Here is a 60,948-nt window from a genome sequence, read left to right on the forward strand (position 1 = left end):
GAAAGACTCTAAGCTCTGAGAGGGTGGAGACAATGACTTTCTTACTCATTTTTCCATCCTTAATATCTAGTACAGTGTATGGTCCCTAACTGGGACTCAAGAAATCATTGTTGAATGTATAGATGATGGGTGGAAGAATGGAAAGATGGAAAGATGGATGGATGGATGGATGGATGGATAAATGAATGAATACTGTTCCCTCTGGGTGGCTTCTGTTAACATGTTGGTGTGAAAAAAACAAACCCCCAGATGGCTGCAGTCAGGAGAAACATTTGATAGTTTGAGACAGGAAATAACTATCAAGCAAATGAAGTTTTTTTTAGTAACAGGAGAAGGCTTTATGATGTAGCAGTCAACCTGAAAGTTGTTTTCTTCCTGTCAAGGTCAGGGCACTATGATACATTGATGAGAAAGAAAAGAAATTCCTGGGTAATAGCAAACAAGCTACAGAAATCAGCATTGGAGAATTTTCCTTGGAGAATGGTTTCCTACACTCCAGGAAAGCTTGGATAGCAAATAGGAATGGGAATAGCTAGAGCTTTTTAAGTACAGTTCATAAAGAACCCCCACCTAAAAGATTCAGGGCAGAGTACTCTTAGACTCCATTGTCTCTACACGATTTCTCAATCCTGATCATAAAACGTCACCACTCTGCAGTGGATCAGTGGGGAGATGGGACGGGACTGGGCATAAAACATTACGAAACCCAAAGAGGCTCTGCAAGTAGTGTTGGACTAAAAGATTTCTTCTTTCTTAATTATTGTCAGCTATGGTTTTTACTGGTAACTCAGTCAGGATTTGTGAGTATGGGACAGAAACTGCTTTACTGAGGTATAATTTACAAAGCATAAAATTCACCTGCTAGCAAGTATACATTCTAACGATTTTAATAAGTTCGTGCAATTGTACGAACATTACTACAATCTAGTTTTTGAACATTTCTATCACCGTCAACATTTCTGTCATTGCTGCCTGCAGTCAATGGCCACTCCCATGCCTAGCCCAGGTAATCACTGTTCTGCTTTTCTGTCTTTAAAGATTTGCCATTTTCAGAAACGTCATATAAACAGAAACATGCAAGATACAGTCTTTTGTTTCTGTCTTCTCCACTTTGCATGATGATTTTGAGGTTCACCTGGGTTGTCCATATAGCAATAATCTGAGGGGTTTTATGACTGGTTAGTATTTCATTGTATAATGCTACATTTTGTTTAATGGTCATTTGAATTTTGTCTTTTTTTAGTTATTGTAAATAATGGTTCTATGAGCATTTTTATACAAGTCTTTCTTTGAACATATGTTATTTATTTCTCTTAGGTATATGCCTAGGAAAAGAATTGCTGGGTCATATACTAAATTTATGTTTAAGACATTGCCAAACAATTTGCCAAAGTGGATGCACCATTTTACAGTCTCACCAGCAAAGAGTATGTTCCATGTCCTCCATACTTGATAAACCAGCCTTCTGGGGTTTTTTAAATATTTTTAATGCTTAGTTATTTTTGAGAGAGAGAGGGAAAGAGACACAGAATCCAAGGCAGGCTCCAGGCTCTGAGCTGTCAGTACAGAGCCCGACACAGGGCTCGAACTCACAGAGTGTGAGATCACGATCTAAGCCAAAGTCAGATGCTTAACCGACTGAGCCACCCGGAAGGCCTGATAAATCAATCTTTTGGATCAGAGGCATTCTAGTGAGCTTATAGTGGAAACTCATTGTGATTTTTAATTTGCGTTTCCCAAACCCAGGATGTCAAACATCTTTCCTTGTGTTTATTAGCCACTTAGGTAGCTTCTTGGTGAAATGTCTTTCAAATCTTCTGCCCATTTTTTAGTTAGGTAGTTTTAATTGAACTGTAAGCAGGGTTGTTTTTCTGGACACAAGCCCTTCATCAGATATATGATTTACAAATATTATCTCCTAGTCTGTGGCTTATCTGTTCATTCTCTTAATGGCACTTTTGGAAGAGCAATTTTTTTTAATTTTGATAAAGTCTGATTTATCAATTTTTTTTCTTTTATAGACTGTGCTTTTGGTGTTGCATGTGTATTTTTCCTTTTTATTTTCTTTGTTTTACTTCTTTTCTTAATGTTTTGGTATCCATATATTTTTTAATTTGTTGCATCTGTATTTATGTCTAAGTTAAACATAAGTTGTCATGCTTGTTTTCATAACAGAGCCTTTATCTGATCGCTCTCCTCTTTCTTTCATAAAATTGCATGTTAAAAAGCACCCCACTGGGTATTTTTAAAGTGAGGTGAACCCATTTGACAATTTCAATAAATATGATGATGCCTCAAAAGCCAGATAATAATAGTAATTTATCAAGGGCTTACTGTGTGCCAGGCACTGTTTTAAGCACTTTGCTGGTATTATTAACTCATTGAATCTTAACGCTTTCATGTAGTAAGTACTGTTACTATTCCCACTCTAGAGGGGAAAAACAGACACACAGGATACTTACATAAGTTGCCTGGGAGGTGGCCGAGCTGGGCTTTGAGGTCAGGCAATCTAGCTCCAAAGCCTGAACTCCCAACTGCTATACCATACTGCCTGTGAGCAACTTCCCTGCAGAATGACTCTCCATGTAAAATCGGTCTCTGGGGGGGGGGGGGCGGGGGGGGGGAAATGGTGGGTGTCTAATATGGTGTCATCCCCGCCCTTCATCTCTGCCCACAGAGGGTTCCTGTTTCTGTTGTGTGAACTTCCCACTGCACCAATCCCTTCCCCTCCCCGTGTTCAGCCATTGCTGATTAAGCCAACTGCAAAGAATAATCTGAGCCAAGCATATCCTACTCTCACTCTCTCTTGAGCCTGAAGAAATATTGGAACTGAGAGCCACGTCAAGTCACTGGATTGCTATGGGCCGGGACCTCCATCAACTGCCGCTGCAGTCCCAGGACTTTCCTTGACTCTTCCCTTCCTGAGGCCTGGCTGTTCTATAATTCCATAGTTCCCTGAGATACCTCTGTATTCTTCTAATACTGTCCCCTTTCTGCTTAAGGTAGCTCAGGTTGTTTTCTGTTACTTGCAACCAACAGACGGTCACTACTACAGGCAGCCATGTCTGTCCAGGGTCCCCAGGCTGCCCCATCATTACGTGGGTTTCATGACCCCTGCCCACGCCTGCTGGCCTCACTGGGCCCTCCCTGAGCACTAGTGACACTTGTCAAGTGTGTCTTTGTTGAGGCTGAGATAGTCTTTCTAGGCTTTCCAGGAGACAACTAGCTTCTCTGAGAGGGAGTGTGAAAGAAACCCTGTCCCTCCTTCCTACTCCCAGGTAGCCCGTGGCTACTGTCACAGGGGAATTCTGAAGACAATGGCACGTTGTTTTCCAAACTGAGTGGCTTTGATCGTGGCCGCTTGAGGTCAGGAAAGGGAAGAGAAGCAATATTTGAGGGCAACGGGGGCTGTACTGCCCCACTCCCTCTGCTTTCCCTGGGCAATGGCTCCTTCCCTCTTCGCAGAGGGCAGGCTGGAGAGCAAAGAGCCACCACTCTATTCCACCAGTGATAGTGGTTGTGACTTCACAACCGGCGGCAACTCCCAAAGTGACGCCAGCCCTCGTGACAGCAACACATGACAAGACGTTGTGGCTTGGGGCCTATGGTTTGAGATAAAGAGCATGGACATTGGAGCCAAATCAACCTGTATTCAAACTACAGCTCAGTAATACACACACACACACACACAGAAGCAAGTTCTGAACCTGTTTCCTCTTCTTTAAAATACAGTTGATGACAGTAGCAACATTGGAGGGTTGAGCATTGATTTGTAAAACACCGGGAACACTGTCTCCCCCATATCGTTCAGGTTTATCCTTTTCAAAAACAGCGACTCCACAGCTCTATTGTTTCTCTCTCTCTCTCTCTCTCTCTCTCTCTCTCTCTCACACACACACACACACACACACACACGAAAGGATCATACTTCCGAGTGTAGAATTGAGACATTTCACAATCATGGTCCTATAATTCGTCAAGTCAGTAGATGCACACTCAGTGCCAGAAAGAAGGACACGATCTAGGCCAGAGGAAAGTTTCCTATAGTCACAACTTGGACAGCGTCTCTTGGATTATGCTGCAGATATTACCAGACAAGTTTTAAAACCTAGCTAAAGTTTCAGAATATTCAAAAATCAATATCATTTGCCTTGCTTCTTATTTTCGAGCCTTTGAAAGAAAATGGCTGAAAATCGCACCTCCCAAACACGACGGGGTACTTTTATAATTATTCCAATACCTTCGTTCTTTCCACCAAACTTCACAAGCTCATTGGAACTTCATCCCTGCCATCAGTGTCTCTGGATCAGCTACCTTTGTTGCTGATGTAGGTAGTGAGCGACATCACCCTCAGGAATCACATCATTAAGACATGTAAATCTGTGCGAAATTCCTAAAAACTCATCAGAAAAATCTGCCAATCTAGCCTCTAAAAGTGAGTCCAGATGTAACTAAACGATAAGCAAATCATAGTGGCTAACATTTATTGAGTACTGACTATGTGCAAGGTGACGTGCAAAGGCTTTGAAATGGATTGTTTTATTTAATTCTCACAAGTCTCTATTCTTATTCCAATTTTTAGGTAAAGAAACTCAAACTTAGGATGTGGAAATAGAGCAGGTTCTCACAGCTAATAAGGTACTGAGTCAGAATTTAAACTGAGGCTTTCTCACTCAGAGCCCAAGTTCTTCACCGACACGTTTTTGCATTATGGCAAAATACACGTAACCCCAAATTGGCCAATTTAACCACCTTTAAGTGTACCGTTTTGTGGCATTAAGTACAGTTACCTTATTCTGCAGCCATCACCAGCATCCATTTCCAAAACATTTCATCTTCCCACACTGAAACCCTGTACCCATTAAAAACTACCACCCCATTACATCCCAGCCCCTGGCAACCACCATGCTACTTTCTGTCTCTAGGGAGCTGTCACATAAGTGGAATCATACAGCATTTCTCCTTTTGTGGCTAGCTGATTTCTCCTAGTGTACTGTCCTCAAGATTCACCCATGTTGTAGCAAATGTCAGAATTTCCTTCCTTTCTAAGGTTGAATAATCTTCCATTATATGTATACACCACATTTTGCTTATCCATTCTTCTGTTGATGGACACTTGGTTTGTTTTCATCTCGGCCGTTGCAAATAATGCTGCTTTGAACATGGGTATAATAAATATCTGTTCTAGTCCCCGCTTTGAATTCTTTTGGGAATATACCCCATAGCAGCCAAGATATTTTAAATACTTTTCTTCTCTTTGCTATTGGTCAGTTATTCTTTGCCTTTTGTTTGATTTTTTGTTCGTTTGTTTGTTTGTTTTGTGGATGTCTCCTTTTATGAAGCAATTATAAATGTGTAATTATCTAGAAAGATTATTGTGTCATCTTGGTTTTAAGTTTATGTATTTATGATTCTTATGTCATCGCAAGCGGGAGGAGGCTGGGCTGGCTCACATCTTTGGTAAATAAATGCAGGCACATTCAGGCAAGCTGGTGAAGCAGACAGAATTTTTCAGGCCAAATATATTTTAAATGTAATTTCCCTCCCTTTGCTAACATGATCCTTTGACATGCTTTCTTAGGCATTAAGGACATGACAAGCCGCTGAAGAATTTAGATAGAGATAGTTAGAAGGGGAAAGGGATTCTAGTGAAAAACGTTGTGGTTCTGAGGTCTACTGAGAAGCAGGAAGGAAATGTATAAGCACATTGGTGATGTTAAAGTCTGTCTTTAAAAAAAGCAAAGGATATAATTTAAAAAGAAAAAAGACAGGATCAGCTAGAGCAGGGCACTGAGAGATAAATGCCCTCAGAAGACTGCTTTTGCTGCTGTTAAACTTTTATCAGACTTTTACCACTTTTTATCAGAATCCCACTAAATAATTATTTTCTCAAATATATTTACCTTAAGCCAAAATAATCTATTCCCCCTGATATACACTTGGGTAGGACCCTGTTTTTTCTTTTTCATCTGGGTAAAGCAACCACCAGAATTTCCTTTGGTAGTTTCCCCCCATTTAAACCACCCTTCATCACCTCATCACTGTCTTTATTACCACAGCAGCATAGCCCGGTGGGGAGACCAAGAGCCCCTCAGAAAGAGAGACCTGGCCTTGATTCAGGACTGACACTGTGATCCCGTATTTTTTATTTAATCCCCCTCAATCTGTTTCCTATCCTAAAAGCAGAGATTAAAAAACCCAACTCAAAGGTTTTTATAAAGGATCAAATGAGATAACTTCCTAGTATGTAGTATAGGCTTAATATCTAGACTTCTTGCCTGGATTTGGGGCTGAATGAATTGTTTTCAATCCATCTTCTGTATTTTCTTCACATAATGTAAATATGTGAAAGGGAGGTTCTTACTTTTTCAGTCTTGTATTTCTAGATAAAGTTGTGCAATGTAAACGCTATAGGATTTTTGCCACAGAATATTTAGGAAGGTATTGACGGAAAGTGATGCCATTTGTACAAAAGCTGAAAGAAACAAAAAGACACATCACAAAAGAAAAAATACGGATAGTCATTCACTCAACAAAAGGAGGAGAGATGATTAGAGTTTAAGAGACATTCAATAGGCATAATAATTAAATGTAATGTTTGGACTTGTTTAGATGATGAACTTAACAAATCAACAGTAAAAAGTCATCTTTGATACAATCAGGAATTTTTGAGGACTGAAAATATTTTTTATTAACTCTTCAGACTCTGGTTTCCTCTTTCTTTCAATCAAGGAAAACTGGTATATAACATTATATTAGTTTTAGATGTACAATATAATAAATCAACAATGATATACACCACAATGGAAATATTTTTTGTTTGTTTATTTTGGGGTTTTTTTCCAAATTTTTATTTAAATTCTAGCTAGCTGACATATAGTGTTAATATCGGTTTCAGGAGTAGAATTCAGTGATTCATCCCTTACATATAACACCCAGTGCTCAACACAAGTGTCCTCCTTAATACCTATCACCCATCAAGCCCACCCCCCCCTCCCCTCCAGTAACCCTCACGTTTTTCTCCATGGTCAAGAGTCTCTTATCGTTTGCTTTCCTCTCTTTCCCCCCCCCAACTCCTTATTTAGAAAATAAGATATATCACTTTTATTATAAAATATTTGAGTCACACAAAATGTATAAACATAACACATAACCGTGTATACATCACCCATCACAATGGAAAATTTAAATATGGACAAGATCATGACTTGAGCCAAAATCAAGAGCCAGATGTTCAAACAATCGAGCCACTCAGGTGCCCCCAAACTGTTTTATTTTTAAGACCACTGTTCAGAGAATGGATGGGGGGAGGGACAGAAGTGAAAGTACACAAGCCAAGCTGCTGAGGGAAATAGAGAAGAGTGGGCATATTTTAGTGACTTTGGAAGTGGAATCAATAGGACTTGGTAAGGAATTTGCTATGCAGAGTAAGATAGAGGAAAGTGCTAGATTTCTGTTTTAGGAAGCTGCCACCTTCTATTAAGATGAGGATTCCTGGAGGAAAAGCAGTTAGGGGGAAGGTCAACAAAGGAAATCTTTCCAGAAGGCAATTGGCTTTATGCATCCAGAGCTCGGCAGAGAAGTCTGAGCTGCAGACATAGATCTATGAGTTTCTGGCATTTATTTAAAGTTTATTTATTTTTTTTTGGGGGGGGGGGAGAGGCAGAGAGAAAGAGAGACAATCCCCAAGCAGGCTCTGTGCTGCCAGTGGGGGGCTTGAACCAAGCAGGCTCTGTGTTGCCAGTGGAGGTGGGGCGGGGGGGGGGGGGGGGGGGGGGGGGGGGGGCGGCAGGAAGGGAGTTGCAGCTTGAACCAAACCCGTGAGATTTGGACCTGAGCGGAAATCAAGAATCAGACCCTTAACCTACTGAGCCACCCAGGCACCCCTGTGAGCTTCTGACATTTAGCTGGCATAGAAAGCCATGGGAAAGACTAGAACTTCCCAGAAGAAAGTAGACAACAGGAAAGGGGCCCAGGATCCAGCTCTGGGGGGCTCCAACCCTTAAAAGGTCAGAAGGAAGAAGAGATAGCCCAAAGAGAGTGAGAAAAAACAGCCAGAGAGAAAAGAGGAAAACCACAAGGAAAAGGTGCTGTGAGAACTAAGCAAACAGTGTTAGAAATGCTGATTATGGGTGATGGGCATTGAGGAGGGCACTTACTGGGATGAACACTGGGTAGTGCATGGAAGTGATGAATCATGGGAATCTACCCCCAAAACCAAAAGCACACTGTATACACTATATGGTAGCTAACTTGACAATAAATTATATTTAAAAAATAAAAATAAAAATAAATAAATGTGCAAAAAATAAATAAATAAATAAATAAATACTGATTAGTAGTAGTTGAAAGAGTCCAGGTATACCTTGTTTTATTGTGCTTCACAGATACTGTTTTTACAAACAAGCTTTGTGGCAACCCTGCATCGAGCAAGACTTTTGGCACCATTTTTCCAACAGCATTTATTCACTTGGTGTGAACGTATCACATTTTGGTAATTCTCACAATATTTCTAACTTTTTCATTATGATTATATTCGTTATGATGACGTGAAATCAGTGATTATACTTGCTGAACACTCAGATGATGGTTAACATTTTTTAGCAATAAAGCATTTTTAAATCAAGTTATGTACATTGTTTCTTAGACACGCTATTAATAGCACGAGTCATAGACTGTAGAATATGTGTAAACATAATTTTATATGCACTGGGAAACCAAAAAAATTCAAAATTGGTTTGCTTTATTGCAATATTCACTTTATTGTGGGGGTCTGGAACGGAACTGGCCGTATCTCCGAGGTATGCCTGTATTTTTAGAACTGTGTTTTTAGTATCTATGGATTAAAATAGGCTTTTTTAGGCTTCCTTAATAATCAAGTCATATTTTCAGATACTCATGCTGTAAACTTTACATCATTGTTTCCACTGCATACATATTTTCAAGTTATAAGCTACTGACATAAAGAAACTTGAGAACACAGCCAATCCTTAATTGAGGACTGTCATAAGCAAAGCAAAAGGAAGGTTTAACTATAACACTTGTTGAATTCTTACTATGTTTGCACAGTTTTATTGTGCCAGAAGTTGTAGGAGGAACCAACATTTATTGGTAATCTTCCAGATGACGACAGCTAACATTTATAGAGTGTTTACTTTGTGGTGGGCACTATTTGCATTGTTAACTCTTTTAATCCTCACAATAATGCTGTAATGTAGGTTCTATTATTGTACTCATTTTACCAATGAGGAAACTGAGTTGCCAGAAGTAAATTCTCTAGGATGAATGGAGCCTGTGTTTGAATACTTGCAGTCTGATTTCTGATTCCAGAACCAATCCACTAATCGCTGCTCTGTATTACTTTCGTTTTTGTATCTGCTCTCTTATTTTTAAAAATTTCAAAGCCCTACGTTACAGGCATTGTCACATGCATTTTGAAGATTACTAAAAGGGAACATGGAAAGGTCAAATAACTGCCAGAGGTCACAAATACATTATGATCAGCTTGGAGGGTCTAACAAAGATTAGAAAGATCCCCTAAACTGCATTTTATTTCTACTATGTGATGCCAGGCAATATGGTAGGTAGAAAAGTTGTAAGATGCCGTCTTGGTTCCCAAGAATCTCAGGTTAGAGAGAAAACAAAAGCTATTTAAATAAAGTAATGTCTGATAAGTACCAAATGAGTGGTAAAAACAATAATTATTAGAGAAATTCAGAGAAGCAAGAAACCACTGGATCCTAAACAATGACTAAGCTTTAAATAAGTACAAAAGAGACAAGAGAGATTTTCTGGATGAAAAAACAGCATTAGTTGAAGAATGGTAGTACAGCATGGTGCCAAAAGAAGGCAGACAAAGATAATACATTTCAATTCTGCCCACATATTTCTATATGGCCTTGGTCACTTAGTCTTCTAAGCTTTAGCCTTCTCATCTGTGTAATGGGTCATTAAAACCTACCTCTTGGAATTTGGCCATTAATATGGAGGTATGTGGTTCATACACAGGATTCAGGGGTAACTTGGGCTAGATGCCAAATGCTATCGCAACGATAAAGTCTGAGAGAATGCCTAATTTCTGAGCACCTATGGCATGATTATATTAGCCGTTTTATTTGGAGACAGCCCGGATTCCGAAAGTACTTATATGTGATGTTAAAAGATTTTCTTACTTTAAATTTCTTTTGAAAGTTTCATGACAGCGGGTATTTCATAAAGTTGGTTCTTCCAGTGATTTTCTCCTTTAACACTCATTTGCACAATGGCTTGGGGAATGTCATTTTCATTTGTATGGTTTTTCTCAGCCACAGATTAAGAAAGGGAGAAATTTTAAGCACTGTCTGTTCCTTACATCATAGACATTCGCAATGACAAAATTATAGAACTGTTAGCTTTCTTTAATGTGGCATAGGCAGGTTTGGTGGTTAGGCCTCCAACTGCCAAAATAGAATACAGACAGAATTTGAAATATATCTTGAGACAAATAAGCAGTTATTACACAGAGTAGAAACATGCCTCATTTTTCTTATATGGGAATAGTTGGTTTCCCCAAAACAGAAATCTTAGAAGCAAACAAACCACCCTAGGGGAGTATGAGTTCTGAGTAACAATGGTCTAATATGCTCTTACTTCGTCTCTTGTGTGATAAAAAGCAAAATTTAGAAAATAACTGCATGGAGTTTGAAACACGATCTTTGACCAAGAGAACAGAATGAACCTGAGGAGTTAAGCCATGGTTTTTTGTCTTTTGCATCAACAAGTAGTCTTCTTATCCTTCTCAGTCTGCACCTCCAACTATGCAGAATATTACAAAGGAATATAACTATTTTAATATACTATACACTATATACAGTGGTGTATATATATTATACATATATGTACGTATTACATATACACTATACACATACATATTATATATATGTATTTATATAAATACGCACACATACATGAATACACACAAAAGAGGACAAAAATAGTAAGAAAGTGCCTTGAAAGAATCAAATTTCAGTATTGTTCATTTGTGAATGAAATAATATGATAATATTTAAGGTTAATGACTTCCAATGCTACTGTTACCATACATAACTGGAAGTTAAACAGCATGACTCTTGCTAATGCTAATAATCATGAACTGTTAATTCATGAAAATCATGAAAGTTGTAAATATGAGGTTTTTTTTAAATCTAATTTTAGATTTGCAATAAGACCTTTATTTATGTGGGCTTTTGAAATAGAACTACTGAAGTATAGATGTTATTTGAAGTATAACTTTTTTGTGTGTTTTTTTTTGTTTTTTTATAACTTTTTTTTTAAAGTTTATTTATTTTGAGAAACAGACAGAATGAGCAGGGGAGGGGCAGAGAGAGAGAGAGAGAGAGAGAGAGAGAATCCTAAGCAGGCCCCGACACAGGGCTCAAACTCACAACTGACACGGGGTTCAGACTCACAACCATGAAATCATGAGCCAAAACTAAGAGTCAGTTGCTTAACCGAATGAGCCACCCAGGGCGCCCCTGAAGTAGAACTTTTAAGGAAACAACATGAAAAATCAGAAATACTATATCAAGTTAAATGCAGCATGAATTATGGATAAGCACACTATGAATTAACTTCCATTAAAAAGGAAAAGATTAACTCTGAGCTTCATCTAGTCCCAGGGGCTAAGACATGACCATGTCCTACATTCCATCTTACAACAGTTCTGTAAGGCAGAGTTTATTATCCCCAAGTTATATATGAGAAAACCAAGGCTCTCCATGGTTGAGGAATTTGCCCAAGACCGTGCAACTAACAAGCGCTGAAGCTGAGGTTTCTTGTGTTCTCCACTACTCCATAGTGCCTTAGGAATAGAAAATTCAACAAATACATTTTTTTTTCAGAGACAAAGGACTTTATTGCTCACAGCAAAAGCAGTAGCCAGAGCATCATGCTTGCACTGGTTCTACATATCCCTCAAGTCCTGTGGGGACAATGAAAATAGACTTGCCTAGATGCCTACACATGCAGAGGGATAGTAATACAGGAGGGAAACCCTGAGCTTGGGAGATGTGCTGCTTTTATAGTGAGTAGAAGCAATTCTGCTTTTGTGGGGGGTGTTACCTCATCCTTCAATATTGCTCAATACAAATACAACCCCGAGAGATCTCTCAACAAATACATTTTGAATGCCTATGATGTGAAAAGCACCATACCAAATGCAAGAAATACACATCCTGATCGTATGGATCTTCTCTTCTAATAGTTGGGGGAACCCAACACAAAGTGAAAATGCGGGCCTCTTGGGCTGCCTAGGTGGCTCAGTCAGTTAAGCATCCAACTCTTCATTTTGGCTCAGGTTATGATCTCACAGTTCGTGAGACAGAGATAGAGAGACCTGAGGCAGACTCTGTGCTGACAACTCTGACCCTCTGTCTCCTTTTCTCTCTCTGCTCTTCTCCAGTTCAGGCTGGCTCTCTCTCTCTCTCTCTCTCTCTCTCTCAAAATAAATAAACAAAAAAAAAATGCAGGCCTCCTGCTCAAAAATTATTTAAAATTTCAAGATGGTAACATCAGAGCATTAAACTGATCATTGAGCCTTTCTAAGCACAGGACCCCAATACACATCCATGAAGCTGGCCCTGAGCACAGTAGGGCAAACAGCCCCACTGCCTGGTTTTGTACAACCAGGGGCTAAGAATGGTTTTCACATTTTTAAATGGAAGAAGGAGAAGCAGGAGGAGGAGGAGGGGGAGAAGAAGGGGGGCGGGGATTTGTGACATGTGCAAATTATATGAAATTAAAATTTTAGTGTCCATAAAGAAAGTTTTATTAGAACACAGCCACACTCATTTGTTACGTATCCTATGGCTGTTTTTGCACAACAAAGTTAGAGTTGAGTAGCTGCAACAGGGACCATCTGGCAAAAGCCCTAAATATTTACCATCCGGCTCTTTACAGAAAAAGTTTGCAAACTCCTGTTCTGGAGGAAGGTAGAAAACAAGTGACCAAAAAAAAAAAAAAAAAAAAAGAGCCATAGGGTGTTACAGGGATTCAAAAGAGAATAAACCACGTTCGATTGAAAATATCAGACCATATTAGATTAGAAAGACAGTCTTTCCTAGAGAAAGTAAATGGACCTTGAATAGCAGGCAGGAGTGGGAAGGAACGCTTCAGGCAAAGGAGATCACCTATACCACACCAGAGCAGTGGGACAGCACTATATTTGGGCTAGGCGAAAAGTCCACTCTGACTGTAAGGCAGTGTTCAGTAAGAAGGAAAATAAGATATTATACAAGGATTTTATTTTGGTAGGGCAACAGGGTAACTGAAGGCTTTTTGAGGAAGAGACTGACTTGCTCAATATGCGTTAAGATAATTCATCTGGCAACGACGTGTAGAATAAATCACAGGAGGCATAGACAGGAGGCCACCAGGCAAGGTAGGAAGGTGTGGCTAAAGTCAAGGAGTTGAGACGTAGTGCCAACCTAAACAAGTGTGGTCTCAGTAGAAAAGAATTACTTATAGATGTGCCAACTGACTGATGATTTGAGAAAAGGCAGAGAAAGGAGGATCAGGCTGGGAAACTGTTTAATTTAAAAGATGGTGATACGATTAACAAAAGAAGAGGAGAAGAAACTAGTTTGATGACAAAAGATGGTGAGTTCAGTTGGCATGCATGACCAGTTGAAGTTGCCGGTGGAATATCCTGGTGAAGATTTCAAGAAGAGTTTGGTGCTGAGACATGCAGATTCTCGCATTCTCTGCCTAAAGATAATAGTATGATACAAGTGTAATGATTTCTAGTCTATTAAAAGAGAAACAAATGTATTTTTAATTAAAATAAAGTATTCCCTCAAAGTCTAAATAATCCTAACTCCAAACTTCTAAAACGAGCTTTGAAAAAAAAAAAAAAATAATAAATCAAATGCCGGAAAGTCAAGGAAAGTTGAGAGAAAGAAGAAAAAACACTGGTATACTCAAGTAACATCTGCTTCCATGAACTTAAGAGTTTCAGGCTTTCAGACTTGATCAAAGTTTCATGCAAAGTCAAGTCAAATTTATTTAAAATTCATTCATTTAGATTTTATAACAATTCCTAAAGACTGCTCTGAAATTTGCCTTTGAAATTCCATTAAAAAGGGGTTTTCTAAGGAAATGGAAATTGCAGAAATATGTAACATTCAATTCATCTAAATTGAGAGATACCTAGAAAGCACTTACATACAGAAAACAGGAAAATTATAATTCCTTCTTGAATATTCTTTAACTCGGTTAGTTTTCAGTTACTAGTATTCTTTACAGGAGTGAAATTAATCATACTTCTCATTACTCTTCCAAATTTATCAAAGTTCATAAAAACTTATTTTAAGAATCAAGTGGGGGTACCTGGGTGGCTCATTGGGTTAAGCATCTGACTCCTGATTTTGGCTCAGGTCACGATCTCACAGTTTGTGAGATCGGAACCCCCAAACGGGCTCTGTGCCAACAGCGAGGAGCCTACTTGGGATTCTCTCTCTCCTCTCTGCCCCTCCCCTGCTCGCACTCTCTCTGTCAAAATAAATAAATTCATTTAAAAAAAGAATAGTTAAACTGAACTAAGCAAACGTTAGTTTTCAATTACCTCCCAAGTCTGACTTTTTCCTGCACTTACTCTCTCTTTGAATCTCTTCTTCCATCAAAACTTCATTTCATAAAAGAGCTGATATTTTGTAAGACGGGTATTTATATTTTAGTCTTTTCTCTAATAATGTAAGTTCCCTTGTCAAGTTCCCGCCCTTTTTGGAACAAGGCATTTTTGGAACAGAGAATGCTTTCTGTCGCCCAGTAGCCTCACCATAAATCTACCTATGAGTAACCCGTTAAAGTGCCCGAGTCATTCATTTAAATATCCAATTTATTTTATTCATATAAATAGTTGATTTAAGTACAAAGTTGTTTGGGATCATAGGTTTGTTAAATGAGTTTGGCAGGGTAATTTGGACAAAGAGTTCACCCGAGTTAAGACACCAGTGTTTGAAATACTTGTCAAGAGAAAAACCCTTTGAAGAATGAAAAAGACCGTGCCCTGGCCTGGTTTCCTTCACGGGAGCTCTAGGTGTGGAAACTGCACGCTCAGTTACTTCCCAGCCACTTTCCCCAGCACAAAGGAATACGCGAGCACCAACTGTTAGGTGGCGTTGGTGACTGAATTACAGTTCGCAATAAAGGCATCTTTTAAGTTTCGGAGCGTTTCTAAGCCCTTCGCACCATGTAACCCGCTGAAGTCAGGGAAGCCGACACGCCTATGGGTCCCGAACCAGGTGGCCCAGGCGAAGCTGAAAGGGGGACGAGAGCAGGGAGAGAAACACCGCGGAGAAGACGCTGCCGCGAAGGGCGCCGCGTGGGTCCGGCCTGCGCTGCGGCGGCGCGCAAGGCCCCGCCCCCTCGGCTCCCCTCGCTCCGCCCCGCGGCCCCGCCCCTTCCTCGGCCGCGCACCCGCGCGCCCCGCCCGCGGACGGAAGCGAGAGCGAGGCTGAACGCCTGACGTCAAGGCGACACCGCCAAACCTCGCCCAGAGTCAGGCGTGTAAACCAGCCCGAGCGGCGGCGGCGGCGGCAGCGGCAGGACCGCCGTGGCGCCGGAGCAGCGACCCGGAGGGAGCGCAAGGCACGGGGCGACGCGGGCTGCGGGGACCCGGTGACAGCGTGAGAGGTTCGCAGAGTGTGTGCGTGGCCGCTGAGGGGAGCGGCGGCGGTGGCGGCGGCCGCGCGGGGCGGGGGCCGGGCGCCGGCTGAGGGGAGCGGGTGGGGTGCGGCGCGGGCCGGGCGGGGCGCGCGCGGCGGTCAGGGACCCTGGCGGCCGCGGCGGCGGCTTCACGGCGCGCGGCAGGTGGTGCGAGGGCCCGGCGGCCGGCCGGCGAACGCGCTGCCTCCCGGGCCGGCGGGGACGAGCCGCCGCCGCCGCCGCCGCCGGGGAACAGCGCGCTTTGCGGAAGGGGTCAAATGTCTGAAATATGGCGGAGGAAGTGAGAGCCCGAGGACCCCCCCCCCCCCACCACCCGCTCGCTCCCTCCTGCCCGCGGCCGCCGCAGCCTCTCCCGCTGCCCGCCGTCCCCCGCCGGGCTCCCCGGAACACTAGTACCCCGCGCCGGAGCCCCTTCGCTGGCCACCCCTGTGCCCTCCTGGGTGTGGGTGGAAGTTAGAACGGAAACCAGAAAGTTGTCCTTTGAGAAGACCCAGCTTCCCCCAGCCCCGAGCCAGGACGGGGAGCGTTCGGGGAAACCACTCCCCGGCGCCCTGCAGGCTCCAGCCTGACAGGGAAAAAGTTTGCCTGAAACGGGACTGGTTTGCTCCATTTGTTGCGGGAAGTGGCAGGAGGAAGGCAGCGGAGGGAGCCCCACCTAGTCTGGCAGCAGCCACCGCGTAGGGAAAAACTGTTAAAGGGGCCTTTCCTTTCGTCAGCAAGAGGAAATCTCTTTTCTCTTACAGAGGGAGACAAAATCCAGGAAGTTTGTCGTCTTCTCTTTTTCGCCATCTCGATGTGTCTAATCTTAAAACTGTCAGCACCATGAATTTTATTTAAAACTGTCCCCAGTTAACTGGGCCATTTGGATTTTTCTACTAAAAACTGATGGCTTTTGGAGAAAAGATCATCCTTGCGAGTTTAAGTACAAGATTTGCTTCCCCTTCGCCGCCACCCCCCCCCCCCCCCCCCCCCGCCCCACACATTTATTAGTTTAGCAAAGCATTTTTGCCCTGCAACTCTTGTTCGGAAGGAACATAAGCAGTTCTGTATTACAGTAACGGGAAATTACATTTTTAACGGGGTAGAAGTTGACACTAAATGAACATCGTGATTTTAAAATTAATTCAGTCTAATTGGATTTTTGTTTTGCTGGTAGCATCTAATATATATCGAGTACTTACAACTTAAAGCTTCTAACTTGTAAATTTTTGACTTTTTTGTAATTAGAAAGCTGTTTAGACTTGCTCAACAAAACCTTATCTTAGCAAGAAGTAACTAAAAGAAGGGAGATGTTCATTTAACTTCAAAGTCCTATCACTCCTGAAAGCTGACTCTTGAATAGTATTTGAGTCATAACGGAGTCATGGGACTTTTTAAGAGCCGGAAGGGACTATTTAGGTCATCCAGTCCCACCCTCTCATTTTATGGAGGAGGAAACTGAGGCCTAGAAAAGATAAGATTAGTTAGTGGCCTTGCGGACTTTTAGGACAGTATGTAGTAGAGAAACTGGAAGAAGAAATAAAGTATTTTTATAGTGAATTACATTTTTACAGGATAGTAATCATACACAAAACGATTGGTACCTTAGTCAAATAGTGTGGAAGAACCACTTGGGTAGTTTCATTTCCAGATTTTAGGAGAGGAAATTGACAGTCACGGAGGTTAAATAACTTTAAGGACACAGAACCCTGAATGAGTGTCTTATTTGAGCCCATCTTTGCTTTTAAACTCTGCACTGCACCAAGTGTTTTCACTTGGATTTTCTTGTTTGGCATTCACAATAAATTGTGATGTTGTCTTATCTGAGGAAGCCCCAAAGCAGATCTTTAAAACACCTGTAGCCAGTTTTGTTTTAATGTTCGAGGTATCAATACAACTGAAGAGCCCAATAATACACTGGCTGAATTTAAAAAATGTGATGGGGGCATGAAAATAACTGCTCTGTCTTTTGCATTCTCTCCGTAATACCCCCCTGCTCCATTCCAGGAAAGTCCTCTCTTGCTATGACACCTATCACTTCCAACATTCTGCTACTGTTCTGTTGTCATTATTCGTATGATTTTTGTTATCTTTTACTCTAAATTGTAAAGTCCAAGGACAGGATGTCTTCTTTGTATGCCCCAAAGCACGTACATTGCACATAGATAATACCAGTTTGTTAAATGTAAGCATCGTGAGGGGAGGAACTGATCCATTTCATTCACCATTATCATCTTAGTTCTGAGAACCTGCCTTTGCACATAAGGGTTTAGCATTTAGGTAGAAAAATTAATTGTAGTAAACACTTAAGAGAGACTGTTTGGAGAGCACTTTGTCTTCCTTCAAAAATAAACATTAACACATTGGCTTTGGGATCCTTTTAATTTTACAAACTGATTTTCATTTTATCCTCAAGATAATCCTTAACTATAAAATTCCAACATTTCTCTTTGCTATATGAAAGGAAAGTAAGCCTCCATGCTAAGGGGCATCTATTGAGTTGTAATGAAGAATTAATCCTAAAACTTTGATCATGTACATAAATATCATATTAAGTGTATCTTCAATGTAATTCAAGACTGGTAGAAGGCCTATGCAGAGATTGATAACATGGTAACTAATTATACATGTTGTTTTAAGTAGAAAGTCTGAGATTGGGATGAGAGATTGCTCGTTCAGTTTTGACTTTTGTTGTAGGTATTTGATAAATATCTGTTAGGGGAGTAAAATTAATGTGTGAACTAGATCTGGATACAAAGAAAATTTCACTGTTTTACACAGATATTTAGTTTTTTCCCAAATGTGTGATTTTAAATAGGTAATTTTATTACTGAATAATACCAAGATCTTATTGATACACATGTGTCATTTTCCTAGACTTACAATAACATGTTCCCTAGACTTACAATAACATGTTCCCGTGTGTATGTGTATATATAAAGACAGTGGGTATTGATCTGTGCTGTCTAAATTTGACACACCCGGAATAGTTTAGTCTTTGTGAACTAAATATTCAAAAGTGCTCTTTTTTTGTTATGACAGTGATGTCACATGTTCAGTCTAGAGAAAACTTGATAAAGATTTATCTTAAACTTTGTAAGACGACATAAAGTTGTGATTAAATATGTGCCTTGATTATTTTTCCCCTCTTACCATTTTTGAGGACTCCATGGTCTAAGAGATTAGGCTGAAGTTTTTACTATTAGCCTTTTTAAGTTAAATTTCTTTTAGAAAAAGTTAAGGAACAGATATTTTGGCTGATGCAATGATTCATTATAACATTGAACAAATTTTTCAATAAACAGGAGTACCATGTGCTGAAACACTTGGGCTGAAGCCAAATATTTTTCAGTGTTCTTAGATATTTTGCAGTAGTATCAAAAGGTACTAATTACCATTTGAGAACTTAAGTCTTTAGTTTATTAATTCTTTGGAAATCTCATGAATACATTGGAAGCAGTAGCTACAAAAAATAGAATGAATTTATCCATTTGCAATAAAGACTGGCTTGCTATACTTTGAGCCTAGTTGAACACTGGATTTTAAGACCAATCCCTTTTCCATAGAATTTCTCTTTTTGGGGGTGGGGGTGGGAGGAGAGAGCATGCACCTGGACCATGGGGGGTGGCGGGGGACAGACCGAGAATTCCCAGCAGGCTCCATGCTCAGCATGGAGCGATGTGGGGCTTGATGTTACAAACCATAAAATCATGACCTGAGCTGAAATTGACAGTTGGACACTTAATGGACTGAGCCATCCAGGTACCCCATGGAATTTCTGTTTTAAAGACATTTAAAGAAGAACCATTTTTGTGCTGCCTTTAAAGAATTAAAATAACTTTTTAAAATGTGCCACAAACAAAAAGAAATGCCAGTATTCCATACTTGCTAGCTTTGATGTGTTTATTCCTGATGTTAGTCAAATTAAGGGTATATAGCAAGTGATTATTATTTCAGTAGCAATTTAAAAAGAATTTTTGTTCTGCATTAACACAGGATCAAGAATTTTTAAACTGTTTCTAAGGAACCTTAAATTTATAAAAGAAAGAAATGAACATTTAGGGAAATGTACCAGGTTTTAAATAATATTTAAATTACCAAAAGAAAAAATACTTGCAACATGAACTGCAGAATTTCCATCTGGTTTTTATTATGCAGAACAGTATCTGGAATATAACTATGATTAAAATTATTTGTATTTGAGGTACTTGAGTACTAGAAATATGTTTACTTTTAAATTAAGAATCTTAGTCTTTCTAACCACAGAGAGTAATTAATGTTCTGATTCTGGATTTTTACATTGAGCTGGCTTCTAAAGCTTACTCTTGTAGTTATGCTATTTTATAATTTTGTAGATAAGCTCCTTTATATACCTTATATATTTAATGTATGTAACCAGTGAGACCTTTTAAATTTAAACTGGATTCTGATCTTATGAGATAATTTGCTAGGTAGTTTTTTCCAGTGGTGAGGAATTGAATGTTTTTAACTGTTGTACAGATAGACTCAATAAAGATATTAAAGGAAGAGAACATCTATTTAAAACAGTTATAAATAATTTTGATTGCTTTAAATTATTGACTTGGAATCAGCACCTTCACTACATTATAGATCTTGCTGAATTTTTCAGTACTTGCTCTGAAAATTTATCAGTAAATATGTACTTTTAATAAAATAGACATTTTTTCTTATTCAAAACTTAGCATTTCATTAAATAACTTTTTCTTGAAAACATACACAGAACTGATGGCCTCACTGGTAGATTACCTGTTGCTTTCCTCTGCTTTGTGGGAAGAGAAAAAAGATGAAAGAAAATCTGTTTTGTCTGTGTAATAGCAGTTTTTGGCAAAGGCTTCTGGAAAGGAAATGGAAAATGTTATATAAAATAAAGTTCTAATTATCTGTGTCTTCTAAAATTTATACTTCTAAAGTTTATACATTGGAATATATTTTTCCAAGTCACTTTATTCTAAAAAAAATTGGGAGACTTTCTGAAAGTTAATGGAACTGAGGATATCGATAAAATAAAAACTGTAAATATAAACTGTTTAATTAATAGGTTTTTGGTGTCAAAGTGGTATGCATATTCCATCCAACTGTTACCTTGTGTTTTAAGGTTGCAGTGAGAATATTACTATTTTATGCTAACAAAGTTATAGCTGCTACTTCTAAGATTTATAAGTTATGTTTAAGTTACTTGATAACAAAACTGAGGAATCCTTTGGTAATCTTGAATTCTATACTGTACAAATAATAAGGATAGGGATGAAGTATATAAATATGTGTATATTTTCTTCTGCTCTTGAAATTCTTCAACTTGAAATTGCACTGGGTTTGTATTGGTAAGATTGGCTGCATTTTTAAATGTTTGTCTTTTTAATTTTCTTGTTAAAGTGTTTTAGAATGCAGAAGAATACAAAGAAGACAATATGACTTATAATTCCACCAGTACAGTGAAGTTTTAGGCAAAATTTGTACTTCCCTTTCTGAAGTTTTCCTACTCGTGGTTCCTCAGTGGGAAAAATAACATATATTAGAGTTGTTGAGGATTTTTTTTTTTTTTTTAAGAGAGTGCACACACCGATGAGGGGCAGGGGGAGAGGGCTTGGAGCCCAACACACGGCTTGATCTCACAACTGTGAGATCATGACTTGAGTCAGATGCTTAACCCACTGAGCCACCCAGGCATCCCTTGGGTTGTTGAGGATTAAGTGGAGTATTATCCGTAAATTATTATAGAGACTATACTAATGTAGTATTCGTTCTTGTTCTATAAAACTTTTATTCCTCTGTAGCATTGCTTCTTCCAGCTGAAGTTGATTTTTAAGACTGTTATTAATGTATGAGTAAGGACTAAGACAAAATCATTGTGATTGTGAACAGCGAACAAATTGTCTAGCTCAGTGGTTTTCAAAGTATGCTCCAAAGAATCCTTGGGGTTGCGTGAACATTTTCAGGAGTCTGCACATGTAAAACTGATTTTACAATAATACTGAGATGTTCTTTACCTTTTTTACTGCGTTGACATGTGTACCAATGGTACGAAAGCAGTGGTGGGTAAAATTTAGGGCACCTTAGAACCGGTCAAGTCAGAGCACCACACTGTATTCATAGTCATTGTATTCTTCACTGCCATGCACAAAAAAACAAAAACCAGAAACAAAAAACTTCACTCACCTAAATGCACTTGAAGAAGTAAAAAAACAAAAAAAAAAATGTTTTTTTGTTTTTTAATCAAATCTTGGCTCTTGTACATATTATTTCAATATACTATGACAGAATGAAAAGATTGCTTGAAACACTATTTTTGCTGGCATATTGAAGATATAACAGTTGTCTATAGGAAAAGCATTTGCGTAATTTGAGTTGCAAGCTGAACCAGCCACTTTTTTCATGAATACCATTTTTACTTTAAAGAATCCCTGAAAAACTACAGTTATTCAGACTTGGGTACTGGGGAGACATTTTCTCCATAATAAACAAAATGAGCCTGTTGCTTTAAGGAAAGGATCAACAGTATTTATGGTCAATGATAAAGTTCCAGTTTTCAAGTGAAAATTAGAATTTTGGAAAATTTATATCAGCCACTGTGCTCTTGACAGCTTCCCAATATTTAGAAAAATTTTTCTGATGATATTAGTGATGTTAAAGAAGATAGTTTTTTAAAAAGAATATATAATGTGTCAACATTTGAAGATCCACATAACTCTGTACAAGCGTTTTCTAAGTGACCAATGCATGATGTTACAAAATCATGCATGGGTAAGAAATCCTTCCATTAAACCAATGGATTTTAATATTCCGGCAGATCTAAAGTTTTTTGGTAAGGTTTCCGTTCCAGTATATTGCAACCAGTTGTCAAGTTTTGGTGTAGTATCAAAAGAGAATATCGACATTTAAGGCTGCTAAATGTTTCCATCTGTGTGGTTATTATTCACCTTTTTGTACACTCATTTTTCCATGCTTTGTTCTCAGTGTTTACCATCTTTGATTTATGTTGGAGGGGAATGTAAGAATAGGAACCATAGATAAATGTGAAGCCATGTTTTCATGTGCTTCATCTTGAAATCTCTTATTAATATGTAGTCATTTTAGGTTGACTTTTTTAATAGGCTTCTTGAGCATTCCATTCAACTTTTGATCATAGTAACAGATTAGCTGATTATTATTTTTTAAGCCTACTTCTTGGTTTTAATATTTGTTTTGTACACCTGGTAATTCATCTCTACATAGATTGTATGTGTGCCCAAATTCTGACATAACCTTAAGGTAGTTTTTTTAATAGTTGACTTTCATGATTTTAGAATATTTAGTAGCTTTCCTGTAGTAAAGCTATCAATTTTCTTCTCATTTCAAGTTTAATAATGTCTCTTTGACCTGAGAATTTGCTGTGTTGTCTACCTTTAGTGGATACATTTTAAAATGTATGTATTTTTTAAATTTTAGCATGCACAAGGTGGGGAAGGTAAGAGGGGGAGAGAGAGTCTTTATCAGGCTCCCCACTTAGCATAGACCCAAATGCAGATCCCACGGCCTTGGGATCATGACCTGAGCCAAAATCAGGATTCCGATGCTCAACCAACTGAACCACCCAAGAGCCCCTTTAGTAGATACCTTTAAAACAAATGTAAGTTCTTCTGAAAGTTCTTCTTTCATGCTTGTTTAGGAACAGTTGTAGCAATCCTTGTTAAGGATTTTTATAAACTTCATGTCATAGAACAGCTCCAAATCTTTTATTTTTTTTATTTACTGTAAAGTTTATTTATGTTTGAGAGAGAGGGAGAGAGTCCCAAGCAGCTCTGCACTGTCAGCACAGAGCATGATGTGGGGCTCGAACTCACAAACGGGGAGATTATGACCTGAGCAAAAACTAAGAGTCAGACACGCTTAACCGACTGAGTCACCCAGGCACCCCAGTTCCAAATTTTAAAGGAGTTTTAGGCTAATCTGCATTCAGTTCAAGTAATAAGTTTCAGATTATGAAAGGTGGGTAAGTTGTAGCTTATACTGTACTTAATTTCTTAGAAATTTAGTGCCAGTTATTTCCCTAGAGATAATAAAATGGATGTGTTCTGTGAAGAGTAGTGAGTCTGAGTTCCACTGTTTGAAAGAACAGCGTTGACAGAAGAGGAAGAGGCAGAGGCGTGGAGTGGTGTAGAGGAGTAAGTGTAAAAATGCTAACTTTGGGGTAGCTTTGAGGAGTAAGCATTATAGAACTCCTGCCTACAAAAGCTAATTCCACAGTGAGGGGGAGGGAATTTAATAGGAAGCTTTAGTTCTCTTTATATTAAACAATTACCTGGTCAGCTGTTCTGAACTAAGGAACATACTGAGATTATATTTTAGGTTCAGGACACCCAAATTAATCACAGTTAATAGCACTGGCTATTGCTTATGCAGTTTTAGTTGCTAGCTGAAAAAAAATTTGTATGAAATTTCCTCTATTTTAGATTTTCTTATACATTTTTTTCTTTCAAAAGTCCTGTCACCTTCATCATCTTCAACAAAGAGAAGACAGGATGTGCAAGCTTTTAAGAACAGAAGAGCATTCATAACATTTTTCTGTTGACATGAAAGTGATGATGGTGATAATAGGCAGTGAAGAGGTAGAAGGGCAGGAAATAGTGCAGAAAAGAGTAAGGAAGATGATTAAGACGTTCTCTTTCTAATGATCAAGACTACTGTTAACTGCATTCACTTTAGAGCTCTGATTGAACAGGAATGATAAACACTTTGAAAAGCATTTGTGATGTTTTAGTGATTGATCCATCTTGTCTACCAAAGAAAGGGTCCTAGGTAGAAGATAAATTAATATTAACTATCTGAGAGTGTGGGGTTTAAAGTAAAAGTTCCGTCACTAAGCAGTGTGAGCTGAGAGTACTTTTATTCCTCAGCAGACAGACCCTTTATGTACTTTCCTCTGAACCTTCAGGTGCTCAAATTGGACACTTACTTTTCGCATAAGTTTTAGCTGATGACTTGAAGCTTGAGGGGTAAATTTGAGGAATGATGTGCTAGTTTTCAGTAGTTGCTAGACCTTTGATTCCAGCCTGTTAAGTAGCGTGGCTTAGTGATTATAATTTTGACCTAAGCGTCTCAGGCTTCTCTCTGGCACTGGCTGTAAAACCTTGAACAAGTTAACTTCTCTCTTAGGACTTATCTTTCCATAAAGCAAGTTTGATTAAATGGCTGTTTAGGTCTTTTTGAGCGCTAAAATCCTGTGTTTCTGTGGTATTAACTCTTGTTTAAGCCAGTCCTCTCTTGTTTGACTCCTACAGGAGCTTCCTAACTTGTTTCAGTTCTTGTCTTCATCTAGCTCAGTCTACACCTAGAATTTAAAAAAAAAAAAAAAAAAATGTAAATCAGATCATGTAGTATCCTCCAGTCCCAATTCCCACCCCCCCCCCAGTGTCTTAAAATAGAAACCAGATCCAGTTCTTGCTTATTTCACAACTTTATCTCTTCTCCATTGTTAACAAAGCTCTATCCGTACTGAACTTCTTTCTGATCTTGACCCAACAAGCCCTTTACCATCTTTTGAGATTTGGGGTTTACAGCTACTCTCTAGTGTGATCTTTCTCCCGCTCTCTGTAGTTCTGACTCAGTGTCAACATTATATCTTAACTCAGCTGTACATTTACAGGGAAGTTTCTCTTGATCACCTTATATAAAGGAGTATCCCGTTTATTGTCGTCATAGCTCTTATCATAATCAGTAATTAACATTTATCCACTTATTCTCTCTTGCCCTCTAAACTGTTTCAGGAGGCCAGGAATACCATGTCACTTTGCCACCACAATCTCAAATGGTTAGCCCAGTAACTGGCACATAGTGCTCAACAATTTTTTATTTTAATGAGAAAAATACATAAAGTATTCCGTAGTTTATCAGTTCCCATCATAGACCATTTACACTAATTTTTTTAAGTGTTATATCTGTTTCCAACTATAATTCTTCATTATTTAGGGCATCTGTCTCTTGAGGACTCATTCATCTGACTGAATGTTATTGAGAGCTAATTCTTCTCAGTTACTATATGTTAGAATTAAATCACGTAATTATGCACAAAAGGTTTTAGCAAAGACATGAAAAGTTAATCTGAAATTTAAATAGCAGTTCAAAATAATAATAATTGATACCCAAATGAGTGATAGAGATGAATGGTTATAGAGTCAGAGGAATAGTGAAAAATCTTAGGCTCTACTAGTCCAAAAAGACCTAAAAAATGAGGTGGGTATGATCTATACATGATATCAAGAGAGAACGTAAGGTTTAGACTATCAGTGAATCAGGGTAGGCAACAATACGGAAATTAGAAAATGCAAAGTTTTTCAAAGAAGTGTTTTGCTATCATAGATGTTTATGAAATGAATTATAGGCCCAGAATCCCTCACTTAGAATTCTTGGTCCCAGGTGTTTTGGAATTCAGAATTTTGTGGAAAGATTTGTTTTGAATATTAGTAAGAGTATTCAAACTTAATATTTCTAAAGTGAAACATGAATAGTCACACTGAATAAGATGAATAAAAACTTTAAATAGCCTCATGGTAGTACTTAGGTGAGGTTTTGCTCTGTAAAAAAATTATATCTTCTATGAAAAATGGATCTAAAATTGTTAGAAAGACTTTACTCTTTATTACTTTGTGTCTTTGGGGAGGACATCAGGGTCTGAAAACATTAGCTTAGAAACAGTCTCTGCCAAGCAATTCTTTTCGACACAGATTCAGGCTGGAATGCCCTGTTGAGGGTGATGAGTCTCTTAAGGAATGGGAAAACCACCTAATTCCTTAGAATCCAGTTAAATGTTTGGAAATAGTGAAGATTCATTTGTGTATATTGGTGCCTGGAACATAATAAGTGGTTTTTTAAAAAATGCTTAATGATTGACAGCTCATATATTAGCCACAATTTCTTAGTAGATTTTTAAAGTCTTTTAAGATATGTAGTTTGTCTCCCAGTTCATAAGGTTTCTAAAAATTACATGATACATTTAATTGTGAAGTAAGAGTACAATAGGAGGTTGGAATAGGAATACTATATAGGGCTGACTTGATCTCTAAAAATCCTTGATCCGGAGCAGGGTGGGTGGTGCCTGGGTGGATCAGTCGGTTAAGCATCCAGCCCTTGATTTCAACTCAGGTCATGATCTCACAGTTCTTGGGATTGAGTCCTGAGTTGGGCTCTGCACTGGCAGTGTGGAGCTTGCTTGGGATTCTCTCTCTCCTCTCCCCCGCCTTGCCCATGCATGCATGCTCTCTTACACACATGCTCTTTCTCTCAAAATACATAAATATATAAAAAATAGAAATCCTTGATGGAATCACTTGTTTTTGACAAGGAAGGAAGGAAATATCTGAAGATGCTTCTTTGGAACTCAGAATTGATTACAGAAAGTCCCTGCATACTTTTTGTGGTTTCCCCATGTGCACTCCTTATTCTAACAACCTAATTAACACCCAAACTTTGGTTCTCATTGCTTTTCTCCATTCATTTGGTATATACGAATGTCCAAGAATGCAAACATGTATATGCTATTTTTTGGATACTGACTTCTATTTCTTAGAATTGCCAAGACAGGCAAGTTCTGAAGCTACTTTAAAAAAAAAAAAAAAAAAAGTACTTACTGACCTACTAATTATGCAAGTAAGTGAGTAATGTATGAGAAAGCCAAATACAAGCATTATTTGTGGCTTCCAAAGTGTGGCATGCATTTTATTTTTCTAAATGGACTTTATTTTACTTAATAACTGAGAGCATCTTTGAACAAACTTACCATGGCAAAGTGTAAAAGGAAGAACTTAAATTAGTTAAAAATAACTTCATAAAACAATTAGTTGCATAAACTAGTGTTGGCATTAAGCAGCTAGCATAAACTGCTGCTTACTTAGATTGAGATACTAAAATTACAAGAGAAAACTATGGGAAGTACCTCTGCTTCCACTGTTTTTTTTTTGTTAGTTGGTTAATTTTTCTCCTCTGAACTTTTGGCAGGTTTACTAGGGAATTTTCCATTAGGAATGTCCTGGGCTTGAAATTTCATTTAGAATGTAACTTAGTCATGCAAATTATGAACCCACAGTCTAAATCATGGCATTCCTCTTATGGTTTCAAATGCATTTGAGGGCAGTCACATTAAGCTTTGTCATTTAATCCTAGTTAGGAGGTTAACAGTACAATGAAATAAAATATTTTTTGCAGTCATTTATTCCTTCTTTCATGGAAGACACTAATTCTGTTTCTGAATTCAGCCTTATGTTGAAACAGATTGTAAAATTACGTTTTTAAAAAAATGTTCCCCCATCCTTATAGATGGTGGTGTTTTGTAAAATTTGAGTGTTTATATTAAAAGAAATAGTCGTGGTGTTCTTCCATTTATGAAGACAGGTTTGGTTTGTTCTGGAATCTACCCTTAACTTAAATTCTAATTTACCTGCTAGTACTAAAGCACCTCACTTCTGATTTCTTTTACCTCTACCCTAACAGCTCATAAACTGTACTTAGTGTAGCATTTGCTTGAAATATATGAAAGCAGATATTGTATCTAACAAATAGGGATGTCTCTGTGGTTGTAGTTATCTGATTCTGCAACCTGTTCAGAAGACTTTATTAAGCATCTTTGGTGTTAGTATTAAATTCTGAAATGACAAATCAGCAAACTTGGAGAAGATGTGGCTTCACCTAGGAACAGAAAAATACATCATTAGCTTTCTTACCCCCAATAATGGTCATCTCTTTGCAGTGGTTGTTTTCTCTTTTTCTGTGACTTGTGAAAGTTGAGACTTGTGACATTGAGAGCAAGTTATTTAAATTACTGAAGAATCTGATTTCTGGAGACCTGAGGAACAGAGAGACCCTCTTTTTCTTTACTAAATTGGGGGACAGTTATTTGAAGGCAAAAAGATGAGTAAGACAGTCTGTGGTGAATTGACCTTTCTTTGCTAGGAATGTAGGTCTTAGGGACTTTAGGAAGAACAAGGAGGTTTTATCAGAGTCTTTCAGAAGTGCTTTTAAAGACTTATGCGCGCTCACACACAAACACTTAAAATCCCTACTATGATGAGAGGTCATCAATATGATAACCACTGCTGTAATACCACTTAGCTCTTGTAGGCTTCTGGGTCTTCAGATTTAAATTTGATCTGATCTTGAGACCCTCCTTGTCACCATTCCCCGCAGTGGTTTTGTTACCTCTTCCCATATCCCATGCATGGCTCCTTACTTCCTGTCGTTCTGGGGTGTGGCCTATATGGGCCAGAGTACATCTAACAGAAATGTAATATCTGCCTTAAAATGTCTTTTATAGATACACAGATGTGTGTGTTCACATTTACCTTTAGAGAGCCAGTGTCTGAAAAGACACAGATCTAAATTTTTTTTTTTTAACGTTTATTTTTGAGACAGAGAGAGACAGAGCACGAACAGGGGAGGGTCAGAGAGAGAGGGAGACACAGAATCTGAAACAGGCTCCAGGCTCCGAGCAGTCAGCACAGAGCCTGACGCGGGGCTCGAACTCACATACCGCGAGATCGTGACCTGAGCCGAAGTCGGACGCTTAACCGACTGAGCCACCCAGGAGCCCCGAAAAGACACAGATCTAAATAAGTCCTGTTTAACAACTTGCTTTGTAGAAAATAAAAATGCTGGAGACTAGTTTTCCCAGCCTCCTTTATAGCTAGGGTGCAAGTACTTGTGGTAGGTCCAGCAAACAAAGGAATTTTATTTTCTTTTTTAATATTTATTTTTGACAGAGCGTGCGCGCACACGCGCAGGGGTAGGGCAGAGAGAGAGAGAGGAAGACGCAGGATCCAGGCTGTGAGCTGTCCACACAGAGCCTGATGTGGGGCTCGAACTCACAAGCCATGAGTGAGATCATGACCTGAGCCAAAGTTGGATGCTTAACTGAGCCACTTAGCGCCCCAACAAAGGAATTTTCTAAAATAATCTAAAGGGAAACTTTGCAGAGCTCCAGTGGCATGAATCCTTTAATATTAAACTGTTTGCTCTATTAACTACTTCCAGAATCAAAGGGGGCAGATTTAATTTAGCTTCAAATGTAAAAATGTACTTTACCCAACATGCCCTTTTCAATTTTATCTTTAAAGCTTGATTGAGTTTTGGGGTATGTTGGGGGCTTATTTTCTTGCCATAGGTTCCCCTGGTAACACTGTTTAATCATCCTTAGGAATGGTTCTAAACAACTGAATCTGTTGACCAAGTGAATAATGAATGAATATTGAATGAATGAATGAATGTTGTAAAAATGAGCATCAGCAACTATGCCAGAATCCAAAGTCATTGTTTTTGGTAGACAGTCTTCAGCATTCAGGCAAACCATTCTCAGTGATTCCTTTCACGTTTTTTGGGAGGAGAGAGTGTGCATATTATTTTGTGGCTAATTAATACATCTTTGTAAACTATCAAACAGCAGTGCTAGTTATTTAAAATAAAGTTTTCTGCAACAGAAGTTTTCAGTGTTTTTAGAGTTACAACCCTATTTCTCCTCCTAAACCACAGTAGTCATTGATAATTAAGAACTGTAATCTTTCCCTTTGAGACCGGAGTTGGTCTCAGAATCCTTCTCAACACTGCACTCCAGGATATTTTGAGTTGTTGTTTGAGCTAAAACCCTTTGGCCACCAGTGAATTAGTGGACAAGATCTATCCTTACTTCGAGGTTCTAGCTTATAGAGCAGGTATCAGCAAACTTTTTCTGTAAAGTGCCAAATCATAAATTTTTAGCCTTTGTGGACCATACAGTCTCTGTCACAACCATTCAACTCTACCATTGTAGTATGAGCAACCATAGACAATATGCAATTGCGTGGCAGTGTTCCAACAAAACTTTAATTATAAAAAAACAGACAGTAAATGGGATTTCACCTGAGGTCTGGAGTTTGCCAGACCCTAGGGCAAGAAACTGGTTTTGATTCATTCAACAAATAATTGCATTCTGTATTCCAACTGTTAAGTGCTGGTTACGCAGCAATTAACTTCACACTTAGATCCCTGGCCATGAGATACTTAAGTCATAACTGAATATTATGTACTTGGATGGATCCAAAGCAGCTTTTTGAGGAAAAGTATGGCCTGCCCTAGGAATCTGCCTCATTTGTCAATATAAGTGAGATCTTAACGCAAATACCCTAAGTGGTGCCATGTTGTGTGGTAGCGGTATTAACTAAAAGTAATCTCAGTATGCTTTGGATGTCACATGCTATGGCATCAAAGTTAACATCCTGTTGTAAAAAATAGCCTTGATGTGTATATCTGGTATCTGCACTGTGTGCACATAGTAAGTACATAGTATTCCTACAGTCTTGTAGAATGAAGCTGAAATTACTGATTGTCTTAACTTTTTGTCAGTCTCTTGCAGTTTCTTTCCTCCACACAGTACATTATTTCTGATCTCTTAATTTTAGTTTTCATCAACTCATTATAGGTTTTTGTTGCAAACCGGTGCATTTTAAAAGTAGACCATATTTAAATCATCTTAATAAAATGCTTAATATTTCTAGATGTATTGTCCAGCCTTCTGTTAGAATTATTTTTATTCATTTAAAAAGTACCTCTAGTTTTTTCAATATTGGTATGTTTCTCATCAAAATGTCTAGGACTGTTGCTTATAAAAATGAGACAAGGTTTCTAGGGCTACCTGGGTGGCTCAGTCGGTTAATCATCCCACTTTGGCTTAGGGTATGATCTCATGGCCCTGCATCAGGCTCCATGTTGACAGCTCAGAGCCTAGAGCCTATTTCATATTCTGTGTCTCCCTATGTTTCTGCCTCTCTCTCTCTCAAAAATAAATAAACATTAAAATTTTTTTTTCTTTAAAATGAGACAAGGTTCTTGACCAAACTCAGAGATCTATATTGTGTTAACTGCATGTAGACCTTCTTGCTGTTTTTATTTTCCCATTTATACCCTGAGATCCATTCAGACTGTGCTTCCTATGGAGTCTACTCATATTCCTACATTTTGTTGCCTTCTGTGCCTTTGCTTTCACTTTTCTTTTCTCTAGTATGTTCTTTCCTATTGAAGTGCCGTGCCGTTTGGTCATTTGCCTCCTTCTTCATAAATCTCTCCCTGACCTGTCTTCAGATTTTCACAATATTTTTTGTTTCTTTTGATATTTTTCATATTTTTATGTCATTTTTCCTACAAAATTGTAAGCTTCCTGAGACCAAGTATGTTTTGTTCATCTTTGTAACCTTCATTGTGACTTTCACTTAAGGCATATTCAAATACTAATTAGATGAAAGGTACTCCTAATTAAGCAAGGGACAGTGTTTCTTTATGAGAAACGTCCCTAGACTTGTATCCAAATGAGAAAACTCGTGTCAAGATATACAGTAAATTGTAAATGCTATACAAATATTGTCTGTTACCATATAAACACTCAACTTGGCCCTTATGCATAGTGTCACACACAATTTGGTTTTTAATTTCCATATTTTATTTCAGAGAAGAGTATGATTCTGTTGCAGAAAAAGATAAGCTATGTCGTACCCCAAGTTTGTGCAAGATGTTTTCTAAGCCTTTGCAGTTTCTTTTGTTTTCTTTCTTTCTTTCTTTCTTTCTTTCTTTTTTTTAAGAGAGAATGCACACATGTGCAAGCAGGGGAGAGGAGCGGGAGGGAGAAAAAGAGAGAGAGAGAGAATCCTAAGCAGGCACCATGCTCAAGGTGGAGCCTGACCCCACAACCCTGGGATCATAACCTGATCCGAAATCACGAGTCAGACACTCCACTGACTGAGCCACCCAGAAGCTTCTCGTATCTTTAAGATTGTGAAACATAACAGAAAGCAAATTCATATGAAGATGTATTCCTACTAAGATGAACAACTACCTTGATTTGCTCAGAACTAAGGATTTCCTGGGACACAAGACTTACAGTGCTAAAACCAGGACTTTTGGTAACCCTGATTCCACTTTATGCTGTAGCCATCTCCTTTGCATATCACTGTTGGCACAGTTTCTAAGAAGTGTAGTAAATGCCTGGTAACTAGGTGATTGGCTTGGCAGGAGGAGGTGTTGGGGGCACTTCAGCTTTTATTTTTTAAGTTTCTGAGTATTGGACATTTTTAAATGTTCAAATGAAGATACAAAAGTGCACTTGCTTAATTGATCTATTTAGGAATATATTTGTGTATGACCTATCATTGGTGACTTTATGAGAAAGTGGTGCTGCTCAACTTTTTAATTTAAAATTGCATAATCTGTCAGATGATTAATGCTTTATTTCAGTGCACTGTATTAAATAAAGCAAAGTCTGAGGTGACCTGAAATTTTTCTCTTAGTTCCCTTTACAGTGGTTTGAGTTTTGCTCATAGATTTGCACTGCAGAGACTGTTTCTAAAGAAATGTCTAGGATAGTCTGTGCCTAGTCATTCCTTTGCTGGAATTGACTTTTGTATGTCCTCATGTATATAAGTCAGAGAAGTCCATGGCTGAAATCTCTCTAATAGCAGGTATGTAACTTAAAATTACCAAAAATCTTTGCAAGTTTTATCAGCAGTTAAGCCATAGTAGCTTAACTATTCTGGGACATGCACTGTGCCTTGGTGGTATTATTGGGAAAGAGCCATTCAAAATATTGATACTTTATACCAAAAGGACATTAATGACCTGGTTTCTCCCCCTTTTCCTCCCTTCCTTCCCCCCCCCCCATTTTGTAATGATTAAATTTTTTAACTGTACCTCTTGGGGCTATATGTAAAATAATAATAGCATCTTTAATTTGACTAATCTGTTGGCTAAAATAGGCTCTTCTGGAATAGTTTGCTTGGTTGTTATCCTCTTTTTTTCTTGTTTTAAGAATGTGAATAGAATCCTCTGATGTTGTTTTAGCTTTTTATGGTTCTTTTTGCCAGTCTGTGAGACTTGCCAGCTTGTATCTTGGACCACATTGTTGTAGAAAAATTACTTGTGCCTTTAGAGCAAATGTATCCCAACATTATATTCCTATATAGAAATGTAAAGATCAGATTTGAGCGATGAGAAAACTTGAGAAGACAAGAAAATGGAAAATTTTAGGTTGAAGTTGAGAAAGAATGGTGTTCTTTTCACAAAAGAAGGAAGGAATCTGTACTTTGCTTATAGTAGTTTTGGCTGATTTTTAATAGATAAATTTTCCTGTAGACTAGATGTTAATAAAAGAATGTGAAGTAAACACTGGCAGTGGTGTCACCATAGCAGTACTTACTTGTTTAATCCTAAAGAAATGAGAAAATAGGATGCAAGATATTTACTGCCCTGGTCACAAAAGGCTTCAGATAAGGAGGAAAAGAAGCAAGTGTAAAGACACTATTTGACACTTTGTGGGCAAATGATTTTTATATGTTATGGTTTATTGTACAACACAAGTTTGTTACTGAATATTTTGCCCCAAGATACTCATTAAGCCTAGGAAGGCTTTTGGTTTTGTACAGTATTAATTTTTTCTATTCATAAATTGATAAAAGCCTTCATCAAATCAAAGATCATTTGATGAAGACTTAACTAAAACTATAAACCTTAAAATTGAGATTTGTAGTCATCTAAATGAATTATATATTTCAATTAATAAGCTAGGAATATTGAGTGGAACATTATACATGGTACATTTACAGTCTTGCTAAACAAATCGATGTTCTGTTCTATGCCTGAAGCCTTTTGAATACATTGAGCATCTTCTTCCTAATCTCTTTAGTAATAAATCCTACTACCATGTCTATACCATTGTCAGGTTTTACCCCGCCATCTTTTAAGACCTATTGTAAAAGATAAGATACTTACTGAACCAAGTCTGTTCTTAGGCTCCCAATCTGGTTTAATGGCCTCACTATCCATGTCTGATCATGCTGTATCCCATCCCATTTTCCTCAACCATCTAGTCAGTCACCATGTCCTTCTCTCACTGCCCTAACTTAGGTCACCATCTCTCACCTGTGGTAGCTTCTTACCCAATTCCCAAAATTCAGAAAACTAATACTCAGTTTCTGAAACACAGATATGGTCATATCATTTCCCAACTTGCAAACTCTTTGTCTCAGTTTCTTGTCGAATACAGGTCAAACTCTCAAGCTAAGAGGGTCCCCTTCCTTGTCCATCCACGCCCCCCTCCCTCCACACCATGCATTCATAATCCCTTTTCCCAGAATGTCCTCATTTCCTAGTGAACTCCCCTACTTCTTTAAAATATCCACTGGTCTGGTTTAAATATCCATATAGTTTTCTTGAGCCTTGTTCGACATGTCTGTATAGGCAGAGAATTCTCCTCTGTGTACACATAGCCCTTTGTTCTGTAGACCCTGCTTGATTGTGAGGTAACAGTGCAAACACTACATTGTATTTTATTTTATTCATTTATTTTTTATTTATTTTAGAGCACAAGAGCAGAGGCAGAGGGGGAGAGAGAGAATCTTAAGCATGTTAGATGCTTAGCACGGAGCCCAACACAGGGCTTAATCCCACAACCCTGGGATCATGACCTGAGTTGAAATCAAGAGTCGGATGTTCAACTGACTGAGCCACCTAGGTGCCCCACGAACACTACATTTTAATGTCTTAAACCAACAGTTATTCTGGGGTATAAAGTCCACTAAAATGTAGTTGTCATATTTTTTTCCCTCAAATTTCTAGCTTGTCCTACCTCTTTGTCTTCACAGTTAAAAATAAACTAACATCTGTAATCTGGTCATTGAAATTCAAGTGTACAACATATTAATGTTTTCTCTTCATGTTTGCCTCTTGGATCCACCACCCGTCCCGCCGCACTCTTTCATTGTAGGAAATAATGAGGGCTCTTATAAAGGAATGAAGTGGAGAGAATGGAATTGATTTCAGAGATGCCAAGGTAGAATTGATCAGATTTGGTAATGGGATGGATAAGAGAGAGTGACAACTCCCCTAGATATACAAGTTCCTATAGTATAGTATGATTTTGAGGTACTGTAGGTGCTTCAAATTTTGAGCACTGTAAATAGGTAGATGGGATTTTAAAAATAGCAAGTAATACTGCTTACTATCTGTTAACATTTGCGTATTTCATTTGAATATTTAAAACTTTATGAAGCAAATACTGTTATTCTCATTTTCAGATGAGGAAATGAGGCACATAACCTCTCATTTAAATGAGAGGTTAAATAATATGACCAAGGTCATTTAGCTAATAGTTAGAACTGGCATTTTAGGAAATCAGATGTAAAATCTGTGCTCTTAATTCTTATATTTTCCTGTTTTTTCCCTAATTAAGATATAGTTAAATAAGGCGTGTGTGTATCAGATTCTAAATTATACATAACAAATAGTAAAGTTAATATACATAATTCTATCCATATTTACCTAAATTATGTTTGGGAGACACAGAAGATCTTTTAGTCACTATGTATAACCTATAGAATTTACTACTAGATCTGATGAGGAAAAGAAGAAAAAAAAAAACCCTGACAGGTAGATTCTTTTTAATTTTTCTTTTTTTAACGTTTATTTATTTTTGAGACAGAGAGAGAGCATGAACGGGGTGGGGCAGAGAGAGAGGGAGACACAGAAGGGGAAGCAGGCTTCAGGCTCTGAGCCATCAGCCCAGAGCCCGACGCGGGGCTCGAACTCACGGACCGCGAGATCGTGACCTGAGCTGAAGTCGGACGCTCAACCGACTAAGCCATCCAGGCGCCCCAAGGTAGATTCTTAAGTCATGTCCAAAGAACTCTTGGGAGCAGAGGAGAGTTCTACAAATCCAACCTGTTGGGATGGATCTGATAGAAACTAACAAACAGGTCATCTTGAGCCCATATTATTTCTTCTTCTTTTCGAAACATGTTGGAATCTCCATTTTTTTTGTCACCTAACTACCTTGCTCTCTTGATTTGGCTGAGAAATGATCAAGTACTAAACTGAAAGGTAACTATAGTAATAACTCCAGTAATAAAACTAGAAACCATGACCTTATATTGCATGTCATAGTATATGTAGGAATAAGCTTTATTTACTGGCAATATTAATCCATGAAAAGAGCAAGAGAAAAATTTTTTCCTTACTTGAGGTATTATAAATGTAGTCAGAACAGTGAAATTGTTGGGTAGCCTACAAATTCTGCACTTAACTAGATTTAAAACTGATTCACAGAGAAGACCTTTCTCAGCAGAATATAAGATTGGAAACATTTCCCATTTTCCCCTCAAGAGAGATGCAGACAACTCAGAAAGTAAATATGATAAGTAATAGTCACTTTAATGGATTTTTGTTTATTTTGTAGTTCATTTTTAGTTTTATTTTTAAAAGAGAGTATGAGAGGTAGTGTTTAGACCTCCAAAAATAATTTTTAAATCTCAGAAGTTTTGATTTCTGTCATTGTGTCCAATGGATTAATACTAGGTTCTCCTAACATTTTAATTAGTTAAATTTATTTAGGAGTGCAAAGAGAACACAGCAGTCCTCTTCAACTGCTAAGATACTTCTTTTGGAGTTGGAGGCGGAAAGGAGAAATCAAATATCGTCTCTTCCAGAAAGTGTTCAGTGGGAGAAGTAATGCCACTTGACTTCAGGAACCAGTAGTTAAGTTTTTTACTTAGTCCTTTATTTATAATTTAAGATCACAGAATTTCAAGATGGATGGTTGGGGGTGGGTGTTGTAGCAAAATAACTTGAGGATAGAATTGCTTGAGTTAACCATTGTTTTTGGAAAAATTTTAATTTGACTATAGCTATTTGGAGACCCTATGACATTTTAATGGAAAGGAATTATGCTTTTTATTTTTATTTTTTTATTTTTAGAGAGACAGAGCACAAGTCAGGGAGAGAGGCAGAGGGAGAGAGAAAATCCCAAACTTCATGCTCAGCACAGAGCCCGATTCAGGGCTCGATCCCATGACCCTGAGATCATGACCTGAGCCAAAATCAAGAGTCAACACACTGAGCCACCCCGGCACCCCAAGGAATTAATGCTTTTTAAATATCACTTACCACTTTTCAAGGATTTGATTCTTACCATAACCTGCTTTTTACATTTATTAATGAGATTGATTTAAAGAATAAATCAGATTGAGGTTGAGAGCAGGTGTCTCTGGAACCTAAAAGTTGCTTTTAATACTCTTCCTGCTCCAGAGCATTTTCTTTTCTACTTGAATTACATTTCTACATGGCAAGTGTAAGAACTGATTTTTCTCAAGATTTGTGTAATTCATTCTCAGTTGGGATTCTTGACGTCTGTCAAGAATGTGAACTTAAATGGCAACTTATGTACAAAAGGTAACTTGTTTGTGGTCTCTTAAGGATCTAAATAGTTCTTTTAAAAAAAAAAAAAAAGGACCTGGGGCACCTGGGTGGGTCAGTCGGTTGAGCGTCCAACTTCAGCTCAGGTCATGATCCTACGGTTCGTGAGTTCGAGCCCCTTGTCGGGCTCTGTGCTGACAGCTTGGAGCCTAAAGCCTGCTTCAGATTCTGTGTCTTCCTCTCTCTGCTCCTCCCCTGCTCACACGCTGTCTCTCTCTCAAAAATAAATAAAGATTAAAAAAAAAAAGGATCTAAGTAGTTCTTTCCTTTGTTGGAAATGAATTATTAGTCTTTAGTCATTCCTTGATTTAACAAATATTTCTAGACCAAATTGGGGACAAAATAACGAGGAACTACTCTTCATCTCGTTGATGATAGTAATGATTAACACTTAAGACTTTCATAGACCATATACGTTTAATCTGTCCACTAAGTTTGTAAAATTGATATTATTGTCTGTATTTTATAGATTAAGACAAGCCTAGAATAAGTAACTACCCTCTGGTAAGTTGCATAGGTAGTCAGTTCTAGGGCTCCCTTCTTTCCACATTCCATGTTTACCACCCTGAGTGAGAGAGAACCTCATGTCCATACCCTAATCATAAATTAGTTGAAAAGGAGATCTTAATTGCACAAAGCATGTTGGACTAGCATGCCAGAACGAAGAAGAAAATACGGAAAGCCTTTGCACCTTGCCTTGGTTGAGTACCTGGTGGTACTAATGGATTTTCCCAGCTGAGAGCAGCCTGTGAATGTGTACATTGTCCTGTATTGTTTTTAGCCCCTTTATTTTATAATAATTAAGAAGAGGGAGGGGTGCCTGGGTGGCTCAGTCAGTTAAGCGTCCAACTTCGACTCAAGTCATGATCTCATGTTTGTGAGTTCGAGCCCAGTGTCGATCTCTGTGCTGACAACTCAGAGCCTGGAGCCTGCTTTGGATTCTGTGTCTTGGCGCGCTCTCTGCCCCTCCCTGACTCGTGCTGTCTCTCTCTCAAAATTAAGTAAACATTAAAAAAATACTTTTTAAAAAAGGAAATATAACATTAAGATACTTTTAAAAGCTCTGTCTATATATAATTCTTCAAAGCCCTGGTATATGTAACAATACATTTTGGAATTGAAAGGGACCTTAGAGATCATTTAGTACAGAAGTAGAAAACTAGTACCAGAACCCAGATCTCCATACCTTAAGTAGATTTTGTTGGTTTTCACAATATTCACAACTTTCAGAATTTGAATGACTTCATCTATATAAGCATTCATTCTGCTCACACCATTTCCTAATATTAACACCTTCCTGCTTCAAGCATTTACATGCCTACCTGCCTGGTGTAAGGCATCTCTGTGTTCCGTTCTTCCTCCTTCCCTCTACCCTCATTTTACAAACAAGGATACTGTAAATTGAGAATAAAGTAGTTTATCTCAAGTTATATAACTTTTTAAATAGAGCCAAACTTCTTAAACCTTAAGATAATGTTCCTTTCTATAATTGTCCTCTTAAAAGACAGTACAAGATAGTATATAATCAAGTGCTAGAGTATTTGGTGTAGTTTGTCAGAAAGGGGAACTGATTGTGGACTGAGATAGTTCAAGAATACTTCAGAAAGTTTTCCTTGACACTACCCTCCTCAGAATTGCATTCTGAGTATTTGCTGGTCAGGAACATTCTATCCTGATCTGTGTATTATTCTTGCTACATAATGGTGGGGGGCAGTGGGCAGGAGAGGGCATCATGAATATCTTTGTGTATAAAGCAGAGAAAGGAAATCACTGAGGGGCATTTTGTACATATTGAATAATGGTACCTCATAATACCAACTACATTTAGATTGCTACAGAAATCCCATTTTCACCCATTAGCAGAGGAAGGGACATTGTAGCCATGACCTCTCCAGTGGATCCCAGACAGATCTCTGTGACTTTCCCAAATCCAAGTGTAACTCCAGCCACAAATAAATTGGCATATTACCCCACCAGAGATGTTGATTTAAAAGTAATAAACAGGAGGTGCCTGGGTGGCTCAGTCTGATAAGTGCCCAACTCTTGATTTTGGCTCAAGCTGTAATCTCACAGTTTGTGGGTTCAAGCCCCGCAAGACTCCATGATGACGATGCGGAGCCTGCTTGGGATTCTGTCTCCCTCTCTCTCCGCCCCTCCCCTGCTCGCTCGCTCTCTCTCTCTCTCTCTCTCTGTCTCTCAAAACAAATAATCACTAAAAAAAAATTTCTTTTTTTAATAAAAGTAAATAAACAATAAAGCCAAATGGTAGAAACTTATGTTGAAAACACAACTTAATCTATTCAAAGGGCTCATTGGGTACAATCTTTTAAATTAGTGAATAGTGTTTTGCAAGAAATGCAGCAAAGTCTAAGATATATCAGTCTGTTTCCTTGATCAGGAGTTGGTTGTAAGTCACACAAATTTTAAGAAATCTGTATAAGTAATTACAATTAGAAATCTTTACATGTAAATGACATACAATACCCAAAAATTACCCCCTCCAAAATTTTTATGCAAATTTTAACAAGTATTTTTTATTCAATTTACTTATTAAACCAATTTAATTTTCTTTTTTTTTTTTATTTTTTAAAATTTACATCCAAATTAGCATATAGTGCAACAATGATTTCAGGAGTAGATTCCTTAGTGTTTAATTTTCTTCATTTGTAATCTTAGATGATTAGAGAAGTAATGTGAATCATGCTTCATATTTATAATTGTGTAAGTGCCTGCTTGTTGTAGAAATTACATTTTTTTGCTGAAGAAGTATAAGTGAGAAGTGGCACTATTAACAGCACTGAATTCATTTTGCATATATACAGCATTCTTACCGGTTTAACCACCTGAATAAATTGAGGATCTGAGAGTCCCTTATTAATTTATGACTTAGCATAATAGGTGAGTTAACAGATTAAAGCTTGGTTCAAATGCAGATTAACATAAGCATATTATTTTTTTAATTAGCAATTCATAACTTCGCTTTCAACTTCCACACTTCATTTAATTTTTACAAATAAATGCCATTATTTACAAGGAATGCCACAAAATCATATGTAAATCAACCAGATCCCATTACCTGTATTAGAAACTCAAACTAGAATGTTTCACATTTGACCACTAGCACCATAATTTTTGGCATAGAGTTTGACCAAGACCTACTTCCCCATTGCTGATACATCTTCATTTATCATTTTCTTGTGGTGTTGCCTTTAACTGCTTGAAGGTTTTAAAATTTCTTCCAATGTAGATTTTTTAGATCATTATGAAATAGTTTTAATTGCACTTCCCATTTCTTCAGATGACAGTCCATGGCAATAACACCTGACAACTAGAATTTTTAATAATTTCTAATATCAAGTACCCTAATTTTACTTTGTATCTTTTTGTTTCAATCTGTATTTTCTGCTGAAGTACAAGAAGATACAACAAACCAGCCAGCTTTTCAGGATACAAACCTTTGCTCCTGGCATGCCCGTTAAAATACTTAGAACTTAACTCCTTTGCCACCCTACTTATCTTTTCTTTCTAAGTAGACTTTTTTGGCATGCTAATTAGCATAAGGATAAATATCTCTTTGACAATAGAGAGGAAAATGTTTAAAATTTCAATATTTACATTTTTAGAGTAAATATTGTCAGTATTTATGTTGATAGTTCTGTAAAGCACTTAAAACAGTATGTTTAATTTTGTAATTTTCAATAATACCTCTTAGCCCTTTTTCAGAACAAGCACAGTAGTTACTAAGGTTTAAAAATAGCATTAAAAGAATTTTAATTGGTTCTTTTAAGCTTGCCTGTTTGTTTTCTTTAAACATGCACTGTCACCATCAGTATATTATTTATCAGAAAGATACTTTTCTCTGGTAGTAGCAGTATTATAATTATTATTCATTGTGAATTGAATGACTCAACTTGGTATTTTTGAGTTTCTAATGACCACTTTTTAAAAATGCCAGTGATTATAAGGGGTGCCTGGGTGGCTCAGTTGGTTGGGCGACTGACTTTGGCTCAGGTCATGATCTCATGGTTCATAAGTTCAAGCCCCGTGTCGGGCTCTGTGCTGACAGTTTGGAATCTGGAGCCTGCTTCGGATTCTGTGTTTCCCCCTCTCTCTGCCCCTCCCATGTTCATGCTCTGTCACACTCTGTCTCTCAGTAATAAATAAACGTTTAAAAAAACTATAAAAATGCCAATGATTATCAACATTCTTAAATGATAGTAACATGGGGTAATTAAAAGACAACTCCACAACTCCTCTTTTGCCTTCAATTTTTAATTTTCATTTGCATATTTTATAAATATATTGTTTATTAGTAATTTTAAAAACTCAGGAAAGAACAAAAGTAGAAGAAAATGATCCCACCACATTATCACATACACATATCTATTTTACAAGTTCAAAAGGAATTAAAATTCATTTTACATTACCATCTCAAGATATTTCTGCTTCTAAAGTATACTGAGATTCTCCCTAGGTAGTCAAAATAACAGTCTGCAAAACTTGAGGTACATACAGTAATCTTCATTCACTTGTGTAATTAATGTTAAAGAGCAAAGATAACAACACTATTACAGAAATTTTTGTATAGTACCTTTTTTTTTTTTTTTTTTTTTTTTTTTAGTTTAGGTATGTATTTGAGAGAGGGGGGTGGAGCACGGGCCTTGGGAGAGAATCCCAAGTAGACAGTGTGCTGTTAGTGAAGATCCCGACGCACAAACTCACAAACTGAGTTGGGCTCAAACTCACAAACCCTGAGATAATGACCTGATCTGAAATCAAGAGTCAGATGCTTAACCAACTGAACCACTCAGGGGTCCCCTAAAATGTGTTGTTTTTTTTTTTTAAGTGCTTCTTAGATTTAATAGAATATAGTAGGAAGCCTTAGAGTCTGTAGCTAAAGAATTACAATATAGTTCAGTTGATCTTAAAATATTCCCAACTGTTCCACTATTCCACTACTGGTTGTAGTAACACGAGGACTGAAATAAGGACAAAAACCCGTATATGGATGGAAAACAGTTTTAGCCTGTACATTGTGTCTCTTTACCTACCTAGAAGAAACTTTCTCAAACAAAAGCTGGACTGCTATTCCCTCAACATGTTTTATTGAGTGAGTAGGTAAAAAGGTAGAGCATGGATTCTCAACTGAGGTAACTTGAGCAACAGCTCAGAGGATTGCTGCTGTTGTTTTTATTTTTTTAAGTAAGCTTCATGCCCAGCGCATAGCTCAACGTGGGGCTTGAACTCCAGACCCTGAGATGAGGACTTGAGCTGAGATCAAGAGTCAGATGCTAACAGACTGAGCCACCCAGGGACCCCTCCTCTATTATTATTTAAAAAGCTATCTTCTGTTGATTGTTACTATGTGCATGGGATCCATGACTCTTACAGAAAAGTACTACTACAGGGGCCCCTGGGTGGCTCAGTTGGTTGAGCTTCTGATTTCGGCCCAGGTCATGATCTCACGGTCTGAGTTTGAGCCCTGCGTCAGGCTCTGTGCTGACAGCTCAGAGCCTGGAGCCTGCTTCAGATTCTGTGTCTCCCTCTCTCTCTGACCCTCCCCCGTTCATGCTCTGTCTCTCTCTGCCTCAAAAATAAACATTAAAAAAAAAATATATATATATATATATATTTTTTTTTTTTTTTTTTTTTTTTAAGAAAAGTACTACTACATTTCGTTCCTTAATTTCTTAAGCACGTACTATGTGCCCCAGGCACTGTTTCAGGTTCTGGGGATATAGCAATGAATAAAACAGACAAAATTTTTTTCTGGAGTTTACATTCTTGTATCTGCCTCATAACTTTATCGTGTAGGTATTACTGCTTCCACTTTCACCGTAAAGAAAGTGAAGCTCTGAAAGTTTTCATGACTTGCCCAAGGTTGTACAAAACTAGGATTTGAAACTTAGGTGCTATGAACCACTATGCTATGCTGTCAAAATTGTCCCTTTTTGGGATTCTGTAAAAGAGAGCAGTTATTCTCGATGTCTCAAACGGTAGTTATCACAAATCCCTTAGAAATTCAGATGTAACTCTCCCCATCAGAACTGTGCATGAAATTAGAAATTCAGATTTCTCAAGTGCTTATTCTTGGGCTTCAAGTTAACAGCACTTGAACAGGAACGTTCTGCCCACAACTCAAATACACAGGTGCCAGCACCTTCTTTCCTCCTCCCCACCAAAAGCCAATGACAGACTTTACTTGCTGAGCAGAGTTGTCTTTTCTGCTAAAACTAGATGCAACCCCACAGTCATTTTCAAAACAGAAGCAGTGGCCTTTCTCAGTCACTAGCATTCACAATGAAATCCATTATTTCAATCTTAGAATCTCTAAACAATTTTTCAAAGCTGGTGTAGTGGAAAGTACCAATTTGAAATGTAGATATTAGTTCAAATCTTGGCTATCATACAGTTAGGTTTTTTGTTTTAAGGAAAAAAATATCCCTAGCATTGGTATTTATCGGGATTTAAATAAAAATATTTTAGTTGAAGGCACCTGGTGGCTCAGTCGGTTGGATGTCCAACTCTTGATTTCAGCTCAGGTCATGATCCTAGGGTCTTGAAATCCAGCCACATGTCAGCCCCGCCTACTTGGGATTCTCTCTCCCTCTCTGCCCTTTCCCCACTCATGCTCTCTCTTTCAAGATAAATTTTTTTTTAATATTTTAGTTTGGTATATATAAGAAGATATTAGTAAAAATTAATGAAAGATAATGACTTTGCTTGGTTGCATTTCCTTATAAGTGTTCCTTGTTACAAACCTTTTTGGCAAGTTAGATGTGTTTTGTCACTGTGATTTTAGATTTGAAAGTCTGTTGGCAACATCAGATTTCTCTACTTCAAAATTTGAAATGTTTTAAACTTCCTGTGACCATAGGGCTCTATAATAAAAATTCTTTTTGGTTGAATTTCTAAAATTAAAACAAATAGATAAACATTATTTATACTACCCACAAGCTGAAAATAATCCAAATGTTCATCACCTGATGAATGTGTAAAGAAAATGTCATGTATCCCTACAATGAATATAATTTTTGATCATAAGGAATAAAAGAAACAAAATACTGATGGAAGTAATAATGTGGATGAACCTGATTCTAATTCTAACAATAGGTAATACGGATAAATAAAGCAATTGGGGAATTAGGTCTCAACCTTCTCATTAAGAAATGCAATTGCCATAAATGTTTACTTTTTATAGTCAATATTTTTAATGGTAATTGTTATGTTAATTCAGTCAGCTGTGTCAGTGTTTCATTTTGGGTTTTAGTAACTATAAAGTTGTGCATCATCACTACAACTAGTGTTAGAACACTTCCATCACCCCCCAAAATTCCCTTGTGATTCTATGTAGTCAGTTCATTGCTACCTTTTGTGGAAAAACGGCAGGAATTGTGGGGTGCTCATGTTTTACTTGGAGCAGCATTATGGGACAGATTTTGAATCATTGTATTTCACTTCTTAGCAAACATGAAACATTGGTCCTTCCTATGGCTCTCCTCCTTGCATTATGTAAGTGTCTTCATCCATAAACTCCCATTTCTCATAAAACAAAGACCTTTTTGGTTTGGTTTTTCTAGCTTTTTTACTTTGTAAGGGTCTTTGAAAAATCTCAGCCATTGTAGATTTCTAAATTACTAATTTCTTGTTTTAAGTTTCCTATTCAGGTCTAAGCCCAGTTAACAGAAAGAACAGACATGCCTTTCTTTATCTCAGCTATTGGGTCTAAAACAATATATTTTACACTTTCCTGACATTAATTTTTATTTTGTTTCATATCAAGTCATTTTTATTTTGTTTACAGTTTTAAATCTTGACCCATCTACCTCTAAAAAAGACTTCTGAAATAGTGTGTTTCCTAAATAGGTTCTTGTTCTGTCAAGGCCAGTTTTTAAAATATGCTGGGTTCTTTGAATCTGGTCTTTCCTATTCTGCTTTTAACATTTTTCTTTATAAAGAGAAAATTAAGTAATTTTCTCTTACTTAAAATTACTCAAAGTTAGTGATTAAGTTGAAATCCAGAAACAAATTTCTGTCTTCTAAATCCTGAGATTTAAGAAAATCCTTAACCATAACTTCAACTAAATCTATACTCATGTTTAAATTCAGTTTCTATATAGTTCTTTTACTCCAGCAATTAAAGAGGTGAGTATAATTGTTCCTTTGGTGACAAACCCTCAAGAAAAGTATTTCAGAGGTAAGGAGAAGGAGCAAAAGGAATAGGATTGTGTGGGTAGTGTGAGTAAAGAGAACGATTCAAGAAGAGTAGGCTCTCTTAGTCATTTTATTTTGAGGCCCCAGAATACCAATTAAAGAAGTTGATTATTGAATGTTATTTTGTCTAATAATTTTTTCTGTAGTTACAGTTTCTCTTAATGTATTAATTTTGATATTTTAAACGTTGGCCATAAGTCCAATTAAGTCATTCTTGTCAGTCACAATTTTTGTCATTTGCCCATATACGTACAAGAGTCAAGATTAAGGGTGCCTGGGTGGCTCAGTCGGTCGAGCAACCGACTTCAGCTCAGGTCATGATCTCACGGTTTATGAGTTCAAGCCCTGTGTCAGGCTCTGTGATGACAGCTCAGAGCCTGGAGCCTGCTTCAGATTCTGTGTCTCCTTCTCTCTCTGCCCCTCCCCCACTCATGCTGTGTCTCTCTCTCTCTCTCTCTCTCTGTCTCCGAAATAAATAAACATAAAAAAAAAAATTAAAAGAATCAAGATTATATTGAGTTTATAAAAAACACAGAAGTTCTTCCTAGGGAAAGTTGTGGCTTTGACAACTAAGAAAGCAGTCCCTAGAGTTAAGAAAAAGGGTATCCCGTTAATTAACTGAGAAGAGGCACATTGGGAACTTTCTGGATGATGGAAGTGTTTTAAATTGTAATGAGGGCTGTGTCTGTGGTTGTGAGGGTATTAGCATATGTCAAAATTCATTTCACTGTTTAAGATCTGTTTGTTTCACTGGATAGAAATTATTCCTAAGTAAAAGTGATTTAAGAGTGCTTTAGGGGTGCCTGGGTGGCTTAGTGGGTTGAACATCAGACTTTTGGTTTCGGTTCAGGTCATGATCTCACGGTTCAGTGAGATCGAGCCCCTGTATAGCACAGAGCCTGCTTGGGATACTCTTTCCCTCTCAGCCCTTCCCCCACTCACTCTCTTTCTCTAAATAAATATTTGGAAAAAAAATTTTTTAACAAGTGTGTCTTTACAGATTCTCGGGTTCCCTGACCAAGCAGAGGTTAGGGAGGAGCTGCATAATCAACAGCCCCACAGTTATTGACCTTATAATATACTGTCACAAAATTTTGCAAGTGACCCAGGGTGACATTTGACCAATCATTCGCCTCTGCCTAAGGGGCCACTGGTTTTACTCATCTTCAACGTTTAGTGCCTGGGGCCAGCTTGAATTGGACTGGAGGCTTGCGGGGCCTGTGCCTCCATTCATTCCAAATGGAGCATTCCTTTATTCAGTGATTGGAAACAAGACAGTCCAGGACAAAACAAAACACATGACACAAAATTTTGCGCACATAGGTGAAAAGCAAGTAGCTGAAGAATTAAACTAATGGCAGAAATATTTACCAAATAGTACACCTCCAAGCCATATCCAAAAGGCTTAATTGCATTCTACAAAGACCTGCTTGGTACAAATGCTAGGATAACAAAATAAATTTGGCAGTGTGAGCTCAAGGAGCCAGTTGGAGTTCCCATCATTGTTGAGACTGATCCATCTGATGGCAAATTCATAGAACAAACAAATTGGTCGGACACAAGCATCCCATTCAGTACATTTGTTTGTCTAAGGGCATCATGTGGAATGATGCTAAATGAGGGTCTGAGGTCACATATCAAAGAGTGGAAGGCACCATTCAATATCTGAAACAAAAAGCACAAAGCTGCAGTTATTGGTTACTTAAGGGAAAGATATCCTGGTCAGACACCTCCCCTCAGCAGACCAGACTTCTAATCTTACAGGGTTTGAAGGAATCTCAAGAGTTCAAACATTGACAAACTTTCAAAGGCAGGAGTGAATTAATGTCAACTGTAGAAACACTGTCACTCAAGGCAGTTGCTTGGCATTTTGGTGTATGTTCATCGAAGTGAGTTGTTTTTTTAAGTAATAGATAAACCATGATGAAGTTATCAGAAATTGGCACAGCCCAGCTACATGAAGGATATAAGAATGCAGAGAGATGAGTCTAGTTTTCTTGATGTTAAAATATTTGGTTTACTGTTACTGAAGTATTTGGGATGTTTAGGAAATTCTTATCCCCAAAATTACCATATTTTCTCTAGTTGGATTCAGAAGCACAAATTTGGAAACATCTTTCATAGAACCTTAGGTTTTTAAAACAGTATTTCTCAAATTGGTCATTATAGATCCTGTGTGGTTGAGTAATGTCAGCATGGGACTGGTAATAGAATTGTCACCTGAGTAATCCTGTTTTTAAATGATTTTTTACATTAAAAAATAAATTTGCAAGAGTAATTTGTCCTAAATTTGTATGGATACTACTGTGTGAAATATTCTTAAAGCTAAAAGTAGATCCAGCTTTTATTTTATATCCCCTTTTCTAAAATTATAATCTGGTAAGAATCATCCAGGTCACAAAAGTCAAGGAGACAATGTTCAAGAACTGGGGTAAAAGTCCATGGAAATGATGGATTCAATCAGTGTAGAAATAAACATAGGAACTAGTTAAGTGGAGAAGTTAGCTAATTTAGTTGGTTGGTTTGGGCGATTTTCCTCCCATTCAGGAGAAGAGAAAATATGCTAGATAGTCTACATATTTAAAGTCAGAAATGGAGAAAGTTTTGAAAGGAAGCCATGGCAATAGATACTGTGTCCTAAGGAGAAATAAAAGAGTGGCATAAAAAGGTAAAACAAATGATATCTTTTCTAAGACTGTAGAAAGTCTTAGAAAAGGAAAGAATATATAAAGAGATTTAACACAAATGTGCCTAAATTGAGTCCCTTCTTGATTGACCGACTTTTAGAAGTAAGGGGCTGATGGTAATGGCTAGTTCACAGAAGCATGTTCATTCATTGAAGCAATTGGTTATTGGTAGATTAAATGTGTTTAAACCAGTTCTAGTAGTTACTTGTTAATTATAACTATAGAACTATCATTTCTTGATTAAGAAGATTTAAAACTTATTCTGGTGGCTACTTTATATAATGGCCACTGACCAATTACTGTTTTCTAGGAATGTAGGAGTTTTGTATTCTTACATTATTTTCCTAGCCTGGAAACTTTTAGGATCTTCTTTCTCTATCCTTAGTATACTGAAATTTTAGTTGTTTCTTTTTGGTTTGGTTTTGATTTCCACTAATTCATCATCCTGAACATGCCATAGTTTTTCAGTCTGGGCACTCATATTCTTTAGTTCTGCCTCTGATTCCTGACCATTGTCAGGCTCCTTGTACCTTCCCCCATTTCAGGAATAGATATTTGGTCTGCTTTCTCTGCTAACTCATTTACCATTCATGTATCCCAGGGGTTGGCCAGTTTTTTCTGTAAATGCCAGATAGTAAATATTTTAGGCTTTGTGGACCAGATGGCCTATGTTGTAACTACTTAACTCTGTCACTAAAGCAAGATAGCAACTACAGACAATACACAGATGAATGGACATGACTAAATTTCAATAACTTTATGTACAAAAACAGGTGATAGACTGGATTTGTTTGCAGACCTGTGCTGTAGTCTGTTCATCTTTATTGGAATATTGCTCAGTGAGGGCAGGAATTTGTTGTTGTTCATTGGATATATCCCTGTACTTAGTAGGCACTCTACTTGGGTCTCAAGGTTACAGATGGTTCAGGAAAGGGAGTTAAACATGCCTGTCACTGCCATCTTGTAACCAGTAAAATATCCCTTCATGCTGTTTTTCAGCACCCCCCCCCTTTTTCTACTTAATATAGAGCAAATATTCTGTATAAATTTAGGATAGGGTTGCAAGTTGTAATTTTGTGGCTTCTTTCTACCTCTGATGTTGCATAAAGAGCCCTACCAACAGCATCCTTTAGTAAGTCTGTTTATGGAACGTGCCACACTAGTATGGTAGAGTAATCATTTTTAAGTTACTTGGTTGAATATCTAATTTATAAAAGAAGCACATGAATACAAAGACATTACTTAAGAATTTTTTTTTTTCATTACAAGGTACTAGCTTTTGACAAGCGTGCACCATGCGTGAGTATAAGCTAGTTGTTCTTGGCTCAGGAGGCGTTGGAAAATCTGCTCTGGTAAGTCATTCTCTCTGTACTTAAGCTAATTCACTCCAACACATGTTCTTTTTCTGTTGAGTTTTAGGTTTTGATTATCATTTATTTTGTCTTCATTTATTTTTAAGGTGAAATCTCAGTGATTTTAGAAGCAATATAATATTTTTTTTCCTGTAATTTTAGTCAGCTTTTACTTGTATCTGGGTAGATCATATTCTCTCTGGTGTATTAGTTCCAGACCAACATGAGATAAGCAGAATACAATCTGGGCTAAGCACAGAACACATAAATGTGTGTCCATCTGTATTCTGAGCCAGATAGGAATGAATTTTGGTCTTTCTCACTGTGACTTGGCTTATAACATACATTTTATGCTAAAAAATATTAAAGCTTATAAAAAACCTTTTTCAAATATTTCCTGTGACTGTCCAGTTTTCACATTATTTTAGCAGCCATGCTTTCCATTTCAAGAATAGTATAGTAAGAAAAAAGAAAACTTGACAGTAGTGGCTGGGGAAGGGGAGAAACTCAGGCTAAATAACTTGAGTACATCTAGTTCAGTTCAACAAAACCCCACGATAAGACAGATTGACCATCTAACTCAGCCACTTACATTGGCCACCATGCACAGAACTTGATGTATTTAGATCAAACTGCAAAGTATGTACCGTGGGACCTGAGCTGTTCTTTCACTTGTAAATGTATCCAAAGTGATGGGCGGTGTCTTGAGGGTGTATGTACTTGTGTACACAAAATAATTAGCCTCTTTCTAATTCAAATTCAAGTTTAAGCCTTGAGTTTGTTTGAAATAGAAGACATTAAAAATTTTTTTAAATATGTGAGCTCTAAAGTTAGAATTACCTAATAAGGAGCATACTGGTTACTAATGTTTTTTAAAAAAAGCTTTCTAAGGTAATTTTCTCACCTAATGCATACTTTAAATATAGTGGTGGTTTTGTTTTCATCAATGGCATAACTGCCTATATGAAATCAATAGTTTAATAGTTTAAAGCATACAGATTTGGATTTGTAGTTTTCTTTAAGAAGTATAATGGTGTGCTATTTATTTTTTTCAGACTGTACAGTTTGTTCAAGGAATTTTTGTTGAAAAATATGATCCTACGATAGAAGATTCTTATAGAAAGGTACATGTTACCCTAGAAAGCCTTTTGCTTTAGACTTTACTATAAATATAAATGAATATTTTTAGCTTTGTAAGTGTTGAATATTGTTTACAAAGTAGGATGAAGAAGCTGAGTTAATCTATAAAATTAGTAGGAAAAGTTCACACTTGATTATATCCTGACATTGCATCCTTACCAGTTAATGAGAATCTTAAAACACTTGTTCTCTTTCTATCTCTCTCTCAGAGAATTTTAAGTTTACAATTAAAGTTTACAATTAAAATTATAATTTGACACACAAACTTCAGAACGAGGCCATCTCAAGTGATAGTTCCACATCCCCTCACCCTTCCCCCAAAGACTGAATACTCTCAGGTTCCTTTCTTTTTAAACTAGAGATGGAAATACAGAAGTCTCCCCTAACCTTTTTACTTATAACTCTTTGAGAAAGTGCTACTGCTGCTGTTAGTGTCCACTAACACAACATGTGACAATAAAACTTAATATGAAGACGTTTTTAATTAGTCGGGAGAGAGTTCTCTCTTATGTAATAGCCAGCTTGTCCTCTGCTGCTGTGTAGATACTGTTTTACTTCTTATCCTAGGAAATGTTAGGTGGAAAGAGGTCACAGGGGGGATATATAACTTATTTGATACATGTCTTCTTCTTTGCTACCAGAAATGTTCCAGTGCAGCGAAGGGGATGTAGTTATCTAGAGAAGTGAAGGTATATCTAAGTAAAGTATGGCAGTGATGAGATAGAATGACTTCTGATCTTATTTGGAACTACTACTGGTTTAAATTATTTTTTGAGCTATTTTGGAATCCTTTCCTCCCCAGAATTAAGTTCTGAGTGATTCGTATTGAACTTGGATCTTGTAGGTTTCTTTGAGTTGAGAACACATGGTTTTAGGGGCATCTGGATGGTTCAGTCTGTTGAGCGTCTGACTCTTGATTCTGGCTCAGGTCATAATCCCAGGGTCGTGGGATCGAGACCCACATCAGGCTCCACACTGAGCATGGAGCCTACTTAAGATTGTCTCTCTCTCTCTGCCCTTCTCCCCTACTCGTGTGCTCTGTGTCTCTGTAAAATAAAACATTGAAAAAAACAAACAACATGTCGTTTTGCACCTTACACAGTTTTGGGATTGAGACCCACATCAGGCTCCACACTGAGCATGGAGCCTGCTTAAGATTCTCTCTCTCCCTCGGCCCTTCTCCCCTACTTGTGTGCTCTGTGTCTCTGTAAAATAAAAAATTTAAAAAAAAAAAAAAAAGCATGTCGTTTTTGCACCTTACACAATTGGGGGGTGGGGGTAGGGTCAGTGGACCTTAATTATCTAGCTGTTTTTTTCTCCTGTTTTATTCAGGTATTGCTTGAGATTAGTTGTAAAGTAGCAATCTCTATTTTAAATGTCATATTGGCTTTTGTATATAATGAGGTATTCTTTCATATCTTATAAAAATGAGGATGTATTTTGCTTTTTCCCCCAGCAAGTTGAAGTAGATGCACAACAGTGTATGCTTGAAATCTTGGATACTGCAGGAACGGTATGTAAAACAAGTACCAAAGTATATGTACAACTTGTGTAATATAGACCTTGTAAATACTAGTACTCTATAGACAAATACTAGTTAAGCTTATTTAAAAGTTTACTACTTGCCTTAAATCTTAAAGCTGTTTTGTTCTCTTGGATTCTGTTTTTTATGCGTGTGCTTTGTAATTGCAGCGGGTCATTTATTGAAGAAAAGTAGAAAATTTGTTTGAAAATTTTCAGCCTCACTAGTACTTTTAAAACAAGTTAAGCTGTGGGGCGCCTGGGTGGCTTAGTGGGTTGGGCGGCCAACTATAGCTCAGGTCATGATCTTGCAGTCTGTGAGTTCGAGCCCCACGTCAGGCTCTGTCCTGAGCACTCAGATCCTGGAGCCTGCTTCTGATTCTGTGTCTCTCTCTCTGCCCCTTCCCTGCTTGCTCTCAGTCTCTCTCTCTCTCTCTCTCTCTCTGTCAAAAATAATAAACAATAAAAAAAATTTAAAAAAAAAAAACAAAAAAAAAAAAACAAGTTAAGCTGTATTACCATATTTTAATTAATGTGGAAAATACTTTGGTAAACATTTATTTCTCAGTGGCTCTGTGAAATATCTTGAGCAGTATCTTTTCTCTTTCAAAGTATTTACAGACCAACTTAGATTTGTTGGTATCTGAAGGTGAAGGGAAGATTTATTCTGGGTATATGGTATTCATTCATCTAATGTTTGAGTACCGGAAATGTGGCATGGGCTGTGTTCTTACTTGCAAAGGCTCTCAGTCTAGTGAAGGAGGAAAAATGTGGGGAAATGGCAAGATAAGGTAGGTAAGCATGCTGGTGGTCCCCTTAGAGCTATAGTAAACTAGCTAGTAAATGAGCTGTGAGTAACTTGGGGATTGTTTCCGTACCCTACATATTATATGTTAAAAAACTGCCTTTTGGGGGGCCAGGGTGGCTCATTTAGTTAAGCGTCTGACTTCAGCTCAAGTCATGATCTCACGGTTCATGAGTTCAAGCCCCGTGTCGGGCTCTGTGCTGACAGCTCAGAGCCTGGAGCCTCCTTCGGATTCTTGTGGAGAAAGGATATTTCTTCCCCACTTAAGTATATTTATTGCACATAAATCTGCTTTGGTTGTTTTATTGTTAAGTAAAAATTTCATGAAATACCAGTTTTCAAATAGCATCTTGCCATGGACTATAATTTTAAGTAATGTTACATAATACTACTATATTCTTCATCAAGCACTAATTATAGACGTTTAAAATTATCAAATTAACTGTAAGAACTTTATTGTTTTTTAATGATCCTTTGTTTCTGCTATAGGAACAATTTACCGCAATGAGGGATTTATACATGAAAAACGGACAAGGCTTTGCATTAGTTTATTCCATCACAGCACAGTCCACATTTAATGATTTACAAGATCTGAGAGAGCAAATTCTTCGAGTTAAAGACACTGATGATGTAAGCTGATTTCCTAATGAATATATTTTATTTCAAACCCTTATTGTAGTGATACCCAGTTTAAGAATTTGAATTTAAATCCAATTTAAAGTTAATGTGGTTGGTGGGGGGTTGGGGGACTTGTTTCTCGAAAGCTTTTTTCCTTAAAAGGCAGAAATACATCTTTAACACTCATAATATTTTCAAATATATATAACGTGGAAAGTAAGAAATCCCCTCCTCCCTTCTTAACCTGTGTAAAATAAATTTTATCCCCTTCCTATCTTTAAATCATGCATTTGGTGGGAAGGAAGGAAAGATGTGGGTGGCAAATGTTACTAATAGATGTTCTATACATTTCTGGTAGACTTAAGAGCCTTTCTAACAAGAATCAGAACTACGTATGAACACACCTCAACTGATAGAAAAGGAGCATAATAATATTTTTTAGAAGGAAGCCAACAAATGCATTAGATTCTAACATTAACCTGCGTACCTCTTCACAGTGCACCATAATGGAGTTTAATCCCTGTAGGAAACTTTAAAAGGATTACTTAACTTCCTCATCATACTATAGATAGCAGTTCTCAGAATTGATCTTGCATCAGAACCAGCTATATGCCTGGTTAAAACATTGCCAACTCTGACTCCCAGAATTTCTGACTCAGTAGGTCTAGGATTAGGGCTCAAGAATTTCCATTTCTAACAGGTTTCCAGATGGTGTTGATGCTGCTGGTCTGGGTATCACACTTTTAAGAACCACTGTATTATATACATAACTTAATTATAAGCAAATATTGTGAGAGTTCAGAAGCATCTGTGGGAAATGTTCCCATTTCCTCGACTTCTAAAACAGGAGAACTTTCGGGAATTATTACATCTTTACAGCTCAGTGAACATTTCACAATTAGTCCGTTTTCTGCTATTTCTGATAATTAGTGTTCTATCAGTTACGTTAAATTAAATAAGTATGAATATAAAATTTTATATCTGTTCCTAAAAGCCAAAATTCTTGATATTCTAATTTGGATTTTTTTCCCAAAAATTCTCTAGAAAACCAATCTCTAAATGATTAATAGGAATTTTACAGAGTAAGTATTATTTATCTCTATAGTGTCCTTTTAAAGTTACAGACATCACATGATTAAGGTTGTCTAAATTTTTAGTAAAAACTAAAACTTTTAGGAGCTTTCCAAATTTCTCCTTTTTGTATTATTAAATTAAGAATGATTATTTGATAAATGCATGTCGGTAAACCAAAAAACTTGTAATTGATTCACATCCCTTAGAAAAACATTTAAAACTTTTGGAATATATTAACATTTCATAGTAATACCCTTTTGTACTTTTTAAAAATATTTTGTGTTTTGCTTACTATATTTAGTTATAAGTCCATTGGGACATAATTTTAAAGTTTTTTTTCCTCTTTTATAAGTACATCATAGCTTGTTTTCTAAAAATTTCACATGAAAGGTTCTGAACAGAGTTAAGGTTTTCATATTTGATTATAAATTTTATTACATATTGTTTAATTTAGTATTTTTCTTGGGCATAAAAAGTAATCCTTAGGGTTGACTCTTAGAATTCTTTGGATTTGAATGTATAGAGCATATTCACTTACTTTTTTTACCCTCACAATTTTGTTTTGTATTTTTAGGTTCCAATGATTCTGGTTGGTAATAAGTGTGACTTGGAAGATGAAAGAGTTGTAGGAAAGGAACAAGGTCAAAATCTAGCAAGACAATGGAACAATTGTGCATTCTTAGAATCCTCCGCAAAATCAAAAATAAATGTTAATGAGGTATGGTGACATACTTTAAAAAAAACTCTTGATTTGGAATTCAGGATTTAAAATTAATGAAAAATATGTGTGCTGTGTGTTAACACAGCTCCAAGTTAATGCTTACTCCGGGTGCTTGTTGATCTTCTAACCAAAAATCTTATGTTAAATATATACATGTTAATAAGTAGCACAGCTATCTATTATAGCCTCTTTATTAAATGCTGGAATTTACCATGAAAAAAAGAAAGACTGGACAAAAAAAGACAGGGGTGGGAAAGACAGGATGAAGAGTTCAGGTGTGTGTGTGTATAAAGGATGTTTTGTAAAAGATGGACACAAATTGGGGCACCTGGGTGGCTCAGTTGGTTAAGCGTCCAACTCTTGATTTCCATTTAGGTCATGATCTCACAGTTGGTGAGTTCAAGCCCCGCATTGGGCTCCACACTGACAGCATGGAGCCTGCTTGGGATTCTGTCTCTCCCTCTCTCTGCTCCTCCCCTGCTTGCTCTCTGTCTCTCAAAATAAATAAAAATAAACTTTAAAAGAAAAAAAAGATGGAGACAAATTCAAGAAGGCATGCACGGTTCTTGCTTTGAAGGGGCTTAAGTAATATTATAGGATAAAGATACATAGAAAGATTTAAAGAGTAAAAGTTTGTTTTCTTTGAATGGTGTTAAATGTTCTAATGAACTACAATAAGATCTCTGCTGCTTCTTAAGTCAGTGTTTGTTTTAAGGAGAATAATTTTAGCACCCCTAAAAAATAAATAAGAAAATTTAGCAGTTACAGAAATACCTGGTTTTACTTATTCCTTAACTGAACATAATACTTGTTGGAGTTCATATATATATCCATGGAAAGTTCAGTCTTTCATTTCACTTTTTCTTTTTTGGGTTTTTTTCTCCTATAAATTAAAAAAAAAAAAAATACTGTGTTTGCAGATCTTTTATGACCTAGTGCGGCAAATTAACAGAAAAACTCCAGTGCCTGGGAAGACCCGCAAAAAGTCAACATGTCAGCTGCTTTAATATATTAAATGCATTGTAGCTCTGAGCCAGGTATGTTAATTTATCTTTTTCCCTAACCTTTAACTTCAGCTTCATTAAGGGCACTCTATGAAGAAAACGAGTATAGAATGTTTTGTTGTTCTAAAAAAAAAAGATGATTACTTCCTTTTTAAGATATCCATAAGTTAGTATGATATCCCAGTAATTATTTCCTAAATTATATATCATCAAAAGTAGGGTATTTCATGTAACTGAATATTGTAGGTAAGTTCATCCAATGTATACTTATGCCCCACTGGGACATTGGTTTGTGCTGAGGGTATTGTGGTGAGCAAAACCAACCTTCTTTCCTATCTATAGCCTTAAGCTAAGTCAGGTCTAGTGGAAGAATTAGACAAACAGTTGCAAAATATGATAAATGCAGGATAGTGTAAGTCCAGCATCGGATTGATAGTAAAAACTCCTGGCACTCAGTATTGTCCACATATTAATTGAATTCTCACAACAGTCCTCTGAGGCAGGAGCTGTTATTCTCATATAACAGATGAGAGAATTAAAGCACAAAAAGATTATTTCTTGTTCATGCCCTACAGTTAGTAAATAGCAGAGCCAGAATTTGAATCCAGTGATCTGAGTTCATGGCTCAGAATTTAAACAATGAACTAGCTCTCAAGCCCATGCTTAGTCACTATGCTGTTATAGGTCCTATAGGAGCATATATACCTGGGGCACCAAATTAGTCAAATATAAACTGCAGATTCAGGGAAAGTCCATCAGCAAGAGACATTGATAGCCAAAGAGTTCCCAGGCATAGAAAACCACAGAAACAACTCAAAAGATGAGACGACGAAGGAAAACTGAACATGCAACGTTTTTATATAGTTTTTTAAAACAGTTATATTAAATGAGTTAATATCAGAGCACCTGGGTGACTCAGTCAGTTAAGCACCCGACTTTGGTTCAAGTCATGATCTTGTAGTTCGTGAGATCAAGCCCCGCGTCGGGCTTTGTGCTGACAGCTCAGAGCCTGGAGCTTGCTTCAGATTCTGTGTGTGTGTGTCTGCCCCTCCCCTACTTGTGCTCTGTCTCTCTCTCAAAAATAAACGTTAAAAAAAATTTTTTTTTAATTTTTTTTAAATGAGTTAATACTTGTAAATCACTTAGATCATTACCTGGTACTTGGTAAACCCTCAACTATCATCTGCTGCTCTTTGCCAATGAGAATGGTTTCTTGCCCCCTTATCATTAAAACTATATTTTACTGTACTTATCCTTGAGAACTTTTAGTATTTGTGGCTCTGCTACTTCCTGTGTTAAAATGGCCCTCTACTATAGCACTTCTGATTCTGCCTCTTAGAGTTTCTGTCCCTACTCTGCATTTAAAGCTTTCGTTTAGATAAGTGCTCTCATTCCTGACATCCTCTCACTCCTGACCACATGCCCATTCTTGGCACACATGTGCGTGAGCTCACACACTCCCATCTGTGCTATTCAATTTGCTAGATTCAGTCTGCTAGGATTTAGAAAAGTTACCAAACTCGTTCAGACTAAATGAGGACTTAAAGTTCAAGGCATTTATAAAAATTGCTTCAACAGCCATATCTATATTAACAGCATTTCTGGAACTTGCAGCAAGTCTGAACCCCAGAGAAACAGTAAAAAAAGAAAACTTTTTCGTAGTCAGGAATGTATACAGAAAATCATCCAAAGAAAATAAATATTTGGCAGAAAGAGTTCTGATTTTACTTCTTTTACATCACTCACAAACTTTTTAAGTTTAATTACATATGATTTTAGCGTAATACCAGCTTTTTCTGACATCCATCTTAAGTTGATCTCATTTGTTTAAATATGGAATTAGAACATTGATAACTGTCAACTGTTAAGAGCCATCATGAAATAAATTCTGTTTTGTCTGCTTCTCTGAACTAGCTCTGTAGCCACTCTTCCTGGAAGAGTATGGAAGAAAGGTCTTGGTTTTCTGGTATTAGAAACGCTGGTTAGATGTGCATTCTATACTTCTGTAATTCTAGGATTGGAAACATTCATTTTGTTAATGTCGCTCTGTTTTTTAATCCTAATTCTAATAAAGTTGACCTGACCTAAAGTTTTAATGTGGTGTTTTTTATTATTCTGCTTTTAGTCTTTGGAAGGGTAATACACAGAAATTTGCACTAAGGTACATTCCCTTTTTGTATCTAAAACTTTCATTTGACTGACTTTCAGGAGGGCAGCAGAATAGATGAAGTCATTCCAAAAAGATGAAAATGTCTCCCCATGCTTTGCTTTGCTATGAGTTGTGTGTACATCGTCACGAATGTAATGACAAGGGCCTGTATTCTCTTCATTTTCTAACACTTTAACACTGTTGTTTTAATGTGTTCCTTTGGATCTTGAGTGTGCTGTTTTCAACCCATGTTTTCAGTGTAATTTTTTCGTTTTGACAGGTCTGAAGAACTGTTGCCCAATTCAACAGTGCCAGCATTCCAACTTTGTTAAACCTACCAACATCTTAAATGGACTTTCTGTGGTGGTACCCTTTAAGAGGCGGATGAAAGCTACTACATCAGTTTGCACATTCTAATCACTTTCCAGTATCACAAGAGAGATTTTTACTTATATAATAGTCCTAGAGTATGCAGCTGGTAAAACCAGAGGCTACAATCCAGTATTACTGCTAAGAGACATTTTTCATCCACCAATGTTGTACATGTATGAAAATGGTGTACTGTATACTTTAACATGCCCCATACTTTGTATTGGAGAGTACAATAATGTAAATCCTAAAAGCACCACTATTTTAGCATAATAAAAGAAAGTCCAAAGAGCTCCTATATAGACTACTCCAGATAACTTCGCTTCTTTGATACTTGTAGCTTATTGTAATTTTTTTTAAGAAATTCAAGGTCATTATCATTGTATTGTACAAATAAGTGCTTTGATTAACACAGCTATATAGTTTTTTTAATTTTTAAAAAAACCTGTGGAGACAGTGATCTTGTCTTTAAAATATGATAGTCCTTTCAGTATAATGTCTTAGATTAAAGACGTTGCCTTTAATATCTGTTGGGAAGGAAATGTCCAGACTTTTCAAATCTTTTATTATATGTTTCCTTTTTTGTTTACATAGGGAACAATGTTTATAGTTGTGTGTACAGTGGGGGTCTACAACAAGAAGTGTATATTTTCAAACAATTTTTTAATGATTTAACAATTTTTGTAAATCATTTTCAGGCTTCTGCAGCTGTAGATTCTCACTGTGAATCCCTTGCTTGCTCATGCATAAGTGTATTTGCAATACCAAATATACAGGTTTAGTATTTTTGCCTGTTAGTGATTGTTTCACATGTGTAACGTTTTGGTTGAGATGTTAAATGGTGGACGAGTACTGTGGATGTGAATGTGGGAAGTAATTTTAATCATGTGTAATTGGTCACAAGGCCTAAGTTGCAGTAACTATTGCTGTTTTATTTAACAATGCCTTGTTGCTTTGTATGCATTAACGTTTGGGTGTAAAGATTGTGTGTCTATCCAACAGGGAGCCACAGTATTTAAATTGACCAACCTAATGTTACAACGACTTTGAGGTGGCCAAATGTAAACTAAAAGCCTTAATTAAAGTGGTGCAATTTTGTATAACTTAGCATCAGTAGTTCAATAAATTTGGATTGCCATGCAAGGGCTTGCATTATAATTACTTGCCACTTGACTGTGTTTTGTGTAATGTTTAACAGTGCTAGTAAATAAATATGGGTTTAACTTTTTAAATGTAATAGGTGCATTTTACATAGTGTGATTTCATAATTTAAGATTTGGACAAGCCAGATTCATTCATTAATTATAGAAATGGTGAGTGAAAGATGTCAGATTTTTTTCCCTAGTATTGTTTGAATAGCCA

General features: G+C 37.3%; 1 protein-coding gene across 2 annotated transcripts; it reads left to right on the top strand.

The window, feature by feature from the left end:
• Nucleotides 1-15,505: 15,505 nt before the first annotated feature.
• On the top strand, nucleotides 15,506-60,744 carry RAP1B (RAP1B, member of RAS oncogene family). 2 transcript variants are annotated; one of them, XM_042992713.1, is made up of 8 exons: nucleotides 15,506-15,669; nucleotides 50,103-50,185; nucleotides 51,241-51,309; nucleotides 52,782-52,838; nucleotides 54,141-54,281; nucleotides 55,918-56,061; nucleotides 56,985-57,101; nucleotides 59,498-60,744. In XM_042992713.1, exons 2-7 carry the CDS (start codon nucleotides 50,129-50,131, stop codon nucleotides 57,069-57,071), a joined length of 555 nt encoding a protein of 184 aa, XP_042848647.1. In that variant the 5' UTR covers nucleotides 15,506-15,669; nucleotides 50,103-50,128; the 3' UTR covers nucleotides 57,072-57,101; nucleotides 59,498-60,744. The 2 variants fall into 2 exon arrangements, with proteins under 2 accessions (XP_042848647.1, XP_042848648.1); XM_042992714.1 differs by lacking the exon at nucleotides 51,241-51,309.
• Nucleotides 60,745-60,948: the final 204 nt, after the last annotated feature.

This window comes from Panthera tigris, chromosome B4 (assembly GCF_018350195.1).
Source record: "Panthera tigris isolate Pti1 chromosome B4, P.tigris_Pti1_mat1.1, whole genome shotgun sequence".
NCBI classification, from domain to species: Eukaryota; Metazoa; Chordata; class Mammalia; order Carnivora; family Felidae; genus Panthera; species Panthera tigris.

Coding starts and splice junctions, on each gene's coding strand:
- RAP1B (XM_042992713.1), top strand. CDS start 50,129: ATGCGTGAGTATAAGCTAGTTGTTCTTGGCTCAGGAGGCGTTGGAAAA. Junction 51,310..52,781: donor TAGAAGATTCTTATAGAAAG/GTACATGTTACC, acceptor TTTTTCCCCCAG/CAAGTTGAAGTAGATGCACA. Junction 52,839..54,140: donor TCTTGGATACTGCAGGAACG/GTATGTAAAACA, acceptor TTTCTGCTATAG/GAACAATTTACCGCAATGAG.